This window comes from Silene latifolia, chromosome Y, assembly GCF_048544455.1.
Source record: "Silene latifolia isolate original U9 population chromosome Y, ASM4854445v1, whole genome shotgun sequence".
Classification (NCBI taxonomy): Eukaryota; Viridiplantae; Streptophyta; class Magnoliopsida; order Caryophyllales; family Caryophyllaceae; genus Silene; species Silene latifolia.
In genome coordinates, this window is record NC_133538.1 from 212466860 (window position 1) to 212538948 (window position 72089).

The window sequence follows — 72089 nt, forward strand, 5'->3', positions numbered from 1 at the left end:
ATTAATAATTCAACTAACCCGTATTATTAGTTGATGCATTAATTTCCGATAACCGATAACAGTTTATAATGAAACCGCGTCGTATACATTTAGTAAGCTATGGACCGGACCGCAAGTTTAAGTGAAGAGAAAATGAAAAGCCCAAATGGGCTCCTCTCACTCGGTTTGGCCGAGACACACAAGGACAAAAGGAGAGCTTCTCCTCTTTGTCTAACCTAATTCATTTTTGCAAAATAATTAGGGTTTTTGGGAATTGTGCCTCCTAAATTCCGGATCTCTCATCCTACACAAATTCACAAAAAAAAACTAATCCCCTCGATATTGCAAGCCAATTAGGGGATTGTCTCTAGCACAAGGGCATTACTCGGACATCTTGGGTGCATCGTTTAGGAGGAGATTTGCTTTAATCTCTCATTGCCTTATTGCACTAGGACCGAAGGTTATTTCTACATCTTTGTCGTTTCTTTATGTTTATCGTTTTATGACAATATTCACATGTAAATTTTGCGTTATAATCCTATAATTAAAGGGCATTATACGGATATTACCCTACAAGTGGTATCAGAGCGAGGCCACGTAAATTTTTATATGTGTTTTTCATTGAACGATTTTGAAATCGATGAATTTTGTATAAATTTTGGTGCGGCTGATAATTTTTTTTAATCGGCACAAAATTTTTTTGCCCTCGGCAATTTGTAAATTGCTGCGTTTTTTTGGGATCCGTGTCTAGTTTACACGGTTGTGATTTTGTCTTATTTTAATTTTGATCTTTGCATATTGTCTATGTAATCGATATTCATCGCTATATGTTAAAGATCGGTTAAAATCATTGCTTAAAATTTCGTGTGGTACAAATTTTGGTTCGAAAATTTTTATTGAAAACCGTGCGGCCTTCTTGATATCACGGCCTGTTTTTCTGTTTTTTTTTGCATTGATTTGCGTGCCACACAATTTTGTTAGATCGTTCGATCTCTTGTTTTCATGTTGTTCTTAGCGATTTGTTGTTTTAATCGATAATTACAACAAAATGTAAAGAACATGTCTATTGTATTTTTATTTTAATCCGGATTAGAGTAAATTGCAATTGTGTTTTAATCAAACCGTTTTGTTTTGATCTTGAGCTGCTCACGTTTTGAGCCGTGTAAAATTTTTTTTTTTTTTTTTGCCTTAAAGGCTCTCGGCATTTCTGCCAAAATATATAAAAAAAAAAAAAAATTTCAGGCCCCTGGTACTGTTCACGTACAGTACAGAGAAGAAAAAAAAAAAAAATTTCTTTTGTTTTTTTCGGCCTTTTTAATGCATAAAACGCTTTTTTATGCTCTCGCTTGATTAGTGAAACGGTTCACCCACGTAAAATAAAGTTACTTTAACATGATTTATTGTAACGGATTATCTCGGATTAAAATTAACTTGACTAAAGCGGTTTTGTCATGTAATTTTAATTATCTTTGGTGGTTTGGATAAAAATTTAACATAATTACGGAATTATGTCACGAATAAATTTAATTTTTAGTTGATGCATTTTATTTTATCGTTCTTGTTTATATTTTGAATGTTTTGAATGCCTTTTTATTACGTATTTAATTATTTTGCAAACGGTTGTAACTTAGTGTGGCCTTAGTAGAACGTGTTACCGTAATGATGGAACACGGTCTTGGTTGTATTTTGAGATCTCGTATCTCCATTTTATTTCTTTTAATTACAGTTTTTATTTAGAATGTAAATAGGTTTATATTTGTAAATTTTAAATTGTAATTCTTGAGAAGACTAAAGATGGAGACCGGATGCTCACTCCCGCTACTTGGACAAAGATGGAACATCAAGACAAGCTTTTCGGGTCCAACGGTGGATTCCAAAGTTGTATTTTGTTCTTTTTACTAGGATAGGCCACACTAGGATTTTTATTTACGTATCGCATTCATTTATTTATTTTTATGTAACGATAGTATGCATCATATTCCGCCTAAAAACCAAACCACCTAATTATTGCATGAAAACTGACACATATAGAGGTCGCGAGTTAGTTTTCATTGACATTCGTATGTCACACGATCATGCTAAGCCATCACCTAAATTGATTCATTCACGCAGACGCTAGTTATTTGTTCACTTAAAATGAATTATAATTAAGCTGATGGGATCTTCCTCGTATAAACCAAAATTGAGAACAGTCTTTATAGGTCAAACTCCAATGACTCCCTTCTTCGTCGGTAGGCATACTATGACCCCTTCTACGTCGGGTAAATTGGAACCGATTGACCTATTTTATCTCAACACTATGGTCACTCGTACGATCCTGTGACTATGGTGGACTATAGATAGGATTTACGGAAATCTATCGACCAAGAGTTCTTCCGGAAGAATTAGCTAAACAGTTGGCTTATCAATTTACAGAAATTGAGTCTTGGGATCACTTGCATCATTCTTGAGGGAGATCAATTATGCAAGTGGGAGAGTCTACATGTTTAAAATGAATTTTAAAATAGACTTAAATCACCTCGATGAGTTGCTTATTTCGTTTTGTTTTTCTTTCTTTTTCAGTGTAGATCACGTTCTTTAAGCGCAAAATAACAAATGGCTGGTCACTTGAACGACCCAATGCCTAGTGCCACATTGGACCGTGAGTCCGGCCGGATCTTCATGAATCGGATGAATCGGTCAACTCGATCGAAGAATGATGGATCAAACTTCGCGGACTGGGAGGCGGCATTACGGAATGCTGCCGCTGCGACGGGAAGCTCAGATATCTGCTTGAGCCCATGCCGTCACACCCGGGCCCCACGGCCGGAGTTAACGAGATCGACAAGTATAACGATTTCGCCTTGGAAGCGGGTGCGATTAAAAACGTACTCATTTTTGCAATGGAACCCAATTTGCAGAAACGCTTCATAGCCCAAGGTGCAAACAAGATTTTCACCACGCTCACCAAGGAATTCTCGAAAGCACCGAGAATCGTGACCTATGAGCATACCACTCGCTTCTTTGATGCGAGACTCCAGAAGGGCCAACCGGTTAGCCCACACATTCTCAGCATGATTGAGAATGTCGAGAAACGGAGACCTTTAAGCGTAACATCAGCGAGAATATTGTTATCGACCGTATTCTTCATTCACTCCACGATGGTTATTCGCAATTTAGAGCGAATTACTATATGAATGATTTGAAGAAAACTCCCCATGAATCGCACTCCTTCTCGTACGGCACCGAGAAGGACATGAAGTTCGGTGGGAGCATGAAACAGGATGTTCTCGTTGTGTCAAACAAAGGGAAAGGTAAGGGCAAGGCTCGTGCAAACCTAGCGAGTAGGTAAACCGAAGTTTAAGAAGTCGGGTCCAGGTAAGAGTGGGCCTGGTGAGTCGAGCAACTCATCAGGCGCGACAAAGAGCAAAACCGAAAACATGGAATGCCATCACCGCCACAAGATGGGCATTGGAGGCGGACATGTCTGTTTATCATGAGGACATAAAAGCGGGTCGCGTTAAACCTGTTGGTATGTCTTCTTCTTCTACTTTTATTCATATGATTGAGATTAACCATGCAAGTTACGGAACTTGGGTACTAGATACTGGTTGTGGTTCTCATCTGTGTAATCATGTGCAGGGCCTCCGAAATCTCGAGCCTCTCGTAAAGGGTGAGGTTGACCTGCGTGTTGGGAATGGAGCAAGAGTGGCTGCCATCTCAAAGGGGACATATGTGATCCAGCTTCCTAGCGGATTTGAGTTATCATTATATGATTGCTATTATGTTCCTAGTCTTTCGAAGAACATTATTTCAGTTTCTGCACTTGACAAACTTGGTTTTTCATTTGTAATAGAAAATAATGCTTGCATTTTCTCTTTACACAATATGATTTATGGCAAGGCAGTCTCCTTGAACGGAATTTATGTTTTAGATCAGACGACCGAAATATTACACGTAATGAATAAAAAGTTAAAGGTAGGTGATAAAGATCAAACATATCTATGGCACTGCCGCATGGGACACATTAATGAGAAACGCGTAAAACAGCTCATTAAAAATGGAGCTATCTCGGCCTTTGATTTTCAATCATTTGGCACGTGTGAATCATGTCTCATCGGTAAGATGACTCGTATTTCCTTCAAAGGTGTTGGAATGCGCGCTGCTGACCTATTAGGGCTCATACACACGGATGTATGTGGTCCTATGTCAATCACCACACGAGAAGGCTATAGGTATTTCATCACTTTCACGGATGATTTAAGTAGATATGGCTATGTCTATTTAATGAAGCACAAAAGTGAATCTTTTGAGAAATTCAAAGAATACCAAAATAGGGTACAGAACCTACTTGGTAGAAAGATAAAAACACTACGTTCAGATCGTGGTGGCGAGTATCTTTCTCACGAGTTTGATCAACACCTTAAAGACTGTGGGATCGCCCTACAGTTAACTCCACCTGGAACACCTCAGCTGAATGGTGTGTCCGAACGGAGAAATCGAACACTACTTGATATGGTTCGATCCATGATGAGTCACACGGTTTTACCTGATTCATTATGGGGTTATGCTCTTTTGTCAGCTGCTCTAATACTTAACCGAAGTCCGTCTAAAGCTGTTGACAAGACTCCATATGAACTATGGAAGGGAACGGTCCCTAACTTGTCCTTTATACGGGTTTGGGGCTGCGAGGCTTATGTCAAGTGGAGACCTGAAGATAAGCTCGGCCCGCGATCGGTCAAGACATACTTTATAGGTTATCCTAAAGGATCACGTGGTCATTACTTCTATTCGCCAACCGAACAACGTGTTTTTGTTGCGGCTAGTGCGACATTCTTAGAGAAGGAATTTCTCGAGAATGCAAAGAGTGATAGAACCTTCGACCTGTCGGAGATTCCAGAACCAAACACCGAGCAACTATTGGAGGAACCTATTCCTTCAATCCCGGCTGCGGTAAATATCCCTGAGGAACCTAGAAGGTCGGGAAGAGTCTCTATTCCTCCAGACAGATACATTGGTATGGTCGAGGAACATGATATAGATGATGTTCTACTCTTGACGAGTAGTGAACCCGCAACCTATAAAGGTGCCATGACTAGTTCTGACTCAAAGCTATGGCTTGAGGCCATGCAATCCGAGATGGACTCTATGTATGAGAACAACGTATGGGATCTTGTTGACTTACCTGCTAAGGTTCGTCCCCTTCAATGCAAATGGCTTTACAAGATAAAGCATTCTGTGGAAGGTCAACAAGATATCTACAAAGCACGACTAGTTGCTAAAGGTTTCACCCAAGTGCCAGGTTTGCACTACGATGAGATTTTTGCACCCGTAGTCATGTTGCGTTCCATCCGGATTATCTTAGCGATTGCCGCGTTTCATGACTATGAAATTTGGCAAATGGACGTAAAAACCGCCTTCTTAAACGGCTTTTTGGAGGAAGAGTTGTACATGGTACAACTTTGAAGGTTTTATCGATCCAAAGACATCCTAAGAAAGTGTGCAAGCTTAAGCGTTCCATTTATGGACTTAAGCAAGCATCAAGGAGTTGGAATCATCGCTTCGACCAAGTGATAAAAGAAAATGGATTCACTCGATCAGTCGAGGAACCATGTTTATATATCAAGTCGAGTGGGAGCAAGATTGTCTTCCTAATATTGTATGTTGACGACATACTCCTGATTGGGAACGACATACCTCTCTTAACCCGGTGAAAGTATGGTTGAAAAACCATTTCCAGGATGAAAGATCCGGGAGAGGCACAAAGAATTCTAGGCATCCGTATCTATCGAGATAGATCACGACGGATGCTATCTCTCGATCGGGAGTCTTACATAGACAAAGTCCTAGAGAGATTCAAGCATGACTAACTCCAAGAAGGGGTTCCTTCCTATGTCTCCAGGGGTGCATTTGAGCAAGTCTCAGGCACCAGAGACACCGGAAGAGAAAGAGCGCATGGCACGGATACCTTATGCCTCGGCAATAGGATCTATCATGTATGCCATGATATGCACACGTCCCGACGTGGCATATGCATTGAGTATGACAAGTCGATTCCAACAGCATCCAGGTGAATCACATTGGTTGGCTGTCAAGAACATTCTTAAGTACCTACGGAGGACTAAAGATTGGGCTTTGACTTATGGAGGCGAACAAAAGCTATGCGCAACCGGTTACGTAGATGCTAGCTTCCAAACGGATCGTGATGACTCGAAATCTCGGTCGGATTCGTTTTTACTCTTAATGGCGCCTTTGTCGGTGGAAGAGTTCGAAACAAATCACATGCAAGAGATTCTACGACCGAGTCCGAGTACTATGCCGCGTCTGAAGCTACAAAGGAAGCGATATGGATGCGTCAATTCTTACATGGGCTATCTGTAGTGCCTAGTTCGAATGACCCGATCACCATCTATTGCGACAATAGTGGTGCCATCTTCCAAGCTAAGGAGCCAAAGTCTAGCAACAAGTCTAGACATGTACAACGGAAAGCTCATCTAATCCGGGATTACGTGGAGCAAAAGAGATAGTGATAGAAAAGATTGCTACAGATGACAACATAGCAGATCCTCTCACTAAAGCATTACGACAAGATAAGCATGAAGGGCACGTTAATTCCATGGGAATTAAACGTGTTCCTAAGTTGTAGTACTCTTTTATGGATTAGATTCATTCGGTTTTGTACTCTATACAACATCATCGTTTTGATATTTTATATATATATTTTGTTTTTCATGTGGATTTGTACGACAAATTTTGAACACCACAAAGTGAACTGCAAAAACATTATATTTTTTTAGTCCTTAATTGCCCACATGAGCTGATAACTCTGGCAATTATTTTGTGACGTTGGTTGATGGTGGGTTCAACTAGCCATAAGTCAACAGGTTGACTGACCAATCACAGAGGCGTTTTATACGGATATTTCGTAGGACACAATTGTGACACCGACGTGGAGTCCTAAATGTTTTATAACATTCGATGCCCGGTCGTGGATAGGACCTCCATGGTGATCCTAAGAGTCGATTCTTTTGACTATCGACTGTCTCTAGAGACTAAGGCAGATTTTGGGTGACTTTGGTTTCTTTCTCACGGTCATCCGTAACAGGGGGCCAAGTAGATTGTTTCTGGGTCATTTCATGCTGTGCTTAGATCGGAAGGAGTTCGAGTTGAAGGAAATATTCAGCCTTTATCAGGTACTCGATATTTCTCAGGGCCACTCGAGGAGCTGTAACTGAAATGCATGGCCATGCTCGGATATGGATTCGTTTTATCAGTTAAGTTACTCTCTAGTCGGGGAAACCACTCTTGATCCAGATCGATTGTAAAATACGACCTTTGCGGATCCAGATCTGCAAATTGTTTTACATTGAGTGGGAGAAATTTTAAATGAATATGAGAATCGGTTATCGCACATACACTTGTTCGGACAAGTGGGAGTTTGTTGGAGGTAGTGTCCTCCAGTTAGTGCGGATAACGTCATTGCACATACACTTGTACGGACAAGTGGGAGCTTGTTGGGGTTGGTGTCCTTAACAGTTAGTGCAAGGACTTATAAACCTCTAAAAGGATCAAAGGGTATACTTTGTATCATAATCAGTTGATCCACGTTTATCAATAACGGTTGGCTTGCTAGATAAGTTTGACGTTATTGTCATACAGATGGCGGTGATCAACTGGTCCCTAAAAGTCACACCTATAGGATACGTCTTGAGTGATGTGACGGTATGAAAATACAGTCATGTAGATGCCAAATTTGACTAACCAGTTAGTCTGAGTTATTTGACTAATAATTAGTCAAAATGTGATGGTGAGATATTATATTTAATACGGATTAAATATCATGAGCTAAAGGCGAATTAACCAGTTAATTCGTAAATTTAAATATAAGCGTTTTATATTTAAATTAAATGTATATTGAATATAATTATACAATACTGTTTTGTCGGACATGTATTAATAATTCAACTAACCCGTATTATTAGTTGATGCATTAATTTCCGATAACCGATAATGATTTATAATGAAAACGCGTCGTATACATTTAGTAAGCTATGGACCGGACCGCAAGTTTAAGTGAAGAGAAAATGAAAAGCCCAAATGGGCTCCTCTCACTCGGTTTGGCCGAGACACACAAGGACAAAAGGAGAGCTTCTCCTCTTTGTCTAACCTAATTCATTTTTGCAAAATAATTAGGGTTTTTGGGAATTGTGCCTCCTAAATTCCGGATCTCTCATCCTACACAAATTCACAAAAAAAAACTAATCCCCTCGATATTGCAAGCCAATTAGGGGATTGTCTCTAGCACAAGGGCATTACTCGGACATCTTGGGTGCATCGTTTAGGAGGAGATTTGCTTTAATCTCTCATTGCCTTATTGCACTAGGACCGAAGGTTATTTCTACATCTTTGTCGTTTCTTTATGTTTATCGTTTTATGACAATATTCACATGTAAATTTTGCGTTATAATCCTATAATTAAAGGGCATTATACGGATATTACCCTACAGGACTTAGTAAAGCTGACATTTTCCCATCTCCCTGTGGAGATCGACCCAACATCCCTAGCTATATTACTTAGAGACAGTTGGTTATTTTTGATAGGCATACGACTGCCCTATCAAATTTTGGCGCAGTTGCCGGGGAGGTGGCGTAATTTTGTTGCTTTATTTAAGTTTGTCTTTCGTCTCAAGGAATTCATTCCTTGAGACTGATCTCATTTTTTGGCAAAGTTTTTGATTAGTTTACAGGATATCTGTTCTAAAAAGAGAACATTGTCATACCTGCTCGAGTATGTAAATTCTATCTTCCAGGATGCCGAATATAGCCAGCCATGCAGAGCCAACGGTTGATTCCCTTCCAAAAGGTTTCTTACTACCCACTACTGAATCGGGAACCTTTGGAATCCACCAATCTTACATACAGCTGGTCGAGAGAAACCTTTTCAGGGGGGTACCTGGAGAAGATCCGTGCAGGCATATAGAGCTATTTACAGAGTATTGCTCCACCATTCCTCTTGCTGCTGGGGTGACACAAGACAGAGTGAAGGGAGTTCTCTTTCCCTTCTCTTTAGCTGATGATGCCCGGGAATGGTTGTGGGATTTAGACAGGGAAGCAGCTAGTGTAACTGACTGGAATTCCCTTGACTTGGCCTTTTACAGGCGATATTTTCCACCACAGCGCACTAATGCGTTGAGAGCTCAGATTACTGCATTTGAACAATTGCCCACTGAAGACTTGAATGGGGCTTAGACTAGGTTCAGGAAGCTCGTCCGTTCTGTGCCTCATCACGCCTTTAAGCGGTGGTTCGTATGTACCCAATTCTACAACGGGATATATCCGGACCAGAGAGCTATCCTTGATAATGTAGCTAAGGGGAGATTCACGAAAAAAGTAGAGGATGATCAAGGGTGGCGTCTTATTAAGGAGATGGCCATCCATGTTGCCGAATATGAAAATCCCCGAGGAAGTGGGCAAGTTAACGAGTTGGTAGTAGCTGAGGTGGAGAGTTCTAGCAAAAGTCTAGGTAGTGCGGAGATTACGGAGACTATGGGTCAGCATGCACAAGTTTGTGCTATTACTGAGCATGTGGAGATATGCGGTAGATGCGGCATGGAGGGGCATGACCTCATTGGTTGTATGGCGAGAATAGAGCGCGTCCTTGCTTATCAGAAATACAAGCAAAGAGTCCCTTTTTCTCAATTATATGAAGAAATGACAAATGTTTCTACTCCTACGCCAGTGCCGCAGTCAGACCCCCCTTCTGCAAATGGGGAGATTGCCGAACTGAAATCCTTGGTTTTGAACTTAACACAACAGTTTGGGGAGAAATGTAACAAGGATAATACCGCTATCGTGGAGTTAAGAGAACAAGTCGCGCAGTTAACACTCGCCAAAAACTAAGCTAACCATCCACCGTCATGCGACCTAGTCAATGCCATAAATCTCCGATGTGGCCTTGCTTATGAGGGGCCAAAAATGCCAGAAGACGGGGATGTGACAGCTTAAAATGCCCCGGAAGATGATTTGGACGAGTTTACGGACGATATCCCTGCTGCATATTGTCCAGACACTCGATCGAGTGAAATAATGCATCCAGATGCTCGATCGAGTGATAATCTTACTCGATCGAGAGGTGCCCAATTTACAAACTTCGATCGAGCATCCAATTCTTCTCGATCGAACATTTTGGCAGATGAAGTCACTCGATCGAGTGAAAATTGTTTTCGATCGACTGACCCTGAAATTCAAGAGCTCGATCGAGTGGTCCAAAAGCCTCGATCGAGTAAATCTCAAGACAAAACCACTCGATCGAGTGAGGAAAGTACTCGATCGAGTGCCAGAACCAGCGGAGCTTCAATTTCGACATCTAATTCCACTACCATGTCATCTTCCCCTGTTGTGAAGACGTCACGCACTGATAAAGGTAAAGAGAAAGTCACGGGTTCACTTATTGCTACCAGAGTACCCTTTCCAGGACGTCTGAAGGGCGCAAAGGTTGAGCGACAGTACGGTAAGTTTGTTGACGTTGTCAAGAACCTCCAGGTAACTGTCCCTTTTACCGAACTTATTACCCAGGTACCTACTTACGCTAAATTTATGAAAGATATTGTTACGCGTAAGAGAGAGCTAAGTGAATTTGAGACCGTTTCATTTTTAGAAGAGTCTAGTAATTTACTTTTAAATAAGGCCCCCACCTAAAATAAAGGACCCGGGTAGTTTCTCTATTACCTATGTTATAGGCAATGAAGTAATTAATAAGGCTCATTGTGATTTAGGAGCCAGCGTCAGTGTCGTACCTCTATCTATCTGCAAGAAACTAAATATGGGTCACCTTAAATTGACTAACATTACCCTACAGATGGCTGATAGATCTGTTAGGCGACCCTTGGGTGTCTTAGAGGACGTGCTAGTGAAAATAGGCAAGTTCTTTATACTTGTGGATTTTATTGTTTTAGACATAGCTGAGGACACCCGGACCCCAATTATATTAGGAAGACCGTTTCTTTGAACATCTTGGGCTATTATTGATGTCAAATAAGGGCGTTTGACTCTTGCAGTAGGGGATGACGCGATTACTTTTAGTCTGCCTAACACTTTGGCTCGGCCAATGATAGAGGATACATGTTATTCTGTTGATATTATTGACGAGTCTATTTATGACTTCTGGTCAGGTTCTTTAATAAAGGACCCACTAGAGGCTCTTATGCTTTTGGATGAGTGTGCAGATAACCCAGATGACTATAACGCTGTGTTGGATTTGCTTAAAGATGATTTAGAGGAGCGTGAACTCACCGACGCTGAGGGAGAGCAAGTGGAACAGATGATCATTACCCTTTGCTCCATTGAGGTAAAGGTACCTGAGTGTAAGCCTCTTCCCTCTCATCTAAAATAAGTTTTCTTAGATGATACTGAGCAATATCCAGTCATTGTTAGTGCTAAGCTTGATGATGATCAACTGAGTTTTTTGTTAGCTGTGCTTAAGAAAAACAAGAAATCTTTAGGTTATTCTTTGGATGATATCAAGGGGATTAGTCCCGATATTTGTATACACAGGATAGAGCTGGAGGAAGATCACAAACCTTGTAGACAGGGTCAGCGCCGGCTTGACCAAAAGATGCAAGATGTTTTGATGGCTGAGGTAATGAAGCTGCTCGACGCAGGTATTATCTATTCTGTTGGTCATTCTAAGTGGGTGAGTCCAGTGCAGGTAGTTCCTAAGAAAGGAGGGACTACCGTGGTTAGGAATGACAAAAATGAGTTAATGCCTACTAGAGTAGTGACTGGTTGGCGGATGTGTATAGACAACAGACAGCTAAATGACGCCACCAAGAAAGATCACTTTCCCCTTCCTTTTATTGATCAGATGGTAGAAAGGATAACTTCTCATAATTTTTTCTGCTATTTAGACGGTATTTAAGGTTCTTTCAGATCCCTATTCACCCAGATGATCAAGATAAGACTACTTTTACTTGTTCTCAGGGCGTGTTTGCTTATCGCAGGATGCCTTTTGGTTTATGTAATGCCCCTGCTACCTTTCAAAGGTGAATGATGGGGATATTTTCAGAGTATATTGAGTCTATTATGGAAGTTTTCATGGACGATTTTAGTGTTTATGGAAGTGATTTTTCTAACTGTCCGTCTAACCTTGGTAAAGTTTTGCAGAGCTGCATTGAGGTTAATCTTGTGCTTAACTGGGCGAAGTGCCATTTCATGGTCAACGAGGGAGTTTTCTTAGGGCACTTAGTTTATGATAGGGGAATAGAAGTTGATAAAGCAAAAATGGAAGTAATTCAGCAATTACCCCCTCCTGTTAATGTTAAGGGAGTGAGGAGTTTCCTTGGTCACGCCAGCTTTTATCGCCGGTTTATCAAGGATTTTTCAAAAATTGCTAAACCACTTACACAGCTGCTACTTAAGGATACCCCTTTTGTATTTACTGATGAGTGTCTTTCTGCTTTTAACAGGTTAAAGCAAGCTTTGGTATCTGCGCCGATCATACAACCTCCCGACTGGGATTTGCCGTTCGAGATAATGTGTGATGCCAGTGACTATGCACTCGAAGCGGTGCTAGGCCAAAGGAAATACAAAGCTTTAAATGCAATCTGCTATGCGAGCCGAACTCTGGATGATGCTCAAGTGAAGTACACCACCACTGAAAAAGAACTGCTAGCTGTAGTTTATACCTTAGAGAAATTTCGTTCCTATTTGATTGGGTCAGAAGTCACTGTTTTTACTGACCATGCAGCTTTGAGGCACCTCCTTGCTAAGAAGGAGGCTAGACCACGACTATTGAGATGGATACTCCTTGTTCAGGAGTATGATTTGCAGATAAAAGATAAGAAAGAAGCTGAGAACGTTGTAGTTGATCATCTGTCGCGACTGTCACGTTAAGAGGGAGAAGATTCTTTACCTATTGATGAGTCTTTTCCCGATGATTAATTATTTGTTGTATTGTCTTCTATTATTAACCAAGAACCTTGGTATGCAGATATAGCTAATTACGTTGTCAGTGGCAAGCTGCCGCCTGACCTTTCTCATCAGCAGAGGAAGCGTTTTCTGTATAACGCTAAGCAGTATTTTTGGGATGATCCTTATTTGTTTAAGGAATGTGCAGACGGTCTCTACAGACGGTGTATTCTGCAGTGGGAGACCAAAGTAGTCCTGGAAGGCTGTCACTCATCCTCTTATGGTGGTCACCACAGTCCATCGCGCACCGTGGCTAAGGTACTTCAGTCTGGTTTTACTGGCCTTCTTTGTTTGCTGATGCTAAGGCTTTTGTTTCAGCTTGTGATGCCTGCCAATGATCAGGGAATATTTCAAAGAGACATGAGATACCATAAAATGGTATCTTAGAGGTTGAGGTTTTCGATGTCTGGGGCATTGATTTCCAAGGACCGTTCCCGTCTAGTAAAGGTAACAGGTATATTTTAGTAGCTGTTGATTATGTGTCTAAGTGGGTAGAGGCAATTGCCTCACCTCATTGTGATGCCATGACCGTGATAAAATGTTTAAAAAGATCATATTTCCCTGATTTGGTGTCCCTAGGGTCGTCATTAGTGATGGGGGAATGCACTTTAAAGAAAAGAAAATAACTTACATTCTCTCTAAGATTGGTGTTCAACACCGGCGTGGTTTGGGGTATCATCCCCAAAATAGTGGTCAGGTTGAGGTCTCCAATCCCGAGATTAAAGAGATCTTATCTAAAGTAGTTTCTAAATTACGGAAGGACTGGAGTCTTAAATTAGAATACACATTATGGGCTTACAGAACTGCCTTTAAGGCACCGATTGGTGCATCACCTTATCGGTTAATCTATGGGAAATCATGTCATTTACTTGTTGAGTTGGAATGTAAGGCTTGGTGGGCACTTCGTGAACTTAACTTTGATCCTAAGTTGTGTGGTCAGAACTGTCTTTTGCAGCTAGATGAATTAGAGGAGTTTAGGCTTAACGCCTATGATAGCTCGCGCATTTACAAGGAAAAGACGATGAGATGGCATGACAAAAGGATTTTACCTCGAGAATATCATGTCGGGCAGAAGGTGTTGTTGTTTAATGCCCGACTGCGATTAATTCCTGGCAGGCTGAAGTCCAGGTGGAGTGGTCCTTATACAGTGATAGTTATTACTAAAATTGGATCCGTTGAGCTAGAAGGTCCCGAGGGAAATCAGTTCAAGGTGAATGGGCAATATGTGAAGCATTATCACGAAGCAAATGAAACAGACAATCGTGTTGAAGTCATTTACTTCGACGAGCTTGAAGCGCCAGTTAATTGATGCTAGAAAGGTCGTGCGGGACCTCTTAAACCTGCGCTTTCCGGGAGGCAACCCGGACTGTTTTATTGTATTTTTGTTGAACTTATTTCTTCGCCTTTAGCTTTTTGCTGAACTTTAAACGCTGAACTATGCGTCTTTTGTATTTCCTTTGCTCCTTATTCATGTTTTGCAGGTGCAGTAACTCGATCGAGTGGTTTTTCTACTCGATCGAACACTTTTTCTATGATATTCATTCGATCGAGTAACTGCTGAACTCAGTCGACAAGCAGCAAATTCACGATCACTCGATCTAGTAATAAACTCATTCGACCGAGCGTTTTTGAAACCAAACCACTCGATCGAGTTGTTCTATGTCACTCGATCGAGCCATTCTGTTTTCCAGCCGCTAGTTTTCGTCTGTTGGATTGATGTGTGACTACCTATGACCTCCCATGTTCATGGTCGGTTTGTCGAGGTCCCTCTTAATGACGTCTTGTAAGTATTCCGACTCCAGTTATCCTTTTCTCCTTAGTTTGCATTTCTTCCCTATTTTTGGTACAATGAGGGCATTGTACGGTTTGGTTTGGGGAGGTATGCATCCATACCTGTGTCTGCATGTTTTCCTGCATTTCTGTTTGCACGTTTATTCATTTTTTCATCCATCATTGTTTTTATTTCAGTAAAATTTCACGTTTATTTTGAGTCGGAACGTTTGAACTTTGACGCTACTTTGAATCCTTACCTCTGCCCTGCATATTCTTAACATATTATTGGCATGATAATGTGCATAATCTACGGGTTTTTGTTTCTCTCTTATCTGAATGAACAGACTTGACTCATTTATTGGCAAGCTACATTACATTATGAGGTTAGAACTTTATAAACTGGTGACATTCATGACCGGTTTCATTTAGGATGTGAGTAGTAATCTCTGTAAGGCATGTAACATCAATTTGCATAAGCATGAATCTAGTCTTCTTAATACCTGTATGCATTCGGTCTGTGGATGGTGACATATGTTAGGAGAGGCAGTTCCCTTTATTTCATTCTACCCATGAGCCTCACATAGCCAAATTGCCTTTTTTGTCCTATTAGCTACAGTCTATAATTTTGCCTACCCTAGCCAAGCTAGTGATGAGTAGCCGTATGGAATGCTTTACTGTAGTTTGGTTATATTTCTAATTTCAAAAGTCGGAGGAAGAATTGAAGGGAATGAAAAGAAAAATGTTGTAAAAAGAAAAAAAATAGAAAAAGAATTGAGAAAGAAATATGAAAAGAAAAAAAAGAGAGAAAAAATCATATGCGAGGAAAATGAAAAATTGTGTAGATGATTTTTACTCCTATGTCTTATTTATATCCTATGGGGAGTTGACAAGTCTATGGAGGACTGTGAGTTGAGTGCATCGAAATTTGCACCATTTTGTATTATTATATTGAGTATGAAGTTGGGATGCAGTTCAATATTTGGATCCGTTGTTGCTAGCCAGGCTATTAACTCTACATTTCCAAATTCATCTTAGCCCCTTCTTACCCATTACCTCTCTTACCCAAATGTAAGTCCTCGGCATGTGTCTTGGTCATTAGTTTGGTAGGAATGCATATGTACTATTGTAGAAGGCTTTATTCATGTTAATTGCATGCATGTTCTTATAGGTCGATTTAGGTGAGTGTCTTTACTTCTTTCTATCTTTCACTATTATACTCAACCTGTGCCTAAATTTGAGTGATGAGCGACCCATGAGAGTCCGATATCTTTGAGTCTTGAAAGGTCGACGGTTCGGTAAGTTGAAACATTGATTTAATTCGTTTGCACTTATCACTTGCCACTTTGTTAAGTTGTTGCATTAAACTGGTTTTGGCGGATGATTTGTAGCTGATGCGTTGGTCCCGTTCCACTTTTTATTCTTAGTTGCATTCATAGTTTTCTTGGGGACAAGCAAAGGTTTGGTTTGGAAAGATTTGATGCGTGTATTTTATATAAGTTTTTTACCTCATTTTTACACGCATTTCTGTACTATTTTACGTGGCATCTAGCTACAAATACCCCCGAATAGTATACGTTGGTTCGTCTTGTGTAAATTGTAGGTATAGACCGAAAAGAAGATAAAACGAGCCCAAACTCGTCCCATTTGCATACATTTATGGAGAACAAGGAATCGGAGCTTGGAATCTAGCACTTTGAAGACGCGTGAGCTGATTTCGGAAGGTGTCGAAGTGCCTTATGTGCTAATATAGCTCGATCGATCACTTTTCTAGTCGATCGAAAAAGTCGATCGAATTCTTTATACCATGAAGATCACTCGATCTAGTTGTTCTCATACTCGATCGAGAAGGCTTTTATAAGGAGCTACTCGATCGAATGGTTTTTCCATTCAATCAAGTGGTTTTACCCTTCAGCCGTGTTTTCGCCTTATTTCATATGGACTTTTGTAATTAGGCTTATTAATTAGGTTTAGTAGGGGGATTTTCGGGATTATCATCATACAGACTGCGTAATTTGATCTCTTCTTCCTCACTTCTTCTCTGGAGTTTTACTCTCTTTTCTACTCTAGACTACTCGGATTCGGAATTTGTAATCGGTACATTTACTCCTTTTATTTCTTAATCATAATTGATACTTTAATTCTTTCCTTTTCTTGTTGTTTTTCATTATTGCTTTATTCGATCTTTCTATTTTTATTGTTACCATGTTTAATTTATATTATCTATACATTATTATTCTTGATTCGATGATGATACGTAGCTAATTCCCTTTTGCTAAGACTAGGGAATCCATGATTATGAAGGAGTAGTAATTGATTTATTAGGTTAATGCTTGTTCAGTATTTGTTGTTAATCGCTGCAATTAATTGTTTCTGTCTAATTGAGTCGACGCAATTAGTCATTTAATCCAGTAAACCTTGACCTAGACTGGAAGGTTGGAAAGGGTGAGACTCATAGCGAATATTAGGGCACCGTAGTGAGGGCGGAAGCTAAGCTATTTGTGCTTTAGGGCGAATTGAGACCGGAAGGAGATATTCACTGCCCCATAGACCTTACTTGCATTGACCTAAGACCTAGATTGCTTGACTGAATGATCATGGTGAACCGACTGTCTTCGCTGCTTTCTTCTTATTTGCTTGATCTTTATTCTCTTGCCTTTTCTGTTCCTTAATCTCTTTAGTTTAGAGCAACAAATTCAAACCCCCAATTTGGTTACCGTGACGGACTTAGTAAAGCTGACATTTTCCCATCTCCCTGTGGAGATCGACCCGACTTCCCTAGCTATATTAGTTAGAGCCAGTTGGTTATTTTTGATAGGTATACTACTGCCCTGTCACTCTACTTCAGATAGATGTCCAAGGCATTGTGTTTCACCTTGTCCCAACATTCTCCGGCTGAATCCCTTAGGTAGAATGCAACTTGTTCTACCTTAAACTCTGGTGGACAATGCACCACCCCAAGGATATTCTCTATCTAACGATGCCAGTTGTCAAGCAGAATCGGCGCACCTGTACCCACATAGTTAGTGGGGTTGAAGCGAGATATAGTAGTGATCATCTTAGCAAAATATACCCCAGCCTTATCTTTCCCCATCTTCTTGAGGGTCTCAGTGAGCGTGTCTTGGTGCTCAAGCATTTTGGCAAAATTCTCAATGCTCATCTCTTGAGCCTTAGCATTCGCGGCTGATCTCTTTGGCGGCATATCTTTGAGCTATAAAAGGGAGATAAACGTAAGCATATAGCCTACAGCTCAAAGAAAATATGCCCCCACAAAGACAAACTCGATCGAGTACCCACACATACTCAATGAAGTAGGAGTCACTCGATCGAGTAACCTACACACTCGATCGAGTACCCCAGCTCCAGAAGCTGTCCAGAACTGACATGAAACATACTCAATCAAGCCACTTACATACTCGTTTGAGTATCTGACACTCGATCAAGTACTCCCCTCACTCGATCGAGTAACTCGACTCCAGTAGGTACTGCCCAACACGCAAAAATACCCACTCGATCGAGCCACGTCCACGCCATCGAGTCAACCCTACTCAATCGAGTTACCCCTACTCGATGGAGTCATACTCACGGATTATACTACCCGTATGCTTTTATTCTATAACTCTATGTAAAAATAATAACTTAAGTATACAACATCAAATCCCCTATTCACATGTTACTAATAAAACAAACATTATAAAATCCACCTTCCATCACATAAACATGTTCTCAACATATATTTCATATTATCATGCAATTACTTACTTCATATTTTCCAACCAATTCATACATTTCAACTACGCCCTTCATCCAACATATGCATATGAAACATCAATAAACAAGTAGCGATGCCAAGACACCCCATAGTGGCCGGTTCAAAGTTGTAAGGGAAAGTTCACGACTTTAGGACGTCCCCTAAGCCTTTGCATTTGCTCCTAACAACTCCTACCCGGGTTCATTTTAATTTGACTCTCTACATTCATTAGGGTCATTGGTAACAGGTTCCAAAATCACCGCTCTTATACCACTTTGTAACACCCCCATACACCAAGGTTCCTTACCAAGACCACCCTAGCACATAGAGATGCTACCATCTCGGTTACCTGAGTTATAGTAATCAAAGGAGACCATAAAGAAATGTAATTTAAGTTGTAAAGTTTAATGCGAGTACATCATAAGCCAAAACTGAGATATAAAAATACAATCGTCTCAAACTGAATTCCTACTAAAGTAAAAACTATCATAACAAAACAGCGGAAGACTAAAGACTCTGACAAGTAATGACTCCATCCCCAGCAAGATCCCGCACGTACTCCAAAGAAATATTTAAAATACTTAAGTGAATAAACAAGATAAGTAAACAACAACATCCAATTAGACAAACACATTCCTCCAACTCCATCTCCACACCAATCACCTGACTACACACTAAAGTGTGTAGCCCTGCCAGAATACCCATCGCAACAGGTATTACACTCCGCCAGTGGGGACCGCAACTGAACCACCTAAGCCTAGCTCAAGGGGCGAATCAAGGGCGTGAAGCCACTCCCGCAAGCGACTCCACTCAGCCGAGGGCGCACCTCGCGAACCTTAGACAATTACAACCAAAACCACAATACCAATATAAACATGCCAATTCCAATTAACGATAACAATAGTCATGCCAATAAAAGAATCATGCCATCTTATGCTTATTTACGCAGTTAACTGAATAGGGAAACCCTACTTGAGACAGAATCACGAACAATCAATCAAATGCAGTGGATCAAAAAGCTTCCTTTACGAAATCACCTCCTATAAACAATAATCACATAATTACATATCTACCACATAATTACTCCCAAAAACCCCCAAATCACCCAATTAGGGTTTAACCAACATTAACTATTTGACATAAAAACAATATAGAAATCTAACCTACACAATGACGATTACGAAGGTATGACGATCTCAGAAATCTGACAACCCTAGCCTTGATTTGTTAGAAAAGAGAGAAGAGGATTGGTTGTCGCTTTGTCTTTATTTTGTAAAAGGTTTAGAAAGTAAAAGTAAAAATAAAAGGAACTGTCGATAGAACATTAAATACCTACTCTTGTTTTACTATTAAACCCAGCCAAAAAACTTACTCGATCGAGTACCGCCTACTAAATCGAGTTGCCCTTACTCGATCAAGTATCAACAATGCAGAACGCATTCCAGAATGTGTCAAAGACTTTCTCGACAGAGTAAGTTCTACTTGATAGAGTACCGAACAACTCAAATATCTGAGGTATTACAGGCACATACCTCCCTCACTATAGGCGATCCGGCTTTGTAATGCTTGAGTTGTTTCCCATTGACCTTGAAAAATTGATCTCCATCGGTCACTTCTATCGTTCCATATGAAAAAGTACGTATAACGATAAAAGTACCCGACCATCTCGATCTTTATTTGCCTGAAAAGAGTTTGAATCTTGAATTAAATAAGAGAATCAAGTCCCCTTCTTTGAACTCTCTTCTTGTAATGGCTTTGTCATGAAACCTCTATGTCTTTTTCTTGTACAATCTAGAGCTCTCATAAGCCTCTAGTCTAAATTCCTCAAGTTCATTAAGATCAAGGAGTCATGTAACTCCCCCATACTCCAAGTGCCTTACCAGGACCACTTCAGGTATGAGAACGTCACCATCTCGGTTTTCCGAGGCAATGATAATAAAAGAACAATAAGGAAACATACTTAAATTGTAATAAAATTTAAAGTGATTACATGCCAACACCAAAACTGATAAAAATGAAATACAAGGTTCTCAAAACTGTCTACTATCAAAACTATAAAAAATGTCTGACACAGCGGAAGACTTCTAAGCTGCAACTTGGTGACTCATCCCAGCTATCCCATACACATCGTCTCATTCCTGCTCAATAACTACTCACCACCCCCGAATGGATCACCACAGTTTTCAAAATAATTAACGGGGTCAGTACTGATTACATAAAAACAAATGCCACAAAGAAACAATATCACAACAACTCAAACAAATCTCCAGTCTCCATCTCCAATCTCCACATAACTGACTACACACTAAAGTGTGTAGCCCTGCCAGAGTACCCATCGCAACAAGTACTCCACGCCGCCAGTTGGGGGACCGCAGCCGTACCCACCAAATCCCCGCTCATCTCCATTGAGCGATAAACCCAAGTTCATTAATGTGTACATCCCCTCTGTGGCGGGTTCCATAGAGGGCGAATCAAGGGCGTGAAGCCACTCCCGCAAGTAACTCCACTTAGCCAGGGACGCACCCCGAAGATCACAGACAGTTACACAATCAATCAACAATATACTATTAACGACACCAAAACCAATCCAACATTATAATTATTGAACAATCACAACAATAATCACCAACAACTTATGTAGCCAATACTGAGTAGGGACACCCTACCTGGAAAGCAAACACCAATAGACAATCAAGCAGCTAAGTCAGAATCTCTCCTCAACGAATCCTCCTCCTATACATACATACATATAATCACAACCATATTCACATAAATCACTCAAAAGGCCCAAATCACCTAATTAGGGTTTAACCAACTTTAACAAAACATTATAAAACTTATATAAAAAGCTTACCCTCGACACAAGGATCACAACGACGTAAATAACAATGCAATCCGACACTATTAGGCTTGGGATTTGTTAATAATGCGATGACAATCAAGCTACATAACTCCTCTTCTTCTCAATTAGGTTTTAGAATAGTTAAAAGAGATTAAGAAGAGTGACGGACATCCTTTTATACTAATCCCGCATCATTAACAAAACCCGTCAAACTCAGCCCGTAAAACTCACATACTCAATCGAGTAAGTCACTTACTCGATCGAGTGACCCTTACTCGATAGAGTACCAAGCTTACTCGATCGAGTACCCTACAGGCAGTCTACTGTTTTGCGTCAAAAACTACTTACTCGACAGAGTAAGCCCCACTCGATAGAGTATCCATAGACACATAAAACGGTAGTATTACAGTCTTCCCTCCTTAAAAAGAACTTCGTCCCCGAAGTTTAAACCACAAACAAAACAAAAGACACTAAAATCATCCCGACACAATAACATCATAAAAACTCAACACAAAAACTCAAAACACATCTTCCAAAACAAAACTCAACCCGACTCAAGACAACTACTAACTATACGAAGTCATAAAACATGCAAAAACTTGTAAAAACACTATGCGACCATCTCCTACCCCCCTAAAAGAAACAAGGTTACGTCCCCGTAACCACACATACCTGATCAAAAAGAGACGAATACCGCTCCTTCATAGCCTCCTCCGCCTCATATGTAGCCTCCTCAACCTCATGGTTAGACCAAATAACCTTAAGCAAGATCGTTTCCCCATGTCTAGTTTTCCTAACCTTGCGATTAAGAATCTGTTTGGGCACCTCAAGATAAGACAAAGACTAATCCAACTCGATGTTCTCTACATCTAACACATGTGAAGGATTGCTCACATACTTCCGCAGCTAAGACACATGAAACACATTATGCAGACTATCCAAAGCAGCTGGTAAAGATAACCGATAAGCAACCTCACCCACACGATCCAAAATCTCATAGGGTCTGATAAACTTCTGGCTCAGCTTCGATTTCTTACCAAATCTCATGACCTCAAGCATAGCAGACACTTTCAAAAGAACCTTGTCTCCAACCTAAAACTCTATGTCACGAAGATGTAGATCTGCATAACTCTTTTGTCGATCCTGGGCCCCTTTCATTCTTTGTCTAATCAGCTTAACCTGTTCAACCATCTCCTGTACCATATGTGGTCCCAAAACAACTGCCTCAGCACTATCATCCCAGAAAATTGGACTCCTACATCTCCTTCCATACAATGCCTCAAATGGTGCCATGCTAATACTCGTGTGGTAGCTGTTGTTGTACGAAAACTCAATCAAGTCCTTTTGAGTGAAGATGTACTTGAGAGTCTTGTGATCTGAAAACACCTTGAAGGTCGCCCCATATAGATAGTGCCTCCAAATCTTAAGAACAAACACAACTGCACCCAACTCCAGATCAAGTGTCGGATAGTTCTGCTTATAAGGCTTTCGATGACTAGAAGCATAGGCAATCACTTTCCCATTCCGCATCAACACACAACCCAACCCATTCTTTGAAGCATCGGTATATACCTCAAAGTTCTCACTCCCTTTAGGTATTGCTAAGATTGGAGCGGTGGTCAAACGCTCCTTTAATGTCTGGAACGCCATCTCACAAATTTCATCCCAACGAAACCTGTTCTCTTTCCTCATCAAAGCTGTCATAGGTCTGGATATCTTGGAGAAATCTTTTACGAACCGTCAATAGTACCCTGTCAAACACAAGAAACTCCTGATCTCTGCCACATTATTTGGTGCTTCCCAGTTGGTAACTACCTCAATTTTTGCATGATCTACAGCTTCACCTTTCTTTGAAATCATATGCCTCAGAAAAGAAACTACCTCTAACCAGAACTCAAACTTTGACAACTTTGCGTACAGCTGATGTTCTCGCAAAGTCTGCAACACTATCCTCAGATGCTCCTCATGCTCCTCCTTAGTTTTAGAAAAGATTATGATATCATCGATAAAGACCACAAAAAATCGATCCAAGAACTGACTGAAGACTCGGTTCATCAAATCCATAAACACTGCAGGTGCATTAGACAACCCAAACGGCATCACAACATACTCATAGTGACAATACCTCGATGTAAAAGCTGTCTTCGGTATGTCCTCTTCCAGAATCTTCACCCGATGGTAACCCGACCTCAAATCGATCTTAGAAAAGACCGCTGCACCATTCAACTGATCAAACAAATTATCTATCCTTGGCAAAGGATACTTGTTCTTTACTGTAACTCTGTTTAGCTCTCTATAATCGATGCACAACCTCAAGCTCCCATCTTTCTTCTTCACAAACAAGACTGGTGCTCCCCATTGTGATACACTATGTCTAATGTATCCCTTCTAAATCAGATCATCCAGCTGCTTATTTAGCTCCTCCAACTCCTTATGACCTATACGGTACGGTGCCTTAGAGATTGGCCCCGTCCCCGGTTTCAACTCAACACTGAAATCTATCTCACTCCTTGGTGGTACCCTGGTATCTCCTCTGGAAAGACATCTAGAAACTCTCCCACCACTGGTATCTGCTCAACTGACGGACTCTCCACTCTATGGTCTCTCACATGGCAAAAGATCACCGGATACCCCTTCCTCAGATAGGACTTCAAGGTCACTGCTGCAATCAACTTAACTTTGGGTTTGACAATAAACCCACGATAAGACACACTAATCCCCTTAGGACCTCTCAAGGAAACCCTCTTTTGATGACAATATATCTTAGCCTTATACTTATCCAACCAGTCCATACCAACTATCATCTCAAAACCCTCCAAAGAAAACTCTAACAAGACCACTGGTAGGTCAACCTGCCCAACTATCATAGACACGCCTCTATACAACCGCCCACAAGATACAGACTCACCCGAAGGTATAAAGACTTCCTCTTTTACAGACTCATACTCACTCAAACCCAACCGCTTAGCATGACTCGATGATACAAACGACTGTGACGCCCCCGAATAAAAAAAAAAAGGTTAAGAGTCCATTAACAAGAAAAGTACCGGTTATAACCTGAGCATCATCCTCAGCTGCCTTCTTCTCCATCATAAACAGCTAACCACTGGTCTTCTACCCACCTCCCTGGACAGTACTAGCTGAGTTAGACGGCTTAATAGCTGAGCCCTGGTTGTTGTTGTTGTTCGCTGCCTGTTTCTGGTATGAATTACCGCCATTGCGGTTAGCCCCACCATGGTTGTTAATCTGGCCACCCCTGTTGTTCCACGACCCAGCCGGCCTGTTACTAGCATAATTCTGCGAAGGAACCTGAGAAAAACTCCCCTGGGACGGTCTCTAGTAACCCCCACTCATAGCACTGGTGCACTCATGCCTCTTAAGGCCCATACCGCCACAATTATAACAGTTCATACCCCAACTGTCGCTACCACTCCCACGACCACGTCCGAAAGAAGCTCCAGCACTAAACCCCGAACCTGATGGGTACGCTCTTGCCTGGTTATGGCTGCTCTTCTTGTAACTGGATTCGCCACCGCCCTCACTCTCAGCTTTCCTCTTCTCAGAAGCTCTCTCACGGCTCTGCTCTGTCATCTCAACTAACCTCTCAGCCCTCCCAGCACACTCATAGACTTCCTTAACATCAATAAGAGCTCCCACCGGTAACTTCTCGATAATCTTGGGGGTTCAACCCCTTCTGAAACCTCAATGCCAAGTTCTCTTGGCTGAGCCCCATGTCTTCAGTATACCTAGATTTCTCATTAAACTTGTGGTAGTACTCAGCAACTGTCATATCAGATGTCATCTTAAAATCATCGAACTCCTCCCTCAACTTACTATGCACATGTTCAGGTACAAACTCTCACCTCATAGCTCTCTTAAACTCATCCCAACGTATCGCAGGCAACCCCTGTGATGTGATCAATATTTGAGCATATTTAGTCCCCGAATTAGCCTCGTTCCTATGCTTTTTAGTGCATATTTGGGTCATTTGTTATCTTTAGTCCTTTATTTTGCATATTCTTTGAGGTTTTGTTTCCTTGGTAGGAGAGGAGTGCAAACCTTGAATTTTCATGCCAAAATAGAGTTAAATTGATCGAATCTAATGACCAAGCATCAAAGAGAAGACAAGACTAGAAGGCCTTTGTACATAATGTAGCAGATGGGCAATGATGAAGAAGATCTTTGCATCTCCGACAAAATCCCGGAGGATTGTTGGAAAAAGAAAAGAAGAAAAGAAGAAATGGCAAGCTGAATCAAGGTCCGAGCGTCTCACCTATCGGGACGCCCGTCCAGAAGCTCCACAGGCCGCTCGTCAAAGCTACCAGGCCGCTTGTCCAGAAGCTATACAATCCGCTCATCCCAACCTTTTGGACGCTCGGATTATCCTCCAGAGCAACACGTCCTCTTCCTTCTTCATTCGAGATGCGCATATTTTTGAAAGACTAGCTAAAAGGAGACCCACATCTTTTCTTGAGAGGAGCGATTCCTCAAGGATTTAATCGTCATTTAAGCCCTTAGTAACCCTAATTTGTGCACCTAATCCCCACTATAAATACCCCATTAGTCTAATTAGATTATCATGTTCTTCTTATCAATCGTTAGTGTAGTTTATATTATTCTAATCTCTCTTTAATCTTGTAATCAACTTCTAATCAAGTCTTAATACAAATCTCATTTCCTTAATCTCTATTATTCATCTTTTATTTTGGGTAATTGAAGATTATTTGGGTTTATTGGGTGATTGACAACCTTCCATCAATCATCAAGTACTTCTATTATTCTTTGCATTATTATTTTGGAATCATCATTAGGTATAATTCTCTTAATCCCTTTTTAATTATTGTTAATAATCTTCATTTATTCATCATCTTTTGCTTTGTTAATATGATTGACAACCTTGTTAACATGTTAAACTTGATAATGAGTGAGTAGTTTCCTTAACTAGGGTTAATGGGGAATTAGGGGAAACCAACATGGGGGATGATTCATGCTTAATCTAATATGTTCACATAATTTATTTGCTTGCTTGTTGTGTGCTCAACTTATGCACATGTTATATTTGATGAAATGCGAGCCTATGAATCCTTGCATTTTTTACCCATCACTTACCTTTTCAATGAGACTTGTAAGACATAAACCAACTTGAGTCTCATTAGACCATGCATATAGTTTGAGTAGGGAGGATTTATTCGACTTGTAGGTGTTGTACAATCTAATCGATTCGGCTCCGAGACCCAAACCTTCCTAGGATTGTAAGATATAAACCAACTCGATCCTATCACAACAATAATTGCTTGCTTATAATTTGAGAATATGTTTGTATGATCAATTCCTATGAATCCCCTATGAACCCATGACACCCTAGTGTTTTTAATCAATTGTTTACATCTCATTTTAGTCATCTTGCTTGTTTACTTTATTGTTATTTAGTTTAGTGATCTTCTTATCTCAACCCAAATTGTGACACCCCTAGACACCACTACTTCCAATCGAAAATCCTACATCAATACACGTCCCTTGGGATCCGACCTTTACTTGCCTCTTTACTAGTAGTAGAGTTGTTTGTGAAGTTATAAATATTGTTTTGGTCTAGGTGCTCCTAACGACAAGTAACCGAAATCTAAGCTCAAAGCAGACCGACCAAAAATGGCGCCGTTGCCGGGGACGGTGTTAACTTGATTTGATTTTCTTTGATTGTTATTAGTTGTGTCTTTCTTTGCCTTGGGTAAGTAAAACTCCTCAAGGTTTATTCTAAATATTTTCAAGTTGTTCGATATTTTGCAAGATGGATATTATAGATTGTTTTCTTGAGGACCACTTGAGTATACCTTTCTTCAAAGACCCCATGCAAGCATTGGAAGCCTTGGAAGCAAGTGAGGCCAAAAATATGCATTGGGAGTTGGAGGTAGATCTTCTTGAGGCCTCTCTAGCAAACAAAGAACTTACCGATGAGCAATCCGAATTAGTACATAACATCCTTGTGGACGCATATCAACCTAAGGAACAAGAGCAAGAAATCATAGAGGACATCACACAAACCGAGGAGCAAGAAGAGTTTGTCATGGAATTTGAGTATGATGAGATTAGTGAGCTTGGAGAACATGTTGAGTATGCCATGAGAATTGAGTGTCTAATGGAAATGGAGCAAGTTCTCAATGAACAATCAATGGAGGAAAGTGAGGTACAAGTTCCAACTTTAAAACCCCTTCCCCCAAATTTGAAATATGCTTATTTTGATGAATCTAAGACCAAGCCCGTGATTGTTAATGAAAAAGTTGATGGAAACCAATTGGGAAAATTGCTTGATGTGTTAAAACAACATGAAAAGGCTATAGGTTATAGTCTAGATGACCTTAAGGGGATAAGTCCCAACTTTTGTATGCATAGAATTCATCTAGAGGAGGACCATAGACCTACCATCCAATCTCAAAGGAGATTAAACCCCCACATGCAAGAAGTTGTTAAAGGAGAGGTTATGAAATTACTTGATGCGGGAATCAGATATCCTATATCGGACTCTTTGTGGGTTAGCCCCGTTCAAATGATACTTAAGAAAGGAGGGACCACGGTAGTGACAAATGAAAAGAATGAGCTAATACCCACAAGGAAGATCACCGGTTGCCGTATGTGTATTGACTATCGAAAATTGAATTCCGCAACAAGAAAAGATCATTCCCCTTACCATTCATTGACTAAATGCTTGAGAGGCTAGCCTCCAACAAGTTCTTTTGCTACCTTGACGGGTATTCGGGATTCTTTCAAATCCCTACACACTCGGATGACCAACACAAGACCACCTTCACATGCCCTTATGGTACTTTTGCATATAAGAGGATGCCTTTTGGCTTGTGTAATGCCCCCGCTACTTTTCAAAGATGCATGATGAGTGTCTTCTCCGACAACCTAGAGACCAAAATGGAAGTTTTTATGGAATGTTTTAGCGTTTATGGAAAAGACTTTGACTCATGTTTGCATAATCTTTCTCTTGTATTGCAAAAATGTGAAGATGTTAGTCTTGTTTTAAATTGGGAAAAGTGTCACTTCATGGTCAATGAAGGAATTGTTTTGGGTCATTTAATCTCGGAAAAGGGCATCGAGGTTGATAAAGCTAAGGTTGAGATGATAGAGAAACTCCCACCTCCCGTGAATGTTAGAGGGGTGAGAAGTTATCTCGGTCACGCGGGTTTCTATCGCCGTTTCATAAAAGATTTCTCAAAAATCGCGAAACCCCTGACTCAACTCTTACTTAAAGATGCCCAATTCCATTTCACTAATGAGTGTGTTGAAGCTTTTAATAGAATCAAGGAATCACTAATCTCGGCACCGATCATTCGACCACCAAATTGGGAACTACCGTTCGAGATTATGTGTGATGCTAGTAACTACGCCGTTGGAGCGGTTCTTGGCCAACGGGTCGGGAGAGCTCTACATGCTATCTACTATATAAGCAAGACTCTTTATTCTTCCCAAGTGAACTATGATACCATCGAGAAGGAGCTTCTTGCCATTGTCTATGTTTTGGACAAATTCCGTTCCTACTTACTTGGATCCAAAGTGATTGTCTTTTCGGATCACAGTGCCCTTCGACATCTCTTGATAAAGAAAGAGACGAAACCAAGGTTTTTGAGATGGATTTTGCTTCTTCAAGAATTCGACTTGGAAATAAGAGATAAGAAAGGAGCCGAGAATGTCGTGGCGGACCACTTGTCAAGGATCCGGTTTCATGATGAAGAAGGAGAAACACCAATCAATGACTTTTCCCCGATGACATCTTGATGGCTATTCAAACACAACTTGAGAGATATATCACTCCATGTTTTGCCGATTATGCCAACTATATTATTGGAAGAGTACTCCCTCCAAACTTAAACTACAACCAAAGGAATAGGTTCTTATTCGAAGTAAAGAGGTATTTTTGGGATGACCCAAATCTTTACAAGGAGTGTAGTGATGGGCTCTATCGAAGGTGCATCCCTCAATGGGAAATTCAAGGAGTCTTGGAAGGATGCCACTCATCACCTTACGGTGGACACCATAGAGCAAGGAGAACCATTGCAAAAATTCTACAATCGGGCTTCTATTGGCCTATGATGTTCCATGATGCAAGGGAATTCATCCTTCATTGTGATGCTTGTCAAAGGACGGGGAATATCTCTTGGAGGAATGAAATGCCACAAAGGCGCATACTAGAGGTGGAGATCTTCGACGTTTGGGGGATCGACTACCAAGGGCCATTCGTGACATCCAAAGGAAGCAAATTTATTCTTATGGCCGTAGACTACGTCTCAAAATGGGTGGAGGCAATTGCCACCCCAACCGACGATGCAAAAACGGTCACTAAGCTCTTTAAGAAAATAATCTTCCCAAGATTCGGAGTCCCTAGAGCAATTATAAGTGATGGAGGAACGAATTTTCACGAAAAGAAGTTCACATCCCTTTTGACCAAATATGGTGTTCAACATAGAACCGGCTTAGGATATCATCCTCAAACAAGCAGTCAAGTTGAAGTTTCAAATAGGAGAGATCAAGCAAATTCTTGAGAAAGTTGTAAACAAGACTCGTAAAGATTGGAGCATGAATCTTGATGACTCTCTTTGGGCTTATTGGACGGCCTATAAGACTCCCATAGGAGCTTCCCCTTAAAAAGTTGTCTATGGGAAGGCATGCCACTTGCCAATTGAGTTAGAATACAAAGCTTTTTGGGCAATCAAAGCTCTCAACCTTGATCTCAAATTAAGTGGTCAAAGGAGGATGATACAAATCCAAGAGTTGGAAGAATTCTGACTACAATCTTATGAGAATGCCAAGATCTATAAGGAAAGGACAAAGTTGCTTCATGATAAGAGAATCAAGCAAAAAGCCTTGCACAAAGGAGATAAAGTCCTTCTATTCAATTCCCGATATCGAGTCTTTCCCGGGAAGTTGAACTCTAGGTGGATGGGTCCTTATGTGATCACCGAGGTAGGAAAGTATGGAGACTTTGAGATCAAATCGGAAGATGGAAGCAAATTCATGGTCACCTACGTCGGGCCTCCTCATCCTTGAAGAAATCATCAAAAGGAGAGTTATGTGGAGTCCTCCCTAAAACCACCACTTGTAAATATACTAACCCTTCTTACTTGTACTTTTAATTTTATTTAATTTTATCATAAACATGATTCTTTCCATGAGAGTAAGTGAGGGAGGGTCACTAATCATTTTGATGAATGAATGAACTAATTTTCAAGTGTGGGGAAACATTTCTATCCGAGTGAAGGAAAAGCAGGAGGAATCCAAGCATCCCGAGAGGAAGACGCTCGTCCGAGCAGGAAATCCGAGCGTCGCACAGGGAATCCGCTCATCCTACAAGATCTGACAAGCAGCTATTTTGTTCTGACCCAAAATCCGAGCGTCTCTAGTGCTAATACGCTCTTCTTGTTCTGGACGCCCGTCGCATTGGGAATCCGCTCGTCTCGCTAGGAATAATTTCTGGAATTTCTTGCTGGAAGAGAATCCGAGCGTCTCCCAGAGAAGTCGCTCGTCCTACTATTGCAAGACGCTCGTCCCGACCTGTATACGCTCGTCCTGGCTACTTCAAAATCTAGAATTTCTCTCTGTAAGAGAATCCGAGCGTCCCATAGAGAATCCGCTTGTCCCAGTACCCAGAAATCCGAGCGTCCCGATGACGAATCCGCTCGTCTCCTTGCGTCTTTTAATCCCGATTTTCGCAATATAATTTCTCCCCCACCACACAATTTGTGACACCTCATCCTTCCTTCCACTTATAATATAAAAACCCCCTCTCTTGTGACTCCAAAACATATCTCAAGCACTCATGCACTCCACAAAAAACAAAAACCCCTAAATTCTAGGGTTTCAAAAATATTCAAAAAGCAAGATCTAATTCACAAAGAGCATCTCCATATTTCAACAAATCAAATTCCAAATCTACAATCAAATAATGGGACCAAGAGGATCATTATTAGGGAAAGAAGAAGACCAAGAGTGAGAGGAAGCTCATCTACTTCTCACATCAACACTCTAAGGATGGAACATGAAGAGATTGTAGATCTCACCAAGCTTGACGATTTTTCCAACATTGAGTTTGTGAACGATGTTCAAAGGCTTGTCTTTCACCGACTACTTGGTAAGAATATTTTTCCTACCAAATTTCTATGCCATAAAACATTAAGAAAGCTTGGAATATACCATCAAACGGAAGCCCTTTTTGAGTTGTTCAGTCTTTCTACCTTGTTTCACTTACATGAGCAAACCTACCGACCTCTTGTTCTTGAGTTCTTAAGTTTCTTAAAGATCACAACTTTGAACAAAACGATTTACATAGAGTTTAGATTGGAGAATGTAACAAGGATGATGACTCTTGTTGAGTTTGCAAATGTGCTCGGTTTGGATGTTTCGCCTACCCGAACATCAAGACCAAAGAAGTATAGTGTGGCACCATTATGGAGAGCCATGACCGGTCAACACTTTTTGTATATCAAGGAATGTTTGGCATTTCACATCCAAAACCCTATTCTAAGGCTCACTTACCGTTTCTTATCCAGAACTATTCTTGCACGCCGAGACCCGGCAATTGTGAATGAGCTTGATCTCGTATTCATGGAATCATATCTTGAGATCCAAGGAAGAAGTGGATATCATTTTAATGCACCACTTGTACTCCTTGAGAAATGGGCTAAGTTTCGAAATGGGGACGACGATGGGATGAAGCATATCGTCAATGGAGGACTCATTACAAGACTCGCGAAACACTTCAATCCAAGGTTTAATGAGAACAATGAGTACACTCCCCTTTCGGGAAATACAAGGATAAATGAGGAGCTAATCCTTGTGCAACATCATTGGATAACCCACGAGGGTTTTGAAAAGAGAATCATATGGATAACAAAAGGGAGCAATCCTATCCACTATCCAATGAACGGTTTACCGAGAATTTCACCAAGAAGGGACCTGATACGTGCCTAATGTATAGTCTTTTTAGCCTATTTCAGCACGTATTTCTATGCATATTTGTACTGTTTTTATGGTATTTTGCCCCGAATTTGCTACTTTGGTTCGTTTTGTCCTTTTTGTAGAGATGAACGCGAAAGTAGTGGAATCGTACCCTTTTTCGTCCTTTTTGCATGCATTTAGAGGAGACGGAATTGTCCCAGAGTGAGATACTGCATTTGGAAGCATCGTGGCACGCATTACGAGGCATTCGGTGGCGGGCTTGAGCTGAAATGAAGATGAAGCACTCGATCGAGTAGTTTTACCACTCGATCGAGTGGTTTCTACGTCCCAGAAGTGGTTGATCGAGCACTTTGTACTCGACCCTTAAGTTGCAGAAAGACCATCTACTTGATCGAGTGACTTTCTGGTCGATCGAGTAGTTTTGGCTGAGGAGTTGGTCGATCGAGTGGTTTTAATCCACTCGATCGAGTGGTTTTGATGGTTTTGGGCTTTAATCAGCCCGCGTGAGTGTTTATTTCGCTAAACTTATTTATTTTGCTATTTAAGCACGCTTTACTAGGTTAATTAGGATCATCTTTTATCATATAAACTTTGCTACTGAGAACTTTGATATGTTACTTTTTGTTCATTCACTGTAACCTTGTTTTGGGATTATTACTGCTCGGATTCGATTGTTCTCTACGCCGGACTCGCATTGATTGTAATTCCTTTTCTTCCCTTAATAATAATTAACCTTTTGTTGCTTTAATTTCTTGTTTGTCTCATTATTCCCTTTGCCCTAATTTCTCTTTAATGCTTTTTAATTGTTATTTCATTATGTTTATTGCTGTGAATTTAATTGCTGTTAGTTTAATTAGTAATATGAGTAGCTAAACCCCTTTCATGTTGGTATTAGGGGATCCGCGGTAGAAATGTGACGATGTAGTAAATGAGTGAGATGAATTAGTTGTGAGACCCTGTCACCATAGCAATTTAATTGTATTTATTCGACTTAGTTGAGTGCACGCTTCTATGTCACCCTTTAATCTGGCTAAAATTAATCCTGGATCGAAATATTGGACTAAATAGGCCTGCTATGAACAGTAAACTACCCTAATGAGGATGAAAGTTAAGTTAGTGGTAATTTAGGATAGAAAGTGGACCGAAAGGACCTTTCAACATCCGTCTCACATTAGTTCGTCTGAATCATTTACAACTGAGTCACTGGACTACCGTAGTGAACCGAAATCCCGACATGTCCCTCTCTTCTTGATAGTTTAAACCGATTTTCCTGCTCTTATTGCTCTTACTTTTATTTCTCTTTCCTCTAAATCTCGTAGTTTAGAAATCAATTCAACAAACCCCCCCCCCCCCCCCCCCCCCCCCCAAAATTGTTACTTTAGGACTTGAATTAGACAACTGATAATTACTTTACTTCCCTGTGGATTCGATACTCGACTGCCTCTGCTACATTTTAGTTTAGACTGTTAGGTTTTATCTTTGATAGGGTTGCGATAGCCGTGTCAGGGCCCTCTATCCCCAATCTTGTCATACCTCATCCCCACAAACCCGAACCAAGCAAATCAAGCACTACCACAAACCCCACAACAACAACATGAGCCACAACAACAAAATGAAAAGATCAAGATACCTCCCTACCCTTTTCAATACCAACCATACAATCACCCTAACCCCTTCATCCTTCCTCGAGACGATTTTATGACGGGGATTGTCCAAGACATGCATCTCCGTCAATATGAAGCCGCCGTGGATAGCTACTATGCTCTATACCCACAATTCCACCATTTGGTTCAACAAGGTAAGGTTAGCGAGGAGGGAATGGTTCCTTCTTGGGCCCAAATGGACATTCTCTTCCCAAACACGGCAAGGGCCAATGAAGGAGCAAATGGGCAAGAAGGCGAAGGGAGTGATAACTCTTGTGGTGGAGATACGGTGGAGCTAAATAGTGAGGGAGATGAGTTCATGGACTTCAATGCAAGTGATGCATCCAAAGAAGCTTGGGATAGTGACTTAGAGGGGGATGACGGCGATCTCTAGAGATCTCTTCATAGCTTGATGGAGCGGGCAAGAAGCACCCATCAAGGCTTAAGTGAAGTTTCCTTTATCCCTTCTCTCTTTAATTTTCATGAAAAGAATTTGATGTTTTCATAATTTGTTGTACCATATTTGTTTTGATCATTTTATTGGAGTCCTAGCCACATTGGAGGACTAACACCTTGGCTTCATTAAGGTGTTCTTTATCTTTGTTGCCGACTTGTAAAATCCAAAATGACAATCTTTAGTTTCATGCATTGCATTCCATGTGCATGAACTCCCCCGAAATTCATGACATTAGAAATAATGTCTATTTTGGTTTGGGGAAGTCCATGCATATGCATTGGGAGATAATTTAAATTATGGTCTTCACCACAACAAAAACACATGCATCATGTAGTGTAGTTTAGTATAGTTTGCATTTAGTTTAGAAATCATGCATATTCATTGCATAATTTCCTATCGCATTGGCCATTGAGGACAATGCCCATACTAGTGTGGGGATGGGAAATTCTAACTTGACTTTTATTCAAAATCCAAAAAAATTGAAAATTTCGAAAAATCCAAAAAAAATTGAAAAATTGAAAATCCAAAAACAAGTTCATTTCCTTTGTAGTATAGTCATGTATATATTGTTTTGTATATATTGTGCTTGTTAATCCTTTTTCACATTGATTGACTACACCACATCCGAGACATGAGGATAAGGAAGACCGCATGGTATGATCTTTCCAATCTCGTTTTTCCTCTTTATGTTAATGACTATGTGACTTTATTTTGATTGATGCGGTATAAACAATGTGAATTTAGGACTTGCATTTAGATTATTTGGCATACTAGTTGGTAGAAGCATATGCATTAGGATGTATATATATGTTAGTTGAATCATGGCATATAGTTGCATTAGGAAAAATTTTGTGAAACCGTCTATTTGGGAAACTTGACAAGTGTACATAGGCCCTAGTAGATGCTTTTTCTTCTTAAGACTTTGCTTGTTAGAATACTTGTAAAACACCCTAGGATGTGTCATGCTAGTATCCTTTGACCCATGGATTAAGGCCTAGTCAAGAGTACCTTGTGGTGTGATAACTCCTTGGCTACCGTTTATTCCAAGGTGACCCTTGAAACCATGAAACCATCATTCATCCATGTTCTACCATACATTTTGTAATCAAAGGGAATGGGCACAAAAATTGTTCAAATTTGAGTTCAAGAATTGAAATAAAAATGAAAAAAGTTTGCAATTTCATCAAAAAGAAAAGAGGAGTAACAAAAATGAAAACTCCTATTCTTCAAAAATGAGCACCCTCACTACAAATGGGGTGACATTGAAAATGTTCAAAAGAAAATGCAAAAAGTTGAAAGTTGTCAAGTATTGAAATGCCAAAAATAAAAAAGAAATGGCAAGAACGTGTTCTCAAATGTCAAATGCCACAAGAAATTGGGGGGAAAAACAACAACAAAAGCAAACTCCCAAATGAAACTCAAATATTATTGATCCCTTTATCCATCGTATCCATTTTTGTGCATGGTAGAGAGGGGACGACCCTTCTTCTTGTCTAGGCAAGAAGGGGAATTCCGCGATCCTCCAGTGTTTCTAACACCATAGGGAGTTTATTGTTGACAAAAGCATTTAACTATTTTCTATTAAGACTAATTTTTGTTTGTTGCATCATTTATCTATGTATTATTTTGTCTTACATTTATCTATTTATCTATGTTATCTATTTATACTAACATTTATGTGGTAGTATATTGCTAGTGTTTCCTAGTGTGCATTTAGTTTGTTTAAGATGTCAGGACGAAGAGGAGGACGAGGATGAGGCGTGGTACTTAGAGACCCAGTGGAGGAGGAGGAGGAGGAGGAGATGGAGGAAGAGGAAGAGGTGGAGGTTGGGAGATCCGGAGATGACTCCGCAATGGACATGGATCAAAATCTGGAGAACACATGTACGACATCAAACTGTGATGTTATTGAAATAGAGCCAGGAAAGCTATGGTACAATTTCTTATCTATATTATATTTTTTTAGTAAATGAAATTTTAACACAAGTTGAGTCAATGTTTGCTTTAAGTTTCTACTATAAATATTGATATAGGTTTGACGACACCAAGGTGACTCGGAGAGTTACCCGCTCTTTCAAAAACAACTACGATGCCCCTTACTTCAACTTGACGGAGACTCCACAAACCAAAAAACTTGCATGGTTCAATGGCTTTAGAGTATTTATATTGTCTCTTACCTTGTTAATTATTTATTTATATAGAATTTAATGAGTTTATTTTATAGCATACTTTTTTTGATTTGGTAGAGTTTGTGCAAGTGGGATCCAAAGCATGAGGAAGAATATAGGAAGAGGTACGACGAGACGGCTCAGAAACGTTTAAAAGGTATGGTGAATGAAGCCGGTACGTCTAAAACTAACCCGAGTTGGATGCTACCTCATGTTCACAAAAAGTTCCTTGCGAAGCGGAAAGACAAGGGAATTGTCAAGAAATCAAATCAAGCTTCGATCAATAAGAGAGGACGAGTTGATGGCCCTACTACACTTCATTATGGGTCAATCTAAGGGGTAAACCATGCGGCATAAATGGTAAATTAATTACGCTTTTGACTAGTTTATTTTTTCCTAATAAAATTTTTAATTGTTAATATTTAAAAATGATTCTTTGTTTTGTTTTTTAAAAGGCGAAGAATAGTGAGGGAAAGATCCCTAATGCAGCCTAGATATGTTCCCGGTATTCTAACTCAAACAATAGAGATACGTGAAAGAGAGGCCGAGGAGTTTAGGAACTTTAGGGAGGAAGTAATTCAAAGAGAAGAAGAATCTCGCCCAAGGGAAGAGCTAATCATGAAAAGTCAAGAAGAGAGTTTGAAAAGACAAGAGGAAATGAGACAACAAATTGAAACCTTGACTCAAATGTTTCAATCACAAACTCAATATCATTGTAATACTAACTCTTGAAACACTCCACATAATCCAAACGATGATAATTCTGGCGGAGGCCGAATTGGAGAAGCCGGTGTAGGATTTCAAGTTAGTTAATTAAGTCTAAACTTGTTTAATTTGAATGTGGTTTGTATAACTTATTATGTATGAGACAAGATTATGGTGGAGAGGACTTGGTTTGTGTAACTTGGTATGTAGTTGAGACAATTTGACAATGAATGTATGTAGAAGATTTTCTTATTTTGAAGCGCGTTTGTTTGTTGGCAAAAATTGTGTGTGAAGGGAGTTGTAAATGACTGCAGGAACCTATAGCAAAGGGGTATGAGATAAAAGAGCAAAAATTACACGAATAGCACCTAAAAACACCGACGGATAACATAGAATTACCGACCGCAAGCTCTCTGATTCCATTTACACACAAACAATTACCCATCGCACGGACAAAATTACCGACCGACAGGAATATTTACCGACTGCTAAAAAATTTTACCGACCGTAGGAGGTCTGATTGTGATCTTGCATTAACCCGTTACCAACCGCCAAATGATTTTACCAACCGCCTGTCGGTAGGTAATTACCGACCGATTGTTAATTACCTACCAATTTCTCTTTCTCGATTGAACAGTCAACTGCCTCTTTTACCGACCGATTGAAGCATTAGCAACTACACAGTCGGTGGGTAAGATTTTTAAACTACTGACTGTATATTAGCGGTCGATAATTATAATTTACCGACCATTTTTACCGACCGAGTTTTTCCGGACGCAAATGGTTATTAGTCGGTTAGTAATGTTATTTACCGACTGATTTAAAGCTTTTTCAACCGCTTCTAACGGACGGTAAATGACATGTTTCTTGTAGTTATTGATATGACGTATTTGGTATATGTTAAGAGTGGTGATTTATGAGGAGTTTTGGAACGAAAAATGAAGTTTAGACTTGTAATTGCATAATTTACCATTTTATTGTTTTGATATTAATTTGAAGTAATTTGGTAGAATTACGGATTAGCAAGTTTAAGGAATGAGTTGGGTTGATGTTGGTTGTTGAGATGTGTGCTAATATGGATGGCAAGAGAAAATGTGCAAATAAGGCCCGGTACGAGTTGATAAAACAGGCTCAAATCACCGTGAAGCAAGACAGAAGCAAGAGGCAAGGAAAGGAAAGAAGTGCGTATTTGGCGAAATTTCACCCGATACGCGCGCGGGTCGCCGATGGTCGCCCGCGCATCAATTAGGCAAAACACGACTTTTGTGCTTTGTTTTCCTAAACTTTATTTATTATTATTTTTAGACTTATTATTATTATTACTATGATTATTAGGTTATGTACTTAGCTTTTGGGTATTGCTTGGGGGATTTCATTGAATTATCGTTTCGAAAGATATCAAGAATCTATTGTTATTCATCAAGACTATGTGTAACTAATCTCTCATCTTGGATTCAAGCAATTAAAGTACTCAATATCCGATTGTGAGTTTGAATGTTTTAGTTCTTAATCTTGATTATTGTGAATTGCTTATGATGCGTGTCATTTATATGATGTTTTTCACCCCATTTTACACGCATTTCAGAGCTCATTTATGTAGTTTATGCTACTATTTTCTCCATTTCGTCTACTTTCGTATTTTTATGTAATATTGCAGATTTATGCGGAAATAAGTAGAAATCAAGCTAAATCCGTCCCCAAGTACTTGGCATTTTATTTGACATGAAGTAGTGACTCGAGAAATGAACTTGGTGCGCATGTTAAGGCCTGAAAGACAACTTTATGAAGAATTTAGAAGCGACTACCAGCTACAGTGGTCGATCGACCGATGCCTCTGGTCGATCGACCAGAGCACGACTTCCAGTAGCTCATGTACAGTGCAGTCCAGTCAATCGACCGGACCCAGTGGTCGATTGACCAAGCCGTTAATTCTGACGTGAATTAATAGAACGAGAATTACGAAGCCCATTGTAATTAGGTTTAGGAATAAGAGTTGCGTAATATTTCTATATAACGTAACCTGGTTTTTCAGAATAATCATCAAGTCATATATCATCAGTTTGAGAAAAACAATTAGGGTTTGCGTTCAAGTTTAGCATTAGATTTCTTAATCATTCAATACAATCGGTTTTGTTGGTTTATTTTCGTTCGTACTTTCGATTCTTCCTCCTGTTTTCATACGGTATTCTTCTATTCTATTATTCAGTTTACTGCTTTAATTTGTTCATAGCTAGAATTGTTAGGTTAGAATTCCCAAAGCCAATTGTCATTTTATGTTAATTGTTCATTTAGTAAATTTAATCATGAATTCAGTATCTTTATTCGTTAATCTTGTTGTTGTTTTTATCGTAAACATGAGTAGCTAAATGCCCTGTGCTAGGATGTAGGGAATCTGTAGAAGTAGGCGGCGTAGAATAGTATACCTGAATCGCGCCATGGTCGATCGACCGCATACCCTGGTCGATCGACTGGCCACGTGAGATAAGTTTCGTTTTAATTAATTTAATTGCTATTTTTGACGAATCGAGTGCACGCGACTAGTTGAATGCTTAGGAATTGACCGACCCAGTAAGATTGAAAGATAGGGGAGGAAAATAGACTGCCTAATTAAGACGGCTAAATTAATAAGATCGAGAGATAAGTTAATTTAGACTTTTAAATCACTTTTCAGGACGAAAGTTAGCATTAGTGATATTAGGGACCTGTAGCGAGATCGAAAGATGCTACCTGTTAAGAATGGACCGAGAGGACTTCTTATTTTCCCGTCTCATGTGTTTATTTCAGACTTACCTAGGATACTGCCGCCGAATCTATAGTGAACCGACCATCATAGCACCCTTTTAATATTTGATTTCATCCATTAGCTTAGTTTACTTTTCATTTGTTGCCTTTAGTTATAGATCAACTCAAATCAAATCCCCCTCACAATTGTTACCTTAGACTAGAATTATACAACTATAAATTACATCGCCTCTCTGTGGTTCGACCCTGACTGCCACTAGCTATAGTAGTACTTTGGACTATAAATTTATCTTTGGTACTCTACGACGGTATCAAATTTTGGCATCGTTGCCGGGGAGGCAATTGTTTAATTTTTTGGTTGTTTTTATTTTGGTCTTTATCCTAGTTTATGGGACATATGTTCCTTAAACTCTTCTTATATTCTACTCGTAGTTTCTTCTTATGCGTAGGTCACAGGGTGGTGAATTACTACCGTTCAATCCTGAGATTGAGAAGATTTTGCGTGAGTTGAGACGATCATCTAGAGTATTGCCGACAGAGGAAGAGTTGAGTACTCTGTCCAGTTACTACGAGAACGAGCTATATGAGGAGGATCCACCTTCATCTCCTGTTTTCACTTCTTCAGCTGAGACCGTCACATCTCCAGATATGGCTGAAGAAGCAAGTATAGCTAGTCACTCCGAGCCGACAGCTGAGAATCTCTATAAGGGATTCGCATTACCAGGGACGGATATAAAATTCGAGCCGAAACCATCTTATATCAACTTGGTTGAGAGAAACCAATTTGGGGGAGCTGAAAATGAAGATGCAGCCAAACATATGAAGACATTTATTGATTACTGCTGTTCCATACCCCGACCAACCGGTGTGACCCAGGACCAGGTGAAGGAGACTATGTTCATATTCTCGCTTCGTGATGCTGCAAGGGAATGGTACCGAGATTTGGATCGAGCTCCTAATGGGATAACGGACTGGAATTCTCTGGCCCTAGCATTTTACAAGAAATATTTCTCTGCCTGAAAGACCAATGCAATTAGAGCTCAGATCACGAGCTTTAAATAGGGTCCTGATGAAGATTTTCATGAGGCATGGGTCTGTTTCAAGAGACTAGTGCAAACCATTCCGCACCATGGGTTTGAGACGTGGTTTTTGTGCAACCAATTCTACAATGGTCTTTATGATGATCAAAGAGCTATCTTAGATGCTGCAGCCAATGGGAGATTTCAAGAAAATAGTGGTGAGACGAAGGGGTGGAAAATTATTGATGACATTGCCACCCATAAAGCTGAGCATGGGAATTCTAGAGGAAATCAGAGGAGGTCAGCTAAATCACCTGCTGTAGCTGCAATAGAGGCCCTTACTGCGAGGTTTGACAAGATAGATTTTGGAGGATCTAAAAAAGGAGGGATTTATAAAGTTAATGCAGTTTCAGACGGTCCCTTTATATGCAAGAGGTGTGGAGCTGAGGGACACGTTTCGGATTTTTGTCCTAGTTCGACTGAAGTATGTGCCGCCTTTCAACATTATAGGCAGACTGGTACATACCCCGGTTCCTCTAATGTCCACCCCAAATTGAGGTGGACCAACCAGAATGTCTTTAATCCGGGTCCACAGCAGCAGCAGCAGCAGAACTATGTGCCCCCTCATAAGCAGCAGCAGCCGTACCAAAAGCCTCTGTATGTTCCGCAGCAGCAGTACTCCCATGGCTACGATTTTGCCGAGTTGAAAAATTTGTTGCTAAAGGAGTCTCAAGCTAGAGAGGCCGGGATGAAGATGTTAGAGAGCCAAATTGCCCAACTGGCGAGCAAAAGTGCATCTCGAGCTCCAGGGCAATTACCATCGCAGCCGGATCAAAAGGAGACCCTAAATGCCAGGTCTACCCTTGATGGGCCCGCTATGATCGGGGAAGCTACTGGAAAAGATGACGCGGAACCAAGTAAGAAGAAGGCAATAACGAACAGTGGCAAGAAAAAAACGTTTACTAGGTATATCAGTCGATCGACTGACATACCCGGTCGATCGACTGAAACACGCAATGCAAAGACCGACTCGACAGTTCAGAGAAGTCAGTCGATCGACTGACCAACATGGTCGATCGACTGACAGCGCTGCTGATATTGAACCTTTTCATCCTCCAATGCCTAATAACTTGAGGGACCACTTATTTTGGGGTACGACGACTCCGAAATTATTGAGACAAGACCCAAATGCTGATGGGTCAGTTCCGGTTCCAAAGTATGACCCGATTACGATTAATGGCTCATTTTTGAGACGGTCTGAAGAAGGTTCGAGCTATAACAAAGACAAGGTAGTGTATTTTCAGCCTAAGTCCACTGATGACGGTATGCGAGACCTAGAGGAGAGGGCTAAGTTGCTTCTTACAGCCCCCTATCCAGAGAGATTAGTGCCGACAAAGGAACAGGTATCATTTAACAAATTTGAAAATGTTATTCGTAGTTTAAATGTGCAAGTTCCTTTCCTTGAATTGGTCAATCAAGTGCCTGCTTACATGAAATTTATGAAGCAACTTTTGTCTAAAAAGAAGCCACTTGATACTGTGAAATCTGTCGCACTAACTGAGGATTCATGTTCTTATTTAACTCATACTGTACCTCATAAGCTAGAAGACCCAGGTAGTTTTTCAGTCCCATGTAATATTGACACCTTTTCTATTGAGAAGGCATTATGTGACCTTGGAGCCAGTATTAGTGTCATGCCTTTGAGTCTTGCTAGGAAGTTGAAATTGACTAGGTTTGCAGTCACTAACATGACAGTAAAGATAGCTGATCGCTCCGCGGTCCAGCCTGTAGGAGTCTTAGAGGACATTCCCGTACAAATAGGAAAGTTATTTTTCCCTGTTGACTTCGTTGTGTTAGATATGCCCGAGGATGCTCACATTCCTATCATTCTGGGTCGACCATTTCTGCACACTGCTGGTGCAGTTATAGATGTTGGCTCAGGGACTTTGACCTTACAAGTAGGGAAACATTCCATCGTCTTTGCCCAGACAACTAAGAAGAAAGACCCCATGTGGCCAGTAACTTGTAATGTGGTTTCTGAAAAGAAATCCTATTTTGTGCTTTCTGATATGCCTGCCTCTATGCCTATTCCTGTTGTAACACCTCCGCCCCAGATTGGGAGCAAATTGAAGGAAAATTCTTCTGTTTTAAATAGTGCAGGAGCTGGTTTGGGGAAGGAAGAGCCGCATGTTGCTCCAGCTGTGAAGGAGCCAATCGTTCAAAGAGGTGACTTAGGATGTCTTAGCTATGGGGCTGATGAGGAGCTTGATGAGGAGCCAGTCAAAGTGACGGCGTCCGATTTGGATTTTGACGAGTCAGATGAAGTTATTGATTGGGGAGATGCTGAAGCTGTTGATCCGTTGAGTTTTGCGGATGTTGAAGTTGATAGGAGTGCAGCTGAGCACTGTAGAGCTACTTCTTGTAGCCATGAGCCGAGAAAGTGGGCCATTCCGTAGCCATTCTTGATCAACTATTAGTTGATTAAGACTTTACAAAACATTTTATTGCTTTCGTTAGACTCTTTTTATTGTTTTTGTGTGCGCGAGACTTCGCATTTTAATAAGTTTGCTTGGGATTTTAAATACTTTTGACTGTTACTTTGGGTTTTGCGCAATTTTGGGCGCGTTATTATGTGTATTTGCAGGTTTATAGACCATGTTGGCTCAATTTATTGAGCTAATTCGAAGAAAATCGGAACTTACAGCAGGTTTTCCAGTCGACCGACTGCCTCCTATGGTCGATCGACTGAGCTGCGAATTCCAGGAGCTTCTGTTCCTGTTCACTCTGGTTGATCGACTAGGTGATGTGGTCGATCGACCGCCCAGCGCTGTTGTACCTGTTTTCGATCATTCCTCTACTGTGTTTGGTCGATTTGTGGAGTTGAGGGAGTATTTTCTCCACTTTATTCTCCGACTCATTTATGTTTTCTTCTGTTTCTTTATTTTACACATAATTTTGCGTTTAATAAATTGTTTTCTCGGAATTACGCGCGGTATTTTCTGTCTTTTCAGGTACCTAAGGTAGCACTGCTGGCTACTGAAACCTCCTAGCTCACGCTGGTTTGGGGAGGTTTCCTTTTGCTGCGCTTAAAGTCTTGTGAGTTTCTGAGTCCTTTTCCATGTCTTATTTAGTTAATTTTCACGCAATTTCCCGTTTCCCTTTTATTTCATTATATGATTTTGCACAATGGGGACATTGTGTGATTTGGTTTGGGGAAGGGTTTTGCGTAGAATTCATATGTTTTTGCATTCACGTTTAATTATTCTGTTTGCATTGTTATTTAATTTTTCCATATATATACAGAAAATTCAAAAAAATTGAAAATTTTTCAAAAATCCAAAAGAAATTTCACGTCTATTTTAGTATATAAGTCGAGTCGGAACAGTAGTATTTCAATGATGACATTGCATTTTCAGCTGTTTATACCTGAGCCTTGCTTAACTGACATGTTATTAGTAGAATCAATATGCATAGTCTACGAGTTTTCGTTAAATTTCTTGCTGAACTTTAGACTTGACTTTGATTTTTGGCAAACTACATCATTTTCTGAGGTTTAGAGCTTATAACTGGTGACATCTATGACCAGTTTATCCAGGATTGTGAGTAGTACTCCTTATGAGACATGTTACATAAATTTGCATAAATATGAACTTAATCTGCTTAATAATTATATGCATTCGGGTTCGTGGTTAGTTGACACATGTGGAAGAGGTCACCCCTTTGTTCATTTTGCCCATACGCCCCACACTGCCAAAAATAGCCTTTTTTTTCCGTTAACTACATCCTACACTTAGCTTGCCCTTGTCAAGCTAGTAGTTTATGTTCTTGGGATTGTTACTTTGTTTTTGGTAGCTAATGCTCATTTTGAGATGATGTTGGGAAGATGAAAAAGGAAAGAAAAAAAATAGAATTGAAAAAAAAAAGAGAGAACAAAAAGAACAAAGAAAAAAAAAGAAAAAAAAACAAGTTCGATTTTTGGTCGGTCGACTGGGCTCATTGGTCGATCGACTGAAGCCCGAGAAGAGGAAGAAATCAAATCGCATAAATCAAAGTCTTTATTAAATGACGATTTTTGCTCCCATGTTTCATTTGTATCTTATGGGGAGTTGATTAATTATGGAGATTGTGAGTTTTGTGCTTACTATTAGCACCGTTTCGATTTAATCTTGAGCAAGAAGTTGGGATGTTGTTATTAATTTGATTCCCTTAGTTACTAGCTTGGCTTTTAACTCTGTTTTTATCCAAATTTATCTTAGCCCCTTCTTACCCATTGCCTCACATATCCATATTTACCTCGGCATGTGTCATGGTCATTTGTTTGGTTGGAATGCATATGTATGGTTGTAGAGATTATTTTCATATTAGATTGCAAGCATGTTCTTGCAGAGGTCGTAGTTAGGTGAGTGTCACAACAAAATGAATTCTTTCTATCTTATACATTATTCACCTGTGCTTATGAGTGATTCGAGCGACCCGTGAGAGTCCATAATGATAAGTCTCTATAGTTGACGGTTCAGCAGTTTTTAACGACTTCATAACTCGTTTGCATGATTCATATTGCTAATTGATTGTTAGTTGTTGCATTAAATTAGTTTAGGCTATTCGGTTTGCATTTCGCTCTGAGATTGAACTCGTTCCATTAGGTTTTAGAATCGAGTCTAGTTCTTGCTTGGGGACAAGCAAGGGTTTGGTTTGGGGAAGTTTGATGCGTGTCATTTATATGATGTTTTTCACCCCATTTTACACGCATTTCAGAGCTCATTTATGTAGTTTATGCTACTATTTGCCCCATTTCGTCTACTTTCGTATTTTTATGTAATATTGCAGATTTATGCGGAAATAAGTAGAAATCAAGCTAAATCCGTCCCCAAGTACTTGGCATTTTATTTGACATGAAGTAGTGACTCGAGAAATGAACTTGGTGCGCATGTTAAGGCCTGAAAGACAACTTTATGAAGAATTTAGAAGCGACTACCAGCTACAGTGGTCGATCGACCGATGCCTCTGGTCGATCGACCAGAGCACGACTTCCAGTAGCTCTTGTACAGTGCAGTTCAGTCGATCGACCGGACACAGTGGTCGATCGACCAAGATGTTAATTCTGACGTGAATTAATAGAACGAGAATTCCGAAGCCCATTGTAATTAGGTTTAGGAATAAGAGTTGCGTAATATTTCTATATAACGTAACCTGGTTTTTCAGAATAATCATCAAGTCATATATCATCAGTTTGAGAAAAACAATTAGGGTTTGCGTTCAAGTTTAGCATTAGATTTCTTAATCATTCAATACAATCGGTTTTGTTAGTTTATTTTCATTCGTACTTTCGATTCTTCCTATTGTTTTCATACGGTATTCTTCTGTTCTATTATTCAGTTTACTTCTTTAATTTGTTCATAGCTAGAATTGTTAGGTTAGAATTCCCAAAGCCAATTGTCATTTTATGTTAATTTTTCATTTAGTAAATTTAATCATGAATTCAGTATCTTTATTCGTTAATCTTGTTGTTGTTTTTATCGTAAACATGAGTAGCTAAATGCCCTGTGCTAGGATGTAGGGAATCTGTAGAAGTAGGCGGCGTAGAATACTATACCCGAATCGCGCCATGGTCGATCGACCGCATACCCTGGTCGATCGACTGGCCACGTGAGATAAGTTTCGTTTTAATTAATTTAGTTGCTATTTTTGACGAATCGAGTGCACGCGACTAGTTGAATGCTTAGGAATTGACTGACCCAGTAAGATCGAAAGATAGGGGAGGAAAATAGACTGCCTAATTAAGACGGCTAAATTAATAAGATCGAGAGATAAGTTAATTTAGACTTTTAAATCACTTTTCAGGACGAAAGTTAGCATTAGTGATATTAGGGACCTGTAGCGAGATCGAAAGATGCTACCTGTTCAGAATGGACCGAGAGGACTTCTTATTTTCCCGTCTCATATGTTTATTTCAGACATACCTAGGATACTGCCGCCGAATCTATAGTGAACCGACCATCTTAGCACCCTTTTAATATTTGATTTCATCCATTAGCTTAGTTTACTTTTCATTTGTTGCCTTTAGTTATAGATCAACTCAAATCAAATCCCCCTCACAATTGTTACCTTAGACTAGAATTAGACAACTATAAATTGCATTGCCTCTCTGTGGTTCGACCCCGACTGCCACTAGCTATAGTAATAGTTTGGACTATAAATTTATCTTTGGTACTCTATGACGGTATCAGCTTAGTTCTTAAATATAGGAATGTTGGTTAATAATTGCTAGGTGTACAACTAGTGATTGATTTCTCCATTCTAATGTTAGTATTGTTAATTGAATAGGATTTATTGATTAACTTTACATTGATAACAACTGAAAATTAATATTGAACGGGATACGTTAATACTAGTTTCTAAAGTGCAACTGGATTGTATGCACTATTAATTCTCTATCGAATTCTCTAAATTATATTGCTATTGTTGAATTAAACCTTGAACTGGATTGTTATGGTTATTTTACAATGAGGGTTGATTAAGAACGGGATTCATTTTAATTAACTTTTCGTAAGGAGAATTATAATTTCATATTCATGATAGAGTAATCAAGATTAGTAGTTGAAACCGTTTTACAATGACCAATTGCTATTGAGTGTGGATATATGCTTGACTCTAAGACCTTTTAAATCATTTGATACACCGAAATGTATTAGCTTTATTACTTAATTTGCATTTGGTATTCTTTTTAGTTCGTTAGAAAATCAACTCAATTTCCTCCTTTTGTTACTACGATCTTTAATTACGTTAGAGACTTGTTTTTCCTACATTATAATTTATATAAATTGTTAATCTGATTTGTAACACCCGCGAATTTCCCATTTTGACATTTAAAATTTATTAAACCGTTTGATTTCTTTAATTCATATTTTTGAATTACTCAATTTAATAAATTTAATGTCAAGCGCGATTTTTATAAAAGTAATATATAAAAGCTCGTTTATATAAAATACGTACGATTAAACTATATCTTTAAGGCATGATTTATATAATAATATATGTATACGTATTTTTGGTCGGATAATAATAGTGACAGTAATAATAATAATAATTCCCGTCTCAACATCCATCTAGCTATAGACCGTCACATTTCACTTTGTACATGCTTTAATCCGGACCAATCAGAATTCGACAACACGTCACACCCACCTAACATCCTACACTCTACTTTTAAAAATATCTCCTTTATGTATTATTATATAATTTATATAATTCTTTTATTATTATTATATATATTATTATTAGTAATATTATTACTTACCTATTGTTGTTGTGCCTTCAAACGTGACCCACCCTCCTTTTCTTCTTCCTCTTTCCTGCGAAAAACAAAAACACACAGCAGCAACAACAGTCCTTCAACTCCCATTTTTGCGCGTCATTCAAACCCCGATCCCTACTCCATTTCTCAACCAAACTCCATTATTTTTACACCATTGGCTTCCTCTCTTCTTCCTCCTCATTTCTAGGTAAGAAAGTCTTATTCTTGTTGAATTTTCGAAATGGGCAATTCGTGACAAACTCGGTTTTGTGACCCATGTTACTCGTTTTTCCTCCTTTTTAGTTGTAGACTGAAGTAAAGATCGTGCCTTGGACGTTTTCACCTGACAATTCGAGAGTTACAGGTAACGGTGATAGGTTACTCGACAATGAATCGATATTTTCGTCCTTTTGTTCGGTTTTCGTTCTTGTGGTCGTAAAAATAGAGCCTTTATGTCCTTCTGTTTGTGTATGGTGGATTACATAAGTTTTAGTAAGTACTTCACATGTTATTCGACTGTTTTTCCTTGTTGGTTTCGCTTTAGCCGCTCGAATTATAATCTGCTGGTGTCACGGATTCATGGTTATTATACCTGTTGTTCCTCTGATTTTGTTTGAGTGTCATTGTGGTAAATTGGGGGTTGTCTATTAACGTTTTAGTCGGGTTGGTTTCCGTCTCACTACACTTCGATTTCCGGCTCGGTTTGAGCTGAAACGGGACTGCCGGAAGTCGGCTAAAAGCCGTGATATGATACGTCTGGTACTCTGTTTTGGGCAGGGTCAAGAGATGCCGTCGTGGGTGTTTCATATAGTGTAGTCGGTCGTTGTTGGCTTGGTTTTTGGAACTGTTTGGCAGGTGTGGAAGGTCGAGGTGTGGGTTGGTGTGTAGCATGTCAATGGGGGTCTTGGGAACTCCGGCTAGGCGGTTTCATGGGAGTTGTTTTGGGTACTGTTTTTATTCGGTTTCACAAGCCTACTCTTGGGTTGTTTAGGGGCGAGAAATGAGTGGTGTAAAGGGGTAGTTGTGGACAGTCGGGTTGTGGCCGTTTTGAGGGTGGTCTAATGATGGACGGGGGTGGTTGTTGAGGCGTGGAAGGGTTGCCCAAAATGGGTTCCCCTTGAGTCGTAACATTGGTTTGCCATTGGTGCAAATTTTTGTCGTTTGAAATTATTTAAGTTCCGTCTCATATTTATATAACACAACTCGGTAATATTTCGTTTACATATTATTCCAACTTGGTTTATTTGACTTTAAAAGTTGGGCTCATTATATTCTAATTATTGGGCTTGACTTGTAGTTTGGGCCATACTCATATTATGGGTGCCCTCAGTGCCAAATTTAGTATGTATGATTCGTTTAAATCTCCGTCTCGTATTTTATATAATGTAATCCGTTAAATGTTGTACACTACATTTATACATATATTTCTCTCTTGATCAAATTGTTTGGGTTTCACTTGATTTAATGGTTGGTTTTTACATGAGTGATTTGTTGGACTTATCATATGATTTAATTGTTGGGTCAATCTCATGTTTTGTAGTGGGCTCATGAAGTGAAACTCTAAGGACTCGGATTTTTACTGAAAAGGACACGATTTGGGCAGTGTTTTAAACTGTTTAATCGTGATAAAAAGGACTAAAAACTCAACAGAAACTGTGAAGACTGCAATCGAACAGTCGACAGAACTGTTTAAAATCACGGTTCCAGAACTCTACAATCGAATAGAGTAAAGGATGCGATGGGGATATGAATTAACCCAAGCACACAGCCACTAGGTTAAGACTAAAGGATAATTTTCAAGCACACAGCAAAGAAAAATACCCAAGGACTATCTTCAAGCACACAGCAAAGAAGAATACCCGACTCTAAGCACTAAGCAAAAGAGGTTTAGTAGAAATCAATGTTTCTAACTTGTGTTTTTTTCATTCATCCAAAATCTGATTTTTTTCTCATGTCTAACTTTGGCTTTTATACTACAAGCCATACAATCTTGACCCTTGATTACAAACTAAGATCTAGGGCTCACATAAAGACCGAAAAACAACAAGAAAAACGGTCCTCTAGACCTTACACAACTTACACAAGACAATGACATAAAGCATAAAATACAACCTCCCTTTGGCAAGTTCTATTGACTTATTTATGATCACAATAGACCTTTTAGAGGCTCACAAAAACCGGCTCATGCTTTTGGTAGCCTTCCAAAGGTGCATTAGAACTTGCTTGTTCAAAAGAGGAAATGTTGAAAGTGACCCCTTGATAAGTCTATAAAACCGTACAAATGTCCCCATCACTCGGTTTTATCTACCTTGTCCCACATGGTTCAATTCATTTTAAGACAAAAGATAACATGTAAAAATCCTCCAACTTCTTGATATGAGGATCCTAGGCCAAAAGCTCGATATTTTCTTTAAACGGGTTTGGTCTTGGACCTCAAATTGCGTGATGGTCCAAAACCGGGCTCAATGGGACTAGGTGTGCCTTGATTTGCTTCAATCTCCCCTTCTTGAAAAGGATTTGCCCTCAAATCCTCGACTTGATCATCACTAAGGTCTTCATAATAAGGACTCAAATCCCCAACGTTGAATGTGCCGTGAACTTCATAATCCCCGGGAAGGTCGAGTTTGTAGGCATTAGGTCCAATTTTCTCGAGTATTTCAAAAGGACCATCGGCCCTTGGCATGAGCTTATTCTTTCTTTTGTCGGGAAATCTCTCCTTCCTTAGATGTAACCATACAAGATCTCCGGGCTCGAAATTCTTGGACCTCCTAGAACCTTTGGACTTAGCTTTGTGAACCTCATTACTCTTCTCAATTTTTTTCTTGACTTGCTCATGGATATGGAGCATTTGCTCAACCCTTTTCTTAGCATCATAATCGATAATGTTTTTCTTGATGGGTGCCAAGTCCGTGGGCATCATTGGGTTAACACCATAGACTACTTCGAATGGGGACTTGCCCGTGGTGGTGGAGGGGGCTCGGTTAAATGCGAATTCGGCTTGAGCTAGCTTGAGATCCCAATCTTTCAAAGACTTAGTAACGGTGCACCTTAGTATCCGCCCCAATGTTTTGTTGGTGATTTCAGTTTGACCGTCGGTTTGGGGGTGGTGGGAGGTGCTAAAGAGTAACCTAGTCTTGAGTAATTTCCATAAGGTTCTCCAAAAGTGGCTCATGAATTTTGAGTCCCTATCCGAGACAATAGACTTGGGAATACCATGGAGCTTGGCCACTTCCTTGAAATAGAGCTCGGCTACACTAGTTGCATCCTCCGTTTTCTTACACGCAATAAAGTGAGCCATCTTGCTAAAACGATCCACAACCACCATGATGGAATCATTACCCCTTGAAGTTCTTGGTAAGGCAACAATGAAATCCATGCTAATATCCTCCCATGGTTGATTTGGGACGGGTAGAGGGGTGTAAGGACCCGTTTGGAAGTAGGCCTTTGATTGTTGGCAAGGAGCACACCTCTTGATCACATCTTGGACATCTCCAAGCATCTTGGGCCAATAGAATTGTTCTTGTAGGATGTCATAAGTCTTTTGGATGCCAAAGTGACCGGCAAGACCATTAGAGTGGACTTCCCTTACTAAGAGACTTCTATACGGTCCCCTTGGTATGCACAATCGGTTTCCATGGAACAAGAACCCATTTTGAGTCAAGTACTTGCTCTTGATTTTGATTTGACCCCCTTGAAGTAGTTCCCATTCTTCTTTGAAATCCGGATCCTCTTGGTATAGCTCCTTCATGTGCTCAAACCCAAGAACTCTTTGCTCCATAAAACTCAACATAATGAACCTCCTAGATAGAGCATCCGCTACCACATTGTCCTTTCCTTCAATATACTTGCTTGAAAAGTTAAAAGATTGTAGAAATTCTACCCACTTGGCGTGCCTATGATTGAGCTTATGTTGACCATTGATGTATTTGAGAGCTTCATGGTCCGAATGGAGGACAAAGGGACGTGGCTTCAAGTAGTGGCTCAAATGGGCTAGGGCTCGAACAATGGCATAGAATTCTTTGTCATATGTTGAATAATTGAGCTTGACACCACTCAACTTCTCACTAAAGTAGGCAATAGGCTTGTGTTCTTGCAAGAGGACGGCTCCTACCCCAACTCCACTAGCATCGCACTCAACTTCAAATAGCTTATTGAAATTGGGCAAGGAAAGAATTGGCGACTCACAAAGTAGCCGTTTGATGGTGTTGAAGGACTCTTCGGCCTTCCCTCCCCATTTGAACTCACCCTTCTTCATGCATTCGGTTATAGGAGCCATGATGGTGCTAAAGTCTTTGATGAATCTCCTATAAAAAGAGGCCAAGCCGTGAAAACTCCTCACATCCGTGATGGTCTTTGGTATTGGCCACGTCTTGATTGCCTTAACTTTTTCTTGATCAACAAGAATGCCTTGGTTGGATATGATGAAACCCAAGAATTGAACTTCACTTTGTAAAAATGAACACTTCTCGATTTTACCGTACAACTTGTGTTCTCTAAGGGTTTCGAACAGTGCTTGCAAGTGTTTGAAATGCTCTTCCTTGGAAGGACTATAGACCAATATGTCATCAAAATAGACAACCACAAATCGGCCCAAATAAGGCCTAAGTACTTCGGTCATGAGCCTCATGAACGTACTAGGCGCATTAGAGAGACCGAATGGCATCACAAGCCATTCATATAAACCATACTTAGTCTTGAAAGCCGTTTTCCACTCATACCCTTCCTTGATCCTCACTTGGTGGTATCCTTGTCTCAAATCTATTTTTGAGAACACTTGAGCTCCACTAAGTTCATCCAAAATGTCGTCAAGTCTAGGTATAGGGAATCTATACTTGATGGTGATGTTGTTAATGGCTCTACTATCGGTGCACATTCTCCAAGACCCATCTTTCTTTGGTACGAGCAAGGCCGGGACGGCACATGGACTAAGGCTCTCCCTCACAAAACCCTTACTCATGAGTTCCCCAATTTGTTGTTGTAATTCTTGAGAGGCTTTTGGGTCACTACGATATGCGGCTTTGTTGGGGAGGGTAGCACCTGGAATGAAGTCGATTTGATGTTCAATTCCCCTAAGGGGAGGCAAGCCACTTGGGAGCTCACTAGGAAACACATCTTCATAGTCACTTAAGAGTTCTCGGATTTCTAACGGGATGGTCACCTTGTTTTCCCCAAGCATGTCCTTGGCCACTAAGACATAGATGTCATCTTCACCTTTCAACTCTCGTAACATTTCGGCCTCATCAATTAACAAAACCTCTCTTGTTGGTTCGACCAGGGATGGTGGAGTTGTCGGTTTGATAGGTGGGGGTAATGGTGAAAGGATAATTTTTCTTGAACCGAATTTGAAAGTATATGTGTTATCCCTCCCATGGTGTACCGAATCCCTATCAAATTCCCAAGGTCTACCAAGTAAAAGATGACAAGCATCCATGGGTATAACATCACAAAGGGCCTCATCTACATAGTTTTACCAATGGAAAAAGATACCAAGCATTGCTTGTCAACCCCCACCTCGGCCCCTTTGTTGAGCCATCTCAATTTATATGGACATGGGTGGTCTTGTGTGGGTAGGGAAAGTTTTTCGACAAGGGTACTAGATGCTACATTGGTACAACTCCCCCCCATCAATGATTAGATTACAAACCTTCCCCTTTATGGTACATCTAGACCGAAATATTTGGTGTCTTTGATCCTTCTCTAAGGGTTGGGGTTGAGTATGCATTACTCTCCATGTTACTAAGTTAAGACCCACATTCGGATTTAAACTATCATGAAAGCTAGGACTTTGTACCTTTGGGTTTTTGTCGAGGACCCTTGGATCCGAGCATGGTCCTTGTGTTCCATAAGCTTACTCTCTTCCCATCCGGCTATGGCTCCTTTTCTTCTTTGTTGATGTTGGAATGAAGTTGTTGAGGGCATTCAACACATAGTCGCATTTCTTGGAGAGTCGTGTTACTTGAGTTTCGATTCCAAGTAGCCTCTCTTCACTCATGGTTGTTTTTGTGTTTTTTGATGTAGGTAGGAAGATGAACTCACAAAGGTTGAACCCAAGACTAGCACAACAATGGAATTGTGCTAAACCTAAAGCTCTGATAACCAATTTGAAGTGAAACTCTAAGGACTCGGATTTTTACTGAAAAGGACACGATTTGGACAGTGTTTTAAACTGTTTAATCGTGATAAAAAGGACTAAAAACTCAACAGAAACTGTGAAGACTGCAATCGAACAGTCGACAGAACTGTTTAAAATCACGGTTCCAGAACTCTACAATCGAATAGAGTAAAGGATGCGATGGGGATATGAATTAACCCAAGCACACAGCCACTAGGTTAAGACTAAAGGATAATTTTCAAGCACACAGCAAAGAAAAATACCCAAGGACTATCTTCAAGCACACAGCAAAGAAGAATACCCGACTCTAAGCACTAAGCAAAAGAGGTTTAGTAGAAATCAATGTTTCTAACTTGTGTTTTTTTCATTCATCCAAAATCTGATTTTTTTCTCATGTCTAACTTTGGCTTTTATACTACAAGCCATACAATCTTGACTCTTGATTACAAACTAAGATCTAGGGCTCACATAAAGACCGAAAATGATACGAATTGAGCAGCGGACTTAAGGACGATTTGGACAGTGCAGTGGACTGTTCGTACTAGGTACGCGCAGACCTGAAACTGAGTAATTTAAAGAACAAAAGAGTAAAATTTGACGGATGTTTTTTGGCTTAACCGAACGTACTAGGTACGACCAGTTCTGGATTTTGTTTATAAGGGATAGTGTTTTGAACAAGCAAGACCTATTACTTGATCAAAGTGAGTGAGACCAAGACCTATTGATCAACAACTCGAGAATTTTAATTAGAATCGCGTTTTAACTAAAACCAGTTTTGTTTCTAAGCAAGAAACGATTTTGTAAACACAAGTTTTTAGCAAATTTCTGGATGATTTTATTCAAGCAAAAGAGGCATTATATAGCCCTCAAACCAGCCGTGCAAAGCCAAGCAAAGTGAAGAGTTTATCATTTACTCTTCACTTAATTACAATCATAAACTCTACTAGTTCATTGAACTTAGACAAACAACCATTAAGCTAACATTTTATTTTAAAACAGAATCTGAAATGTTAAGCTAAAACCGTCTTGTGGACCGTCCTCCTTGGATTGCGTGCCATCCCCATCAGCTCCCATGCTCCACACTTAGTAAATTAACAAAAGAAGGAAAATTGTAGCTTAAAGGCTGAAACTTACGGACCAACATCAGACCCTCCTCTTGAGTGTTCATAACCAACTCGTCCAGCCCATCAACTAATTCCGAGACATTAGCTTGGTCCTTAGCTTGGTTCGCATCATCCCCTCCCCCTTGAAAAGGAATTGACCTCAATTCAGCTAGGCCATCATCATCATCCAAATAAGGAGAGAGATCACCAACATTAAAAGTGGCGTGAACACCATAATCACCGGGAAGCTCAACCTTGTAAGCATTGTTGTTTACTCGACCCACAATCTTGTAAGGACCTTCCGCTCTAGGCATGAGTTTATTCTTTCGTTTGCTAGGAAAACGCTCCTTTCTCAAGTGCACCCAAACCAAGTCTCCAACCTCAAACACCCTTGGCTTCTTATTCTTGCTTGACTTGCGTTTATAGGCTGCATTCACGGCTTCAATTCTCGCACGGACTTGCTCATGAAGCTTCAACATTGCTTTCAACTTGGACTCGGCATCTTTATGCACCAACTCATCTTTAGGCAACGGAATTAAATCCAAAGGAAGATAAGGATTAATACCGTAGACAATTTCAAATGGCGAATGACCCGTAGCATGAGTAGGCGACCGGTTATAAGCAAATTCGGCATGAGAAAGCTTGAGATCCCAATCCTTTTGTGTCTTGCTCACAAGCCCTCGCAACAAGGTACCCAAAGTTCGGTTTGTGACTTCGGTTTGCCCATCCGTTTGAGGATGGTGAGAGGTATTAAACAGCAATTTTGTACCCACTTTCCTCCATAATGTATTCCAAAAGTAGCTCAAGAATTTAGAATCCCGATCCGACACAATAGTCTTTGGAATGCCATGTAACCTCACAATTTCCCGATAGTATAAATCAGCCACATTAGAAGCATCATCGGTTTTATGGCAAGCAACAAAATGAGCCATCTTGGAAAAACGATCAACCACCACCATGATAGCATCCTTACCACGTTGAGTGCGTGGCAAAGCAACAATGAAATCCATTGAAACATCATCCCACGGCCATACCGGAATTGGCAAAGGAGTATACTCGCCCGGTTTGAACTTGCTCTTCGACACTTAACAAGTAACACACTTACCCATGACATTATGAACATCTTTTTGCAATCGTGGCCATAAGAAATGTTCTTGCAAAATCTCCACGGTTTTTGCCACTCCGAAATGGCCAGCCAATCCTCCACCGCGAGCCTCCCTTACAAGTAGTTCCCGAATAGGATGCTTAGGAACACAAAGTCGATTTCCTTTAAAAAGAAAACCGTCTTGGATCAAATACTCTCCCTTAGCTCCTGATTTGCACTCAAGATATATTGCACCAAAATCTCCATCTTCAACATAGTAATCTTTCAAAGTTTCAAATCCCAAGAGACGAACATCTAGTGTGGACAGCAAAGTATATCGACGAGATAAAGCATCGGCTACAACATTACTCTTCCCATCTTTATATTTGGATGAAAAGTGAAATGATTGTAAGAATTCAACCCATTTCGCATGCCTATGATTCAACTTCTGCGGCCCATTAATATACTTCAAAGATTCATGATCGGAATGCAATATAAAATGGTTAGGACGGAGGTAGTGACTCCAATGATCAAGAGCCCGGACAATAGCATAAAATTCTTTATCATAAGTGCAATAATTCAATCGAGCTCCACCCAATTTCTCTGAAAAATAGGCTATAGGTCTTTTCCCTTGGATCAAAACAGCACCTATACCTACGCCACTAGCATCGCACTCAACTTCGAATGGTTGAGAAAAATCAGGTAACGCCAAGATAGGAGCGGTACACAACCGTTCCTTGATCAGTTCAAAAGCTTGTTTAGCAGCCACACCCCATTCAAACCCGCCCTTCTTCAAACACTCCGTAATAGGGCTGGTTATGGTGCTAAAATTACGAATGAACCGTCGATAAAAAGAAGCAAGCCCATGAAAAGATCGTACCTCACTAATTGTTTTAGGCTCCGACCATGATCGGATTGCTTCGATTTTTGATTGATCAACCGAGACACCATCCTTGGACACCACGTATCCCAAGAACACCACGCTCTCCACAAGAAAAGAACACTTCTCTCGCTTCCCATAAAGTTTCTGATTTCGCAAGGTTTCAAACACTTGCCTCAAATGTTCAAAATGCTCATCAATACTCCCGCTATACACCAAAATATCGTCAAGATAAACTACAACAAATCTGCCCAAAAAGGATTTAAGTACCTCATTCATCAATCTCATGAAGGTACTTGGAGCATTGGTAAGACCGAATGGCATGACGGTCCATTCATATAATCCATGCTTCGTTTTAAAGGCCGTCTTCCATTCATCACCCTCACGCATCCTAATCTGATGGTAACCACTTCTAAGGTCGATTTTTGAGAAGATAACCGAACCATGAAGCTCGTCAAGCATATCATCAAGTCTCGGTATTGGGAAGCGATATTTGATGGTTATGTTGTTTACAGCCCGGCTATCAACACACATACGCCATGAACCATCCTTCTTTGGTACGAGCAACACCGGAACAAAGACAAGGACTCATACTCTCACGCACATAGCCCCTCTCTCCATTAATTCATCAATTTGCTTTGGAGTTCTTTTGTTTCTTCTGGATTACATCGATAAGCAGCCTTATTTGGAAGAGTTGAGCCCGGAATAAGATCAATTTGATGTTCAATGCCTCGAAGAGGAGGCAAACCAGCGGGTAATTCATCGGGAAACACATCCCCAAACTCTTCAAGCAACTCGTGAATTGGGTTATGTTCCTGCAAAACAACATTAGCACTCGAATTTTCTTTAGCAACAAGCAAATAAACTTGTTCTCCATCATCAATGGCACGCTCCACATCCCGTTCTCCAATCAACATAGCAGCATGGGCTTTTGCTTTCGGTTTTGAACCCAAAGCACGGACAGCTTGTGGTGACATTGGTTTAAGCACAATCCGTTTCCCTTTGTCCTTCAACTCATACTCATTACTCCTCCCTCTATGCAATACATCCCGGTCATATTGCCATGGTCGACCCAACAAAATATGACAAGCATCCATGGGAATAACGTCACACAACACCTCATCGACATAGGAACCCATAACCAAACCAACCCGGGCCTGTTTTGTCACCTTAACGCTACTACCATCATCTAGCTAATGTAATGCATATGGGTGCGGATGTTTAGTAGTCACAAGACCCAATTTTGACACCATTTCAGTGGAGGCCGCGTTGGTACAACTACCCCCATCGATAATTAGACTACACCACTTATCATTTACCCGACACTTGGTATGAAACAATTGATTTCTATGTTCCGAATCAGTAGGTAAAGTCTTTACTTGCAAGGTCCGCAAAACCAGATTGGTGTCGTAAATTGGTGCCTCATAGTCCTCTACTAACTCGTCCTCTTCCTCACCTTCATTGAAATTAAACAGTTCACCCAACTGTTCTTCCTCGGCCAACAACTCGTCCCTACACTCTACCACCTCTCTCAAGGTCACGACTCTTTTGTTTGGACACGTACTTTGGTAATGACCGAAACCTTGACATTTGAAACAACGGACTTTGGACAGATTAGTTTCTTTGGCCGTGGTCCTAGGGGTAGTGTTTGAAGAGGCCGTGGCTTTGTTAGGACTCGCAAACGAACTACTAGGTGTTTCGGTTTTGGGATTTGTTTGATTTTGGTCCATGATTTAGCCTTTCCCGAATCGAACTCGACCCTCCCCCATATTTAGACTTCCCTTGTGACTCCACTTTCAAACAAAGACCACAAAGAGTATCAAAATCAGAATATGGGTATAACTCAACGGAACTAGCAATATTATAATTCAATCCACGCAAAAATCTCGACATTTTCTGTTCTTCTACTTCTTCTAACTCACCCATCAAACATAAGTTTTCAAATTCATCAATATATTCACTAACACTTAATTTTCCTTGTCTCAAATCAGCAATCTTACGATATGTAGCTAACCTATGGGTCGTTGGCACATACCTTTTACGAAGTTTACGTTTTCGAGACTCCCAAGAATCAATCTTTTCTTTCCCCGCGCACCCTCTTGGCCTTCAACCCTTCAAACCAAAGAGATGCTCCCTTGCTTAATTTCAGAATTGCATATTTGCATCTTTTCTCATCATCCAATTCCTTGAAATCAAACATACGATCTATCTTCCGTTCCCACTCCAAATAGGCCTCGGGATCAGCCCCTCCAACGAACTCGGGTAGTTCGTTCACCTTGAATGGTTCAGCCACCCTTTCAAAACGCCTTGGTTGCCACCTATCATCCCTTTCTTGCACGTTTTTCAAGGCCTCACGGAGTTCTTTGCAAAAAGTTAGGATTATCAAAATCCATCGATAAATAAGGATCAAGAGCCGAATCTCTGATACCACAAATGATACGAATTGAGCAGCGGATTTTAGAATGATTTGGACAAAGGTCTTGATGGACTGTTCGTACTAGGTATGCGCAGACACGAAACGAGTAATTCAAAGAACAAAAGAGTAAAATTTAACGGACTTTTTTTGGCGAACCGAACGTACTAGGTACGACCAGTTCTGGATTTTGTTTATAAGGGATAGTGTTTTGAACAAGTAAGACCTATTACTTGAACAAAGTGAGTGAGACCAAGACCTATTGATCAACAACTCGATAATTATAATTAGAATCGCGTTCTAACTAAAACCAGTTTTGTTTCTAAGCAAGAAAAGATTTTGTAGACACAAGTTTTTAGCAAATTTCTGGATGATTTTTATTCAATCAAATGAGGCATTATATAGCCCTCAAACCAGCCGTGCAAAGCCTAGCAAAGTGAAGAGTTTATCATTTACTCTTCACTTAATTACAATCATAAACTCTACTAGTTCATTGAACTTAGACAAACAACAAATTAAGCTAACATTTTATTTTAAAACATAATCTGAAATGTTAAGCTAAAAACATCTTGTGGACCGTCCTTCTTGGGATTGCGTGCCATCTCCATCAGCTCCCAAGTTCCACACTTAGCAAATTAACAAAAGAAGGATAATAGTAGCTTAAAGGCTGAAATTTACGGACCAACATCAGACCTTCCCCTTGAGTGTTCATAACCAACTCGTCCAGCCCATCAACTAACTCCGAGTCATTAGCTTGGTCATTAGCTTGGTTCGCATCATCCCCTCCCTCTTGAAAAGGAATTGACCTCAATTCAGCTAGGCCATCATCTTCCAAATAAGGAGAGAGATCACCAACATTAAAAGTGGCGTGAACACCATAATCACCGGGAAGTTCAACCTTGTAAGCATTGTTGTTCACTCGACCCACAATCTTGTAAGGACCTTCCGCTCTAGGCATGAGTTTATTCTTTCGTTTGCTAGGAAAACGCTCCTTTCTCAAGTGCACCCAAACCAAGTCTCCAACCTCAAACACCCTTGGCTTCTTATTCTTGCTTGACTTGCGTTTATAGGCTGCATTCACGGCTTCAATTCTCGCACGGACTTGCTCATGGAGCTTCAACATTGCTTTCAACTTGGACTCGGCATCTTTATGCACCAACTCATCTTTAGGCAACGGAATTAAATCCAAAGGAAGATAAGGATTAATACCGTAGACAATTTCAAATGGTGAATGACCCGTAGCATGAGTAGGCGACCTGTTATAAGCAAATTCGGCATGAGAAAGCTTGAGATCCCAATCCTTTTGTGTCTTGCTCACAAGCCCACGCAACAAAGTTCCCAAAGTACGATTGGTGACTTCGGTTTGCCCATCCGTTTGAGGATGGTGAGAGGTACTAAACAGCAATTTTGTACCCACTTTCCTCCATAATGTATTCCAAAAGTAGCTCAAGAATTTAGAATCCCGATCCGACACAATAGTCTTTGGAATGCCATGTAACCTCACAATTTCCCGATAGTATAAATCAGCCACATTAGAAGCATCATCGGTTTTATGGCAATCAACAAAATGAGCCATCTTGGAGAATCGATCAACCACCACCATGATAGCATCCTTACCACATTGAGTGCGTGGCAAAGCAACAATGAAATCCATTGAAACATCATCCCACGGCCTGACCGGAATTGGCAAAGGAGTATACTCGCCCGGTTTGAACTTGCTCTTCGATACTTGACAAGTAACACACTTACCCACGACATTGTGAACATCTTTTTGCAATCGTGGCCATAAGAAATGTTCTTGCAAAATCTCCACGGTTTTTGCCACTCCGAAATGGCCAGCCAATCCTCCACCGCGAGCCTCCCTTACAAGTAGTTCCCGAATAGGATGCTTAGGAACACAAAGTCGATTTCCTTTAAAAAGAAAACCGTCTTGGATCAAATACTCTCCCTTAGCTCCTGATTTGCACTCAAGATATATTGCACCAAAATCTCCATCTTCAACATAGTAATCTTTCAAAGTTTCAAATCCCAAGAGACGAACATCTAGTGTGGACAGCAAAGTATATCGACGAGATAAAGCATCGGCTACAACATTACTCTTCCCATCTTTATATTTGGATGAAAAGTGAAATGATTGTAAGAATTCAACCCATTTCGCATGCCTATGATTCAACTTCTGCGGCCCATTGATATACTTCAAAGATTCATGATCGGAATGCAATATAAAATGGTTAGGATGGAGGTAGTGACTCCAATGATCAAGAGCCCGGACAATAGCATAAAATTCTTTATCATAAGTGCAATAATTCAATCGAGCTCCACCCAATTTCTCTGAAAAATAGGCTATAGGTCTTTTCCCTTGAATCAAAACAGCACCTATACCTACGCCACTAGCATCGCACTCAACTTCGAATGGTTGAGAAAAATCAGGTAACGCCAAGATAGGAGCGGTACACAACCGTTCCTTAATCAATTCAAAAGCTTGTTTAGCAGCCACACCCCATTCAAACCCGCCCTTCTTCAAACACTCCGTAATAGGGCTGGTTATGGTGCTAAAATTACGAATGAACCGTCGATAAAAAGAAGCAAGCCCATGAAAAGATCGTACCTCACTAATTGTTTTAGGCTCCGACCATGATCGGATTGCTTCGATTTTTGATTGATCAACCGAGACACCATCCTTGGACACCACGTATCCCAAGAACACCACGCTCTCCACAAGAAAAGAGCACTTCTCTCGCTTCCCATAAAGTTTCTGATTTCGCAAGGTTTCAAACACTTGCCTCAAATGTTCAAAATGCTCATCAATACTCCCGCTATACACCAAAATATCGTCAAGATAAACTACAACAAATCTGCCCAAAAAGGATTTAAGTACCTCATTCATCAATCTCATGAAGGTACTTGGAGCATTGGTAAGACCGAATGGCATGACGGTCCATTCATATAATCCATGCTTCGTTTTAAAGGCCGTCTTCCATTCATCACCCTCACGCATCCTAATCTGATGGTAACCACTTCTAAGGTCGATTTTTGAGAAAATAACCGAACCATGAAGCTCGTCAAGCATATCATCAAGTCTCGGTATTGGGAAGCGATATTTGATGGTTATGTTGTTTACAGCCCGGCTATCAACACACATACGCCATGAACCATCCTTCTTTGGTACGAGCAACACCGGAACAAAGACAAGGACTCATACTCTCACGCACATAGCCCCTCTCCATTAATTCATCAATTTGCTTTTGGAGTTCTTTTGTTTCTTCCGGATTACATCGATAAGCAGCCTTATTTGGAAGAGTTGAGCCCGGAATAAGATCAATTTGATGTTCAATGCCTCGAAGAGGAGGCAAACCAGCGAGTAATTCATCGGGAAACACATCCCCAAACTCTTCAAGCAACTCGTCAATTGGGTTATGTTCCTGCAAAACAACATTAGCACTCGGATTTTCTTTAGCAACAAGCAAATAAACTTGTTCTCCATCATCAATGGCACGCTCCACATCCCGTTCTCCAATCAACATAGCAGCATGGGCTTTTGCTTTCGGTTTTGAACCCAAAGCACGGACAGCTTGTGGTGACATTGGTTTAAGCACAATCCGTTTCCCCTTGTCCTTCAACTCATACTCATTACTCCTCCCTCTATGCAATACATCCCGGTCATATTGCCATGGTCGACCCAACAAAATATGACAAGCATCCATGGGAATAACGTCACACAACACCTCATCGACATAGGAACCCATAACCAAACCAACCCGGGCCTGTTTTGTCACCTTAACGCTACTACCATCATCTAGCCAATGTAATGCATATGGGTGTGGATGTTTAGTAGTCACAAGACCCAATTTTGACACCATTTCAGTGGAGGCCGCGTTGGTACAACTACCCCCATCGATAATTAGACTACACCACTTATCATTTACCCGACACTTGGTATGAAATAATTGATTTCTTTGTTCCGAATCAGTAGGTAAAGTCTTTACTTGCAAGGTTCGCAAAACCAGATTAGTGTCGTAAATTGGTGCCTCATAGTCCTCTACTAACTCGTCCTCTTCCTCACCTTCATTGAAATTAAACAGTTCACCCAACTGTTCTTCCTCGGCCAACAACTCGTCCCTACACTCTACCACCTCTCTCAAGGTCACGACTCTTTTGTTTGGACACGTACTTTGGTAATGCCCGAAACCTTGACATTTGAAACAACGGACTTTGGACAGATTAGTTTCTTTGGCCGTGGTCCTAGGGGTAGCATTTGAAGATGCCGTGGCTTAGCTAGGACTCACAAATGAGCTACTAGGTGTTTCGGTTTTGGGGTTTGTTTCAGTTTTGGTCCATGATTTGCTCTTTCCGAATCGAACTCGACCCTCCCCCATATTTAGACTTCCCTTGTGACTCCACTTTCAAACAAAGACCACAAAGAGTATCAAAATCAGAATATGGGTATAACTCAACGGAACTAGCAATATTATAATTCAATCCACGCAAAAATCTCGACATTTTCTGTTCTTCTACTTCCTCTAATTCACCCATCAAACATAAGTTTTCAAATTCATCAATATATTCACTAACACTTAATTTTCCTTGTCTCAAATCAGCAATCTTACGATATGTAGCTAACCTATGGGTCGTTGGCACATACCTTTTACGAAGTTTACGTTTCAGAGACTCCCAAGAATCAATCTTTTCTTTCCCCGCGCGCACCCTCTTGGCCTTCAACCCTTCAAACCAAAGAGATGCTCCCTTGCTTAATTTCAGAATTGCATATTTGCATCTTTTCTCATCATCCAATTCCTTGAAATCAAACATACGATCTATCTTCCGTTCCCACTCCAAATAGGCTTCGGGATCAGCCCCTCCAACGAACTCAGGTAGTTCGTTCACCTTGAATGGTTCAGCCACCCTTTCAAAACGCCTTGGTTGCCACCTATCATCCCTTTCTTGCACGTTTTTCAAGGCCTCACGGAGTTGCTGCAAAAAGTTAGGATTATCAAAATCCATCGATAAATAAGGATCAAGAGCCGAAGCTCTGATACCACAAATGATACGAATTGAGCAGCGGATTTTAGAATGATTTGGACAGTGCTGAGGACTGTTCGTACTAGGTACGCGCAGACCTGAAACTGATCAATTCAAAGAACAAAAGATAAAAATTAACGGACTTTTTTTTTGGCGAACCGAACGTACTAGGTACGACCAGTTCTGGATTTTGTTTATAAGGGATAGTGTTTTGAACAAGTAAGACCTATTACTTGAACAAAGTGAGTGAGACCAAGACCTATTGATCAACAACTCAATAATTTTAATTAGAATCGCGTTCTAACTAAAACCAGTTTTGTTTCTAAGCAAGAAAAGATTTTGTAGACACAAGTTTTTAGCAAATTTCTGTATGATTTTTATTCAATCAAATGAGGCATTATATAGCCCTCCAAGCAGCCGTGCAAGCCTAGCAAAGTGAAGAGTTTATCATTTACTCTTCACTTAATTACAATCATAAAAGCAACTAGTTCATTGAATTTAGACAAACAACAAATTAAGCTAACATTTTATTTTAAAACATAATCTGAAATGTTAAGCTAAAAACATCTTGTGGACCGTCCTTCTAAGATTGCGTGCCATCTCCATCAGCTCCCAAGTTCCACACTTAGCAAATTAACAAAAGAAGGATAATAGTAGCTTAAAGGCTGAAATTTACGGACCAACATCAGACCTTCCCCTTGAGTGTTCATAACCAACTCGTCCAGCCCATCAACTAACTCCGAGTCATTAGCTTGGTCATTAGCTTGGTTCGCATCATCCCCTCCCTCTTGAAAAGGAATTGACCTCAATTCAGCTAGGCCATCGTCATCCAAGTAAGGAGAGAGATCACCAACATTAAAAGTGGCGTGAACACCATAATCACCGGGAAGTTCAACCTTGTAAGCATTGTTGTTCACTCGACCCACAATCTTGTAAGGACCTTCCGCTCTAGGCATGAGTTTATTCTTTCGTTTGCTAGGAAAACGCTCCTTTCTCAAGTGCACCCAAACCAAGTCTCCAACCTCAAACACCCTTGGCTTCTTATTCTTGCTTGACTTGCGTTTATAGGCTGCATTCACGGCTTCAATTCTCGCACGGACGTGCTCATGGAGTTTCAACATTGCTTTCAACTTGGACTCGGCATCTTTATGCACCAACTCATCTTTAGGCAACGGAATTAAATCCAAAGGAAGATAAGGATTAATACCGTAGACAATTTCAAATGGTGAATGACCCGTAGCATGAGTAGGCGACCTGTTATAAGCAAATTCGGCATGAGAAAGCTTGAGATCCCAATCCTTTTGTGTCTTGCTCACAAGCCCACGCAACAAAGTTCCCAAAGTACGATTGGTGACCTCGGTTTGCCCATCCGTTTGAGGATGGTGAGAGGTACTAAACAGCAACTTTGTACCCACTTTCCTCCATAATGTATTCCAAAAGTAGCTCAAGAATTTAGAATCCCGATCCGACACAATAGTCTTTGGAATGCCATGCAACCTCACAATTTCCCGATAGTATAAATCAGCCACATTAGAAGCATCATCGGTTTTATGGCAATCAACAAAATGAGCCATCTTGGAGAATCGATCAACCACCACCATGATAGCATCCTTACCACATTGAGTGCGTGGCAAAGCAACAATGAAATCCATTGAAACATCATCCCACGGCCTGACCGGAATTGGCAAAGGAGTATACTCGCCCGGTTTGAACTTGCTCTTCGATACTTGACAAGTAACACACTTACCCACGACATTGTGAACATCTTTTTGCAATCGTGGCCATAAGAAATGTTCTTGCAAAATCTCCACGGTTTTTGCCACTCCGAAATGGCCAGCCAATCCTCCACCTCGAGCCTCCCTTACAAGTAGTTCCCGAATAGGATGCTTAGGAACACAAAGTCGATTTCCTTTAAAAAGAAAACCGTCTTGGATCAAATACTCTCCCTTAGCTCCTGATTTGCACTCAAGATATATTGCACCAAAATCTCCATCTTCAACATAGTAATCTTTCAAGGTTTCAAATCCCAAGAGACGAACATCAAGCGTGGACAACAAAGTATATCGACGAGATAAAGCATCGGCTACAACATTACTCTTCCCATCTTTATATTTGGATGAAAAGTGAAATGATTGTAAGAATTCAACCCATTTCGCATGCCTATGATTCAACTTCTGCGGCCCATTGATATACTTCAAAGATTCATGATCGGAATGCAATATAAAATGGTTAGGATGGAGGTAGTGACTCCAATGATCAAGAGCCCGGACAATAGCATAAAATTCTTTATCATAAGTGCAATAATTCAATCGAGCTCCACCCAACTTCTCTGAAAAATAGGCTATAGGTCTTTTCCCTTGAATCAAAACAGCACCTATACCTACGCCACTAGCATCGCACTCAACTTCGAACGGTTGAGAAAAATCAGGTAACGCCAAGATAGGAGCGGTACACAACCGTTCCTTAATCAATTCAAAAGCTTGTTTAGCAGCCACACCCCATTCAAACCCGCCCTTCTTCAAACACTCCGTAATAGGGCTGGTTATGGTGCTAAAATTACGAATGAACCGTCGATAAAAAGAAGCAAGCCCATGAAAAGATCGTACCTCACTAATTGTTTTAGGCTCCGACCATGATCGGATTGCTTCGATTTTTGATTGATCAACCGAGACACCATCCTTGGACACCACGTATCCCAAGAACACCACGCTCTCCACAAGAAAAGAGCACTTCTCTCGCTTCCCATAAAGTTTCTGATTTCGCAAGGTTTCAAACACTTGCCTCAAATGTTCAAAATGCTCATCAATACTCCTGCTATACACCAAAATATCGTCAAGATAAACTACAACAAATCTGCCCAAAAAGGATTTAAGTACCTCATTCATCAATCTCATGAAGGTACTTGGAGCATTGGTAAGACCGAATGGCATGACGGTCCATTCATACAATCCATGCTTCGTTTTAAAAGCCGTCTTCCATTCATCACCCTCACGCATCCGAATCTGATGGTAACCACTTCTAAGGTCGATTTTTGAGAAAATAACCGAACCATGAAGCTCGTCAAGCATATCATCAAGTCTCGGTATTGGGAAGCGATATTTGATGGTTATGTTGTTTACAGCCCGGCTATCAACACACATACGCCATGAACCATCCTTCTTTGGTACGAGCAACACCGGAACAGCACAAGGACTCATACTCTCACGCACATAGCCCCTCTCCATTAATTCATCAATTTGCTTTTGGAGTTCTTTTGTTTCTTCCGGATTACATCGATAAGCAGCCTTATTTGGAAGAGTTGAGCCCGGAATAAGATCAATTTGATGTTCAATGCCTCGAAGAGGAGGCAAACCAGCGGGTAATTCATCGGGAAACACATCCCCAAACTCTTCAAGCAACTCGTCAATTGGGTTATGTTCCTGCAAAACAACATTAGCACTCGGATTTTCTTTAGCAACAAGCAAATAAACTTGTTCTCCATCATCAATGGCACGCTCCACATCCCGTTCTCCAATCAACATAGCAGCATGGGCTTTTGCTTTCGGTTTTGAACCCAAAGCACGGACAGCTTGTGGTGACATTGGTTTAAGCACAATCCGTTTCCCCTTGTCCTTCAACTCATACTCATTACTCCTCCCTCTATGCAATACATCCCGGTCATATTGCCATGGTCGACCCAACAAAATATGACAAGCATCCATGGGAATAACGTCACACAACACCTCATCGACATAGGAACCCATAACCAAACCAACCCGGGCCTGTTTTGTCACCTTAACGCTACTACCATCATCTAGCCAATGTAATGCATATGGGTGTGGATGTTTAGTAGTCACAAGACCCAATTTTGACACCATTTCAGTGGAGGCCGCGTTGGTACAACTACCCCCATCGATAATTAGACTACACCACTTATCATTTACCCGACACTTGGTATGAAATAATTGATTTCTTTGTTCCGAATCAGTAGGTAAAGTCTTTACTTGCAAGGTTCGCAAAACCAGATTAGTGTCGTAAATTGGTGCCTCATAGTCCTCTACTAACTCGTCCTCTTCCTCACCTTCATTGAAATTAAACAGTTCACCCAACTGTTCTTCCTCGGCCAACAACTCGTCCCTACACTCTACCACCTCTCTCAAGGTCACGACTCTTTTGTTTGGACACGTACTTTGGTAATGCCCGAAACCTTGACATTTGAAACAACGGACTTTGGACAGATTAGTTTCTTTGGCCGTGGTCCTAGGGGTAGCATTTGAAGATGCCGTGGCTTAGCTAGGACTCACAAATGAGCTACTAGGTGTTTCGGTTTTGGGGTTTGTTTCAGTTTTGGTCCATGATTTGCTCTTTCCCGAATCTGAACTCGACCCTCCCCCATATTTAGACTTCCCTTGTGACTCCACTTTCAAACAAAGACCACAAAGAGTATCAAAATCAGAATATGGGTATAACTCAACGGAACTAGCAATATTATAATTCAATCCACGCAAAAATCTCGACATTTTTTGTTCTTCTACTTCCTCTAATTCACCCATCAAACATAAGTTTTCAAATTCATCAATATATTCACTAACACTTAATTTTCCTTGTCTCAAATCAGCAATCTTACGATATGTAGCTAACCTATGGGTCGTTGGCACATACCTTTTACGAAGTTTACGTTTCAGAGACTCCCAAGAATCAATCTTTTCTTTCCCCGCGCGCACCCTCTTGGCCTTCAACCCTTCAAACCAAAGAGATGCTCCCTTGCTTAATTTCAGAATTGCATATTTGCATCTTTTCTCATCATCCAATTCCTTGAAATCAAACATACGATCTATCTTCCGTTCCCACTCCAAATAGGCCTCGGGATCAGCCCCTCCAACGAACTCAGGTAGTTCGTTCACCTTGAATGGTTCAGCCACCCTTTCAAAACGCCTTGGTTGCCACCTATCATCCCTTTCTTGCACGTTTTTCAAGGCCTCACGAGTTCTTTGCAAAAAGTTAGGATTATCAAAATCCATCGATAAATAAGGATCAAGAGCCGAAGCTCTGATACCACAAATGATACGAATTGAGCAGCGGATTTTAGAATGATTTGGGATCTTGGTGAGGACTGTTCGTACTAGGTACTAGGTACGCGCAGACTGAAACGATCAATTCAAAGAACAAAAGATAAAAATTAACGGACTTTTTTTTTGGCGAACCGAACGTACTAGGTACGACCAGTTCTGGATTTTGTTTATAAGGGATAGTGTTTTGAACAAGTAAGACCTATTACTTGAACAAAGTGAGTGAGACCAAGACCTATTGATCAACAACTCAATAATTTTAATTAGAATCGCGTTCTAACTAAAACCAGTTTTGTTTCTAAGCAAGAAAAGATTTTGTAGACACAAGTTTTTAGCAAATTTCTGGATGATTTTTATTCAATCAAATGAGGCATTATATAGCCCTCAAACCAGCCGTGCAAAGCCTAGCAAAGTGAAGAGTTTATCATTTACTCTTCACTTAATTACAATCATAAAAGCAACTAGTTCATTGAATTTAGACAAACAACAAATTAAGCTAACATTTTATTTTAAAACATAATCTGAAATGTTAAGCTAAAAACATCTTGTGGACCGTCCTTCTAAGATTGCGTGCCATCTCCATCAGCTCCCAAGTTCCACACTTAGCAAATTAACAAAAGAAGGATAATAGTAGCTTAAAGGCTGAAATTTACGGACCAACATCAGACCTTCCCCTTGAGTGTTCATAACCAACTCGTCCAGCCCATCAACTAACTCCGAGTCATTAGCTTGGTCATTAGCTTGGTTCGCATCATCCCCTCCCCCTTGAAAAGGAATTGACCTCAATTCAGCTAGGCCATCATCATCCAAATAAGGAGAGAGATCACCAACATTAAAAGTGGCGTGAACACCATAATCACCGGGAAGTTCAACCTTGTAAGCATTGTTGTTTACTCGACCCACAATCTTGTAAGGACCTTCCGCTCTAGGCATGAGTTTATTCTTTCGTTTGCTAGGAAAACGCTCCTTTCTCAAGTGCACCCAAACCAAGTCTCCAACCTCAAACACTCTTGGCTTCTTATTCTTGCTTGACTTGCGTTTATAGGCTGCATTCACGGCTTCAATTCTCGCACGGACTTGCTCATGAAGCTTCAACATTGCTTTCAACTTGGACTCGGCATCTTTATGCACCAACTCATCTTTAGGCAACGGAATTAAATCCAAAGGAAGATAAGGATTAATACCGTAGACAATTTCAAATGGTGAATGACCCGTAGCATGAGTAGGCGACCTGTTATAAGCAAATTCGGCATGAGAAAGCTTGAGATCCCAATCCTTTTGTGTCTTGCTCACAAGCCCACGCAACAAAGTTCCCAAAGTTCGATTTGTGACTTCGGTTTGCCCATCCGTTTGAGGATGGTGAGAGGTACTAAACAGCAATTTTGTACCCACTTTCCTCCATAATGTATTCCAAAAGTAGCTCAAGAATTTAGAATCCCGATCCGACACAATAGTCTTTGGAATGCCATGTAACCTCACAATTTCCCGATAGTATAAATCAGCCACATTAGAAGCATCATCGGTTTTATAGCAAGCAACAAAATGAGCCATCTTGGAAAAACGATCAACCACCACCATGATAGCATCCTTACCACGTTGAGTGCGTGGCAAAGCAACAATGAAATCCATTGAAACATCATCCCACGGCCTGACCGGAATTGGCAAAGGAGTATACTCGCCCGGTTTGAACTTGCTCTTCGACACTTGACAAGTAACACACTTACCCACGACATTATGAACATCTTTTTGCAATCGTGGCCATAAGAAATGTTCTTGCAAAATCTCCACGGTTTTTGCCACTCCGAAATGGCCAGCCAATCCTCCACCGCGAGCCTCCCTTACAAGTAGTTCCCGAATAGGATGCTTAGGAACACAAAGTCGATTTCCTTTAAAAAGAAAACCGTCTTGGATCAAATACTCTCCCTTAGCTCCTGATTTGCACTCAAGATATATTGCACCAAAATCTCCATCTTCAACATAGTAATCTTTCAAAGTTTCAAATCCCAAGAGACGAACATCTAGTGTGGACAGCAAAGTATATCGACGAGATAAAGCATCGGCTACAACATTACTCTTCCCATCTTTATATTTGGATGAAAAGTGAAATGATTGTAAGAATTCAACCCATTTCGCATGCCTATGATTCAACTTCTGCGGCCCAT